The sequence below is a fragment of the Marmota flaviventris genome, chromosome 10 (genome assembly GCF_047511675.1).
Source record: "Marmota flaviventris isolate mMarFla1 chromosome 10, mMarFla1.hap1, whole genome shotgun sequence".
Classification (NCBI taxonomy): Eukaryota; Metazoa; Chordata; class Mammalia; order Rodentia; family Sciuridae; genus Marmota; species Marmota flaviventris.
Window position 1 is genome coordinate 5,972,084 of NC_092507.1, and position 70,011 is coordinate 6,042,094.

Consider the following 70,011-nt stretch of genomic DNA (forward strand, 5'->3'; position numbering starts at 1 on the left):
GGCAGGAGCGCCAGCCTTGAGGGACAAGTTAAGCCTCCCAGTCCCCGTCTCTAAAGCACAGCCAGTAGGTGGGGAAATGGCACCTCTCACCAGGTCCCTTCCCCCGGGGAGAAGCTGCCATTTTGGGGTTCCGATTTCTCTATGGGACTGAACATTGTAAATCATAATTGGAGAGGAAAAGGCCAATAAGAACATTGGAACAGTTTGCACCAGCCCCGGGAGCCGAAGTCTTCTGCAGCCCCAGGAATCCCACTCACTCAACTCACCAGCTACCTGCAAAGCTTTTAAAATATCTGCTAGGGTTCCTCTCCCCACTGCGATTGGCACAATTAGCACATGCATTAATTAGAACTCCCTTCACACTTCCCGCCTCACCTCTAAGTACCTGTTTACTGGAGCTAGTTCCCCCGAAAGCCACTGCTCATTAATGTTCTATTTGTGATACGAATTCCTTCAAGGACCCGCAGCTTCCTGCTAACATTGCCCAACGTCAGGACTTGGCAGAGATAAGCTTACCAGAGGCTCCATCCACAGGACACTGAACCCTAGAAGAGTCAGGAGAACGTTGTTGTCCTGTTCGCCCTTTGCATGGGTTCTGGGAAGAAGCGTTTCAGAGATCTTGGCGCACGTTGGAATCCATGTGCCTTTCGTTTTGTACCAGGGACTCAACATGCTTCCATACCAGACTCATCACGAGGCAAAGTGTCTGACTTAAGCTACCATGTAACGAACCCTCTACAACAAACCTGCAGGTGGGCTGGCGTCTGCAATCCCAGCTATTCGGGAGGCCAAGGCAGGAGGATCACAAATTAGAGGCCAGCCTGGGCAATTCAGTGAGACCCTGTCCCAAAATAGAAAATAAAAAGGGCTGGGAGGGAGCTCGGAGGCAGAGCGCAAGCCTAGCCTGGGCTAGGCCCTGGGTTCTAGCCCCAATACCGTTGAGTAAATAAATCAAATAAAATACAGGTGGCACAGGCCTCTTCCAGGCATTGAAGGGACACAGAAATGGAGACGAGAACTGGACCTTTGACGTGAACCCTGTGTTTGCCACGTGGATAGGACCGCTGTCCCAGCAATAAAACTCCACACAAATGTAGAGGGAAGACCACTGGTCTTGGGCTCCTAACCCAGAGTGTGAGAGCCAGGAGGTTCAAGAAAAAAAAAAACTGCATAAACCCGTGATTCCTGCTTCTGCCTTGTGGGATGCTGCCCCAGAGGTGCTTTTTCTTTCTTTTTTTTAAGCAGTTAAAGAAAAATGTGGGTTTGGAGGTGTAGCTTGGTGGTAGAGCACTTGCCTAGCATGCACAAGGCCCAGGTCAATCCAGCACTGCACAAAAGTAAATATGATAAAATAGACAAATATAAAATTTACCATTTTGATCATTTGAAAATTTATAATTCAGAGTATTCAGTGTGGAGAGGTCGTCACCACCTTCCACCTGCAGAACTTCTTCGTCTTCCCCAACAGAAACTGTACTCATTAAACACAAATCCCCTGCCTCTCCTCCTAGCCCTGGCCCCCCCTGTTCTCCTGACTGTCCCTGTGACTTTGGCCACTCTAGGGATGGCACGGGAGTGGAATCACACAGTAATTTGTCTGCCGTGATCAGCTTCTTTCATTTAGCACAAAGTCCTCAGGGTTCACCTGTAGTGTAGCCTGTGTCAGAACTGTATTCCTCTTCATGGCTGAGTAATACTCCATTGTGTGGCTACCCAACTTAGTCTACACATTTAGCTGACGGTTTCCAAATATTTCTCTCCCCTTCTGTGGGCTGTCTTTCCATTCTCTTGCTAGCATCCTTCGATGCACAACCAAATGTGACTTCACCTACGTAAAAAATAACAGTGGATCTGAAAAAGATCTTTTAGCTAACAATGGTGTTGAGGAGGGGCCGAGTGTTTAGAGTCTAGTTGGCAGACCCTCCCCACAAAACAGAAAGGCTGAAAACCACCACAGCTGTTCTCCTGTGAACGACGATGTCTGCAGGTGTCCACGGCCATCTCCATGGGACGGGACTGTGCCAGGGCCTAAGGACTTGGTCAGCAAGGCCACAGCGTCCGTCCTCACCCGCCCCCACCACACAGACTTCTCAGCAGCCGTCAGTATTCCCCGTGCAGTGGCTGCAGGGGATGTGCACAGCAGCGGGGTCTCCTGGGAACGCCCACCGCAGGACCAGGACCCCGCTCACTCAGTCGCTCACCAGGGCCAGGCTACGTCCTAGGGAAGAGCTCCTGAGGCTTCTCTAGGGACATCTCCATTCCCGTCCAGCCTTCCATGGAGGCTGAGCCTCCAAACGAATCACATTTTACTGAACGTCCACTTGGTGTCGTACAGGGGCCCCATTTTTTTTTCTTTTTCAGGACTGAAATCAAACCCAGGGCTCACACCTGCTAGGCAAGCGCCCCACCAGGGAGCTGCACCCTGAACTACTCTAGTCTCTTAATCTTGATTTTAAAAAGAGTTAACTGTTATTTACTGGTTCTGTCACTGAATTTAATAGAATAACCCCTGACCCCTCTCAAAAAAAAGAAAAAAAGGCTGGAAGGCATTATTTACATGGTCAAGAGCTGCATGTCGGAAAGGCGTCCATTAAACTGCTACAAAGAGGTCCCTGTGCCTGCAGTTTTCCTTCACTGTAACAGGTACTGGAGAAAATCAACTTATAAAGAAAAAAGGTTTACTTGGGCTTATGCTTTAGAGTTTCGGTCCGTGATGGTTCCCTGTTGCTTCTGGCCTGTGATGAGACAGGGCATCAGGGTGGGAGCATGCGGGGGGGGGGGGGGAGCAAGACTTCTCAAGCCACGGCTGGGGAGCAGAAGGGGAAGAGGCGGGTCCCAATGATCCCTTCAAGGGCTCCCTTCCAAATACCTTAGACCTCCCACTAGGCCCCACCTCTCGAAGGTGCCACCACCTCCTAATAATGCCACCCAGGGGACCAAGACTCTAACTCATGGACCTTTGAAGGACATTTAGCATCAAATGACAGCATCTCCTATCACAAATCTAGAAGCATCCAGTTCCTGGGCTGTGGCCTCAGGGACCTGGCTGTGGCCTTGGACAGGGGAGAGCCACCTGGGAATCATAGCTGCCGAAATGGTAAGCCCAGGGTGGCTTCTAAATGGCTCACAGGAAGTTTTGCATCCTCATTCCTTTCAAGCGACCATCTGTCACTTAAGACCAGGCCTCCTCCTGTTCAGGGACCTGGTGCTGCTGACCTGACTGGCCCTCTGGCTCTCCTTGAGGCTGGGCTCCCCTTGGAGAGTCCAGGTTCTACGAGGGCAGCTGTGTCTCCTGCCCCGAGAGAGTGAGGGGAGCCAACTGCCGAAGCCCAAAGCCCAGGCACGTCGTGGGCCCTGTGCCTTCTCGGCTGGGAGATCCACTGGCGAGTCCCATTAGTCTCCTCTCCCGATCTTCTTCTGCAGAATACAGGGACGCTCCGGTGAACCGCGCCTTTCTGTCTCTGCCACCTGGGCCTCACGGACTCTGAGAGCCTGTCCCTCTCAGGTCCAGCCAGTTACTGGGAATTATGAGCAACCTGCCGGAAGACCCTCTCATATGCAAACTGACCCACTCAGAGCCCACAGCCCACCACTTCTATCCCCAGGACCACTGTCCTCCTGCCTGGTCACCCAGGGCCAGGTACAGACAACAAAGGGCAGCCCCCTGCCATGATCTAGGTGGCTTGTCCTCAAGGGTCTATGAGTTGGAAACTTGGTCCTCAGGGTGTGTTGCTGGGAGGGGTGGGACCTTTGAGAGGTGGGGCCTTCAGGGAGGTGATTGGGTCATTGGGGCACTGCCACCAGAAGGGATGAGGTAGTTCTCATGGGACCCTGGTTGCTCTCATAAGTGTGGGTTGCTCTAAAGGAGGAATCCTGACCCTCCCCACCTTCTGGCCTCCTGTCTGTCCATGTGATATCTGCATCTCACAGGTGCTCCCACTATGACACCATTTGACATGTGATGTTGTCAAAGGGGCATCATGCTCTTAGATCTACCAAACTGTGAACTAAGGAAACCTTTTTTTTCTTTATAAAGGACCCGGTTTCAGGTATTTTGCTACAGCAACTGAAAAAGAACTAATCCAGTCCCTCTATCTGGAGCCTGCTGACAGGATCCACATATCCAGTCCTGAGGCTGCTCACCCTGCCTCCCAGTTCCTCACAGCACAGTCCACAATGCAGGCTCTTGCCTCCATTTCCCACTTATTCTCTCTTCCCCGACCTACCCTGCGGCTTCCCCATGGCGTGGTATGCTCCCTCTTGTTGAGGCCTGCAAATGTAACAGTCTTTTTTCCTTCTTTCCTTTTTTTTTCCTTTGCAGTGCTGGGGATGGAAGCGGGGGTCTTCATCAGGCTCAGCAGGTGCTCTACCACTGAGTTACACTCCCAGTCCCAAGCCTACACTTCAGTGCACCTCGGAGCCATGCATCCAGGTTCTAGGCTCCACCATGGGCCCAGCCATACTTCTCCCCAGGCCCATGACCCAGGAATGCAGGACTTTTCTCAATGAAAATTGGTTGTGTCACTTTCTAATTTAATATTCCCCAGAGCCTTCTGTTACAAATTAGAATGAAGCCCAGGGTTTCCACGGTGGCTCCAAGGCCCTGCCACCTGCTCTCAAGCCACCTCTGCTCAGTGCTCTGGCTCAGCTTCCTTTCCATTCTTCAGGGATGCCCGGGCCTGGGGGCCTCTGCCATCTCTGCATGTCCAACCTCTTTCCCTTTGGTCTCGGTCAACTATCACGCCAGATGTCCTGACCCAGTGCTAGGTTTTACTTTCTTTGTGGCACTCGCAATGTTCTGCTTCTTATTATCCATCCCCCCACCTTGCACACCGGCTTGGAGTGGAAGTTAAGCTCCTGACCCAGGCTGTGCCCCGAGCACGGTGCCTCGCACGAGCAATTGGTCGAATGAACGAGGGGCATCTTACCTGCATTGCTGGGATTGGAGGAGTGCTGGGGGCCGATGAGCGCAGAGTTGTCCCCTGCGGTGACCCTGCAGACACTTGGGAACTGCCGGCTCATCAGAGGCTCCCAGACTCCTGGCCCCAGACCAGGCCACTGCAGTCTAGTCCTGGGGAAGACAGACAGCGTCTGCTTCCTGGAGAAGCCAGCAGGAAGCCGGCTGGGTCTCGTGAGGTCCTGCTGACCATCACATTTCCCTGCAAGGGTGCCTTGTCCTTCCCCAGACCCCAGGCTCACCCCTGGCTTGGCGGTGCCCAGGCTGCGTCTCCACTTGGCCCCGAGGACGTGATGCAGCTCCAGCTGGTGCAGTGATGTCTGCGGTGGCTGCCAGCACTTTGTCTCTTCATTTCATCTGCCAGCCAAGAGCTTCCCCCCTGGAAGCTTAAGGCCAGGAGTGTCGACCTTGTCCAGGTGCCTCTCGCTTCCTTACTCAGGTCCCTGTCTGGCTCACACTCAGGCCAGCTGCTCCCCCATCTCTCTCTTCTTTTCCCTTTACGGCCCCCACCCCAGGAAGCTGCAAGCAGAATGTGGGGCTCTTTCCCCTGAGACCTGGCTCAGGCAGCACCAGCACCAGCGGCTTCCCTTCCACCCCAGGGCATGCAGACCTCTTCAGACTGTGGCCGAGTGGCCGCTTGCAGACAGCCTCCTCAGAGTTACACGTGCCATGTGCAGAGCAAACGGGACCCCCCCCCCCCGCACGGGACCTGATGGCCCTGGCTCCTGAGATCTCACCGTGCTCACTGGACAGTCCTTTTTAAAGGGTCTTTTATTTGCCAGGTCTTGGTCAGCCAGGGTCTGTCTCACTGGACGGGGCGGGTGCTTTGGTCCTGTTGGTATTGTGCATCTCTCTGAATAAAAGCAGCATGTGACAGTTCAACAGTTCATCCTGGGACAACTGGATATGCACATGCCACAGAGGGAACTCAGACTCCCACCTCCCATCACATGCAAAAAAATTAACCAAAAATGACCAAAAGCTGCAACGTGGGGGTATGAGGTGGGGCTCAGTGGGAGAGCACTCGCCTAGCATGCATGAGGCCCTGGGTTCCAACCCCAGCACCACCAAAAATAAAAGAAAACAAAACCCCCCAAACACCTAAATAGAATAGCCCAAACTATTAAACTCTTAGAAGACAAGAAAAAATCTTCATGACATTGGATCAGGAAAAGTAAAAATAGGGACTGGGAGCGCGGCTGGGTGGGAGAGACTCGCCCTGCACGTGGGGGGTCCTGGCCCCATCCCCAGCACCACAAGCCGAAAAGGAAAAATAGATAAATTGGCCATCATTAGAATTAACAATGTTTCAACCTTAAAGGACTCCATCGGGAAAGTAAAAAGACAACTCACGGAAGGGCAGAAAAAAATTGCAAATAATCATGTATCTGGTAAAGAATTTATACCTAGATATAGAAGGGACGCTAACAACTAAGGAAAACTGAGCTCGGCCGAAATGGGCAGAGAAACTAACTCGGCAGTTCTCCAAAGAAGATGCCCAAATGGCCGAGAAGTACATGGAAAGACACCGTCGTGGGCTGTCAGGGAGTCACAGTGACAATGGAGCCCCTTCACACCCACTGAGATGGCTGTGACCCAGAACTCAGAGGGTGGCAAGTGCTCACGAGGATGTGGAGAAACTGGAACCTTGTGCATCACTCCGGGGAACAGAGAAAGATGGAGCCACTTTGGAAAAGAGCATGGTGGCTCCGAGGCTAGAATACAGTTACCCTATGACCCTTCGTCCTGCCAGAGAATATGCCCAGGAAGAATGAAAATATGTGTCCACCTAAAACATGCCCACACATGTCCATGGCTGCATGGCTTCTAACAGTCAGAAAGTACAAACAACCCCAGTGTCCATCAGCTGATGAATGAATCAGCAAACGTGTTTGATCCATGCAATTAAACATTATTTATTTAAGTACAATTAATCACTATTAAAAATTATTTATTGTAAGAATATACAATGAAATATTATTTAGCAACGAGAAAGGGTGAAATGCTGATACATGCTATAATTACATATGAACCTTGAAAACATACAGACAGACACAGGTATGTTTAGACACAAAGGCCTCATTTGTACGGTCTGTTTCTATGAAATGTTCAGAATCTGCAAATCCATAGAGACAGAAAACCTATTAGCGATTTCCAGGTGCTGAGAAGTTTCGGGGGAAATAGGCAGTGATTCTAATGGGTGCAGGGATCCCTGTCTGGGTGATGAAAATGTTCTAAGCTTGGTTGTGGAGATGGTCACACAACTGAACATACTAAAAACCACTGAGTTGCACATTTAAGTCAGTGAGTTGTATAGAATGTGAATAAGGTTATCTTATTATCTCAATAAGGTTCTCATAAAAATTGATGTGATAAAGATCCTGCATAATCAAGAGGGGTTGAGCCTGTAATTCCAGCTGCTCAGGCAGAAAGATCTCAAGTTTAAGGCCAGCCTGGGCAACTTGGTGAGACCCTGTCTCAAAATAAAAGATAGAAAGGGCTGGGGATGGAGCTCAAAAGTACAGCACACACCTAGCATGTGCAAGGCCCTAGGTTCAATTCCCAGGAACACCCCCCACCCCCCACCCACACACACAAGGGGGGGTTGGAATCATCTGTAAATTTGTAATTTGTGGTAGGCAAAGTAATAACTCCTTAAAGGAGTCCAGGTGCCGAAGCTGAGGGACTTTGCAGATGTGATTAAGGGTACAGCTTCTGAGATGGGGAAAGTATTTTGGATTACACAGATGTCCCTAATCCAGTCCAATGAGCAGAGACCCCTTCCCAGCTGAGTCAGAGGTGACCCTGATAAAAGCAGGAGGAATTCGAGGCACCCCACCTTCCATTGCTGGCCTAGCAGATGGAGGGAGGCCCCACAAACCAAGGACCTTCCTAGCTGGGATAGCTCTCAGCTGAAGCCGGAAGGAAAATGGAGATTTTATTCTTAAAACCACTAGGCACTGAATTCTGCCCTGGGCAGAAAGTGCCTAATGCACAGTGTGAACAAGAAAATGGCTTCTCCACGTAGCACCTCACCCCAGTGGGACCCAGGTCCGACTTCTGACCTCTGCAACTGTGAGAAAATAAACCTGTGCTTAATTGTGGTAAATTGTTGTGGCAGCAATAAAAACTAAATCATCATTACTTTACGAAGCCAATTGTGAAAAATTAAAAAAAAAAAAAAAAAGTTTTGAGACACCTCGTGTCCGGGGATGGGAAGATCTACATGTGGCTGAAATCTACGGCACCTGTTCCCTCCCCTCCCACCCCCTGCGAAAAGCACGGAGCCAGCAAGTAGCGCTGACTTAGGGAGTGGTACCTGAAAATAGAAACTGCAACGTGACTTTATTTCTAACTCCACAGACATCTCTGTGAGTCATTCATCTCGCTGGGCCTCACTTTCCGTGGTTTGAAGCTGGCTGAGTTAACCCTGACTTTGGCCTATTCCAAGTTCAAAGACCAGGAAGGAAAATCCAAACCTAAGTAGCTCCATGACCAGCCCCGGGGCCTTTCTTATGCAGCATGAGACAAACCACAGACAATCTGGTCACAGGGTTCCCCCTCCTCCAGGGGCACCCTCTTTCCTTCTGGCTTCTTTCACAGGGTTGTGGGCACACCTGGTTCCTGGTGACGGCGGTACTGGTGGCCAGCTGTGTCTAGTGGCTGCAGTCAGCACAGAGATGGATGGACAGAACTTCAGAGAGGCCAAGGGGCTGGAGCCAATCACGAGGCCCACATGGACAGGGCTGTAATTTTAGTTACTGGGAAGCAAGACTCACTTGGCTGGGGTCTGAGGTAGCAAGACCAACGTGTTTCCATGGTGGACACAGTGAAACAATTGCCCAGGTCCAACTAGAAGGCACGAGGCGGATGAGACTGAGATGGGACAAGGTGAGGAAGCAGAGGCAGATCATCTCACAGTGGCGCGGGAGAGGAGAGACTACTGGGAGAACAGGTGCGACACTAGGCTCATCCCTCCTCAGCCCCCGCCCAACCATACCCAGTGAAGGGGGCACAGGGGCATTTCCTTACAAAGCTAGTGAAGCTGACAGGGTTGGGGGCTATTTTATTTTTTATCAGTAAGATAATGATTTATTGATGAATAGAAACAGGAACAGAATTCTGAGGAGGGGTGCTATTTTAAAAGAGGTTCTCAAGGTAACAGATCACCCTGTGATGGATGGCTGCATAGAAGTCTGGGAAACGTCCCTTGGTTCATCTCAGTCTCTGGGCACCTGTCCACTCCCACCTGTGCCTTCCCTGGTCCCGGTTTTCACAGCTGTGTTTCACAGGGCTATGGGATGTAGGCAGGGCTCTAAGCTCGACCCCTGTCCTGTTTGGTTGATCCCATGCCTTGGACCCTCCTGCTCACTTCCAGGTGTGGAGGCCACCCAGAGGGTGCCTGGCATCTTGTCCCCATTCCCACCCCAGACTCTGCTGGGTATGACCTAAATCCTCGCTGAGGCGCAGAGGGCTTGGTGTCCCTCTGCTCCCCGGTCTTCCTGGAACTCCCTTGCCCAACATCCTGTGTGGTAATCACGTCTGTTGGCCCCACGTAGCTGGGCCATCCATGCCAGGTTCCTCTCCTGGTTCCTGACACTCCTCTAAGGGAACTGTCCTGAGATAAAAAGCTGCTGTAAGTTTTCTCAGTTCAGAATCCCCTCTCCAGGGTGGCCCAGTGTTCTTCAGCAGAGGTGACCAGGCAGACTCTGGCCCTGGGGTGGCCAGGGGGTGGGTGTGAAGAAGGGACAGGACTAAGATGCTCCAAGAGTGGGAATAGGGTACCCATGTCCAGGAGGGGACTCTGGACTGACCAGTGAAGCAGCAGCCCTGCCTTAACGGGCCCCAGGTCACTGCTATCTGTTGGGAGAAAGGGCCACGGAGGCGGGCAGCAGCAGCCTCTTCAGTGGCCATCAGGGGCACTGGCAGAGCAGTAGGGCTGGGAGGAAAGCAGGCTCGAGGTTGGACTGGAGGTTGGGGCAGGGTGAGGGAGGGATGGAGGACAGAAATCACCATGCTGGGGTGCTCAAGAGGCAGTGACCCTGTTATCCCATTTAAACACTATCTTCCGCTCACTGTCTATCTTTAAGCCACACAGGTACAAGCTGCCATTTACTCAGCCACCTGTGCCGACAACCTGAGGCAGGTGCTCTCATTGTCCCCACTGTATAGACGAAGGCCACTGGAATAAGGTGCAGGAGATCAAGGTCAAGGGTTGTATGTTTTCCCTCATATTTGAAAGCTAGAGGAGAAAGGAAAAGATCCGCCACCTGTGGATACCGACCCCGGGCGGACCCAGCAGGTCACCTTAAGGGTGGGGGAAAGCGAGGCCTGGGAGGCCAGGTAAGCGGTTCCCGGTCTCAGAGGAGGAGCCAGCAACCCGCTGCCGGTCTCCTCCAGGACACCATCAGCTGCTGTGCATCTCCTGGAGACGCGGCCAGGCATCCCTACGCTGGACAGCAGAGCCCGGGACGAGGGGAGGCTGAGGATGGGAGGGAGGGAGTCCGGCCTCGTCCGCTAACCCGGGAGGCAGCTGAGCCCCGCCCCCCGCGAGGCCCCCCGCGGACCTGGGCGTGGCCTGCCCGGGCCCCGCCCTGCGCGCCGCGGTGGCCCGAGGCCTGCCCACCGGGCCCTGCGGCCGCGCGTCCCCGCGTCCCCGCGTCTGCGGCGCCTGGCCTGGGGAGCGCGCCCCGCTCTCGCCGACCCGGCGGCCGGGCACCCCGAGCGCGGGAGGCGCGGGCCCGCGCGACGCGCGCACCTGCAGGGCGGGCGCAGGAGGCGAGGCGCGGCGCGGGGCGCAGGCCTGCTCCGAAGCCCCCGGGCGCGGCCCCGCTGCCCGCCACTTCCCGGAGGAGCGGCGGGCTGTGACGAGCGAGATGAAGTAAGCTGCCACCCCCCGCCCTCTCGGGGCTGCTCTATGAATAACCCGCCGCCCGCCAGCCCGCCGCGAGCCTGGCCAGGCGGTGGCCGGCGTCCCCGGCGCTCGCGGCCCGCGCGCCAGCCTCCACCACCGCCCAGCCCCGGCGCGGCCCTCCTGCCGAGAGCGGAGCAGCCGCGACCGCCTGGGGATTGGTGGCCGGCCAGTGGAGCTGGCCAGGCCCGGGCCCCGAGCGTCCCCTCCAGGCTTCCGGGAGCGACGTCCCGCGGGGCCGGCGCGGCTTTCCCTCTGCGGCGTTTACGCTGTGGCCTGGCCTCGGTTCCGTCCCGGTGCACCGGCCCGTGGTCTCTGACAACCAGCCCACCCGACGTGGACTGTATGGCCAGATCTCCCAAGGCCACGCTCTGTCCCCCACCGCACCCCCGTGGTCGTGAAAGGTAGCAGATGACAGAAAACTCCTATTGACAGGGCATATTTAAGATTCTATTCTACATTTTCTGCAGCGATGGGTGATTGATAGTATTCTTGAGTTTATTATGAGACTCATCTTTTGATACCTTTTAGGAACACCCGAGATCAAAGTGCGGTGTTTGGCATGAGTAGAGCTCATTTTTCAATTTTTTTTTTTTTTTTTTTGTGTGTGTGTGTGAAGTGTCTTTGAAACACATGACTGCTAACAGAAAGCCACACTACAGAAAGACAATTCACTTTCATCCAAAGGCTGGAGTTTACTAAGTTAGGTTACTGTCTGAAGGTTGGGCCATTTCAAAGGGAAACTAATCTGAGCCAACAGAGGGAAACTGAAAGGAAAAACCTCTCTTCCATCATTTGTAGCCGAGTCACTTCTTGCTTTACTTATGGAATTTGAATAAGCCAGAGTGTCACTGCTTGTTGCTGACCTCCTCATGGAGTCTGCCAGGCTCTAACCCAGGGTCCTGACCTGTCAGAGCAGGAGTGTCATGTGACTATTTGCAGTCCTGGGCTGGGAGTCAGGTGCCTGGGAGATCTCTCACCACCATGTCCTCCCACCGCATACTTATGCCCTGATTTGGCTTGCTCTGGCCAGACATTACAATGAGATAGGTCAGCTCCTCAGTATTTACCCTAAAGAATTAAAGTCAGCATACTCTAGAGATACATGCACACAATTCACAATAGCCAAACTATGCAACCAGCTAGGGGTCCATCAATGGATGAATGGATAAAGAAAATGTGATATATATGCAAATGGAGTTTTATTCGGCCATCAAGTGAGTGAAATTATGTCATTTGCTGGTAAATGGATGGAACTGGAGAACATTGGGTTAAGCTAACTAAGCCAAACCCAGAAGGTCAAGGGTTGTATGTTTTCTCTCATATTTGAAAGCTAGAGGAGAAAGAAAAAGAAATGAGTGTGTGTGTGTGTGTGTGTGGGGGGGAATCCCATGAAAATAGAAGGGAAATCAGTAGAGGAGGAGGAGCTATGGGAAGGGAGGAAGGGAGAGAGGACAGAAATGTTGGGAGTGGTATTGGCCAAATTATATTGTTGTAATACGTGTAGGTACAAATATGTGGCCACAAGTCCTACCATTATGCACGTTACCTGTACCAATAAAAATATGGAGGTTATCCCCATTTTGCATCTGGATAAAAAGGCCCAGAACAGTTCAGTGGAGGGCCTACGGTTGCTGAATGGGGGGTTTGCACTTGTCCCTCTTTTTTATTTTTCTGGCCAGGACCTTTTAACCCTGCCAGCATTGTACCCTTTACTTTTTCATTGGTAGGATGGGAAGACCCTGATGAACTGTCCTGCGCTGTTCCTTGGCATTTTTTCTGTTGTGAGACGGTTAAAAAGTTTTGCAGCAGTTCTGAGAAGCTGGCGAGAAGAGCTAGTGTTCAGTGATAAAAGCTTGCATTTCTTGAGTGCTCACTGTTCCCAAGCATTGCCCAAATGCCTCCTGCGGAATATCTCCATGTGCCCTTGTAATCAACTTGTTTTCCCATTCTGTGGTTGAGGTACATACAAGAGGTTAAATGTCTTGTCTGAGGTCACCCTGCTGTTGAGCGTCAGAGCAGAGCTGAATCCAGGGTTCTCTCACTCAACCAGTTCTCCAGAAACTAGCCTCCAGGGACGTCCAGGTTTTCATAGAGCACCTCAGGCTTCAGCAAGATGCCTGTGCAGTGCCAGAAGGAGGAGTGTGAATCACTGTGGATGTGAGGCCCAGGCTGATTAGCAGCCATTAGTGTTCAGGGCGACTTGACCTCATGGAGCAGAGCTGCTATAGCGGCTGGCCTGTGTGAGAGACATGGCTTGTGTGGCCTCAGCCACCCATGGTCCAGCCTTACAGAGGAGCAGACCATGCCATGTTCTCATTTTGCCCTTGAGGATGTAGCCACACTTTGTGCAGCTCTGGAACCAGACTGCTTGTACGCAGACCCTGTCCACTCTACGCTGACTGTCAGTAAGTTATCTTACCTCTCTGCACCTTAGTTTCCTCTCATGACCAAACACAGGGTTGATGGAAGGACCTACTGCAGAGTTGTGGAAAGGATTAAGTGACAGGATCCATGTCTAGCTCCGAGCCTAGCATTTGGCATGCCGTTCAGTACTCTCCACAGCTCTTGTTATTAGTAGTATTGTTAAGTTAGTATTGTTAGTAGTGGTAACCAGCTGCCGATGTGTGCCCTGTCCCTGTGCTTGAAGTCACCAGGAGAGCTTCATTCCAATGTGCTGTCACTCAAATGCAGGTACCGTGCACACAAGGTGACAGCAGACCTGTGCAAACGGGATTTACTTATTGGTTCCTTCAGCAAATGTTTACAGGGTGCCTCCTGTGAGCCAGGCCATTGGAGACTGGGCTGCTGCAGTGGGCCAAACAAGCCACGGTCCCTGTCCTCACTGGACTGAGATTCCTGCAGGGGGGACTAGCAGGCAATGAGCAAAGTCGTCATCAAACAGTACATTAGAAAGCAGTGTGAGCCCAGAAAGATAAAGCAGGGAGGAGAGCAGAGAGGGCAAGAGGGAGGTGGTGGGTTTACAGCTTAACGGAGTGGCTTGAGGAAGCCCCCTGGAGCTGAAGTTAGGAGGAGCTATGTGGATATCCACTGGGGTTGGGGGAGCAGGCAGAGGGAACAGCAAGCAAGTACAAAGGGCCTGAGGCAGCAGGTTGAGCAGAACCTAGAGAGAGTAGGAAGTAGGAAGAGAGGTCCAAGGGGTGACGGGGGTAGGGCCCAAATGTGTGGAGCCTGAGACCTCTGAACAGAGGAATGACACTCTTTCACCTGCACTTAGGAGGTCATTCTGAGTGCTGTGTGGAGTCGCAACTCTCCAGGGGCCAGAGTTAGAGGCAGGAGGCTAATTAGGTTCCCACAGTAATCCAGACAGATGGGGGGAGTGGTAGAAGGTGGCAAGAAGTAGTTATATTCTAGATAAATTTTGAAGATAGAAACTACAAGATTTACCATCAGATCAGATGACCCCAAGATTAGTGGCCTGGGCACCTAGAAGAGGAGAGTTGCAATTTACTGAGAAGAGAGCGGGGGGTGGGAGGTAGGGGGTGGAGAGTTCATTTGACTAGGTTGGGGGATGGCTCAGTTCAGTTTTGAACATGTTAAGTCTGGTAGATAGATGCACAGCTAATGCGGTCAGCAGTGCCTGATGGTACTAGTCTGGAGTTGAGTGGGGGATGTCCATACTGGGAACACAGGCTTGGTTACCTGGGCGGTTGTGTGCTAGTAAATGTTTAACAGCTGGCTGTGCAAGGTGGGGGAGTTGGTGCTGGGGAGTCTTATTTATAGCCTTTCCAATGTCTGCATAAATATTCCCACATTGGCCAACTTTAGGCACACCCTGTTCTAGAAGGTCTTCACTTTATAGATCCTGTAGCAATAAGTAATGTCAAGAGCATACATAATAGTAAAAAAAAGCACCAAATGATTAGGAGGTTATGAGTTTTGAGTGTTTATCACCTTTGTTTTTAGTACGATTTACATATAAATATATTCCGTGTTGATGATGGCTGTATTTAAAAACAGGCTGGACAGTTTCCTGACAACTCAGCAGTGGACCTTCATGTGAGTGTGAAGTGGTCCAGCGCACGGCTGATTGTACGGCCCACACTTGCCATCTCAAGAGGCGTTGGGAATGAGGATTCCCTTAGGTCAGGCCCTCAGAGCTGGGTCAGGAAGCTTTTGGCCCAGTCTCTCCCTGCGGGGAACCAGTACAGATCAAAGTCCACTGATCTTGCATCACAATTGAGTTTTGGCACCTGTGGGGGCAGAGCAAGAAGGGAATGTGCAGCAAAGATACTTGGGTTGGCAGGGTGTCCCTCACCTTATGCTTCAGTTTTAAGAGATCTTTGGTCTGAATTCTTACTTTTCTCCCATGTGTTCTTTTTAAAAGTTCAGACTCATAAGCTCTTCCTTCCTGGCAGCATTGTTAGTGTCAGAGTTTTAAGTGTCCACGGGGGCGGGCAGCACTGACCTTAACCTCCCAGTGCCTTCCCCCGCCCTCCTCTGCTGGCATAAGGGCTCAGAACGGCTTCCTCCTGTGGTTGACCAGAAACCACTCTGCTGCTACTGGAGCTCAGGCACTGGCTGGCTGTGCCCGTGCTGGGCCTGGGCAGGGACAGCTGCATGGCTCTGGCCATATCTGCCTCTTCCAGGGGGTAAAATGAAGGCCAGAGCTGCATTCTGATCCAACCCCCTGGCTGGCTGTTGGGACGCCCGCCTTCTGGGATGTTAGCAGGCCCTGTCTAACAGGTGAGTCTCTCCCAGGGTGGCAGCTGAGACTCAGAGTTGGGCAGCCCAAGGTGCCTTGTGCCCTCCAGAGCCCCCACCCCTGCCACCCGGCTGCATTTCTGTCTGGCCTCTTGTCTAAGAATCAGAATGAAACTGTATCTTCCACATTCTTAAGTTGTCCCTTCAAAGAGCTTTGTCTGAACTTCTGAATGACACTCGGTTATCAGCTCCTTGACCATAATTTGGTCCCATGTTTCCCAGCCCTGCTGGGTGGTCCACGGCTCTGAGCATCTCCCTGCTGTACAGGACTTTCCCTGTCAATAGGTGGCCACCTCCTTTCCTTGGAAAGCACAGGACTGAGGGGCAGTGCAGGACTGTGCCCACGCTGTGGCGCAGACCCCATTCCCCATTGAGGGAGCTGAGGCCCCGCCGGGTGGATAACTTGTTCAGTAGGTGGTTGTCTGGGGGAAGGCCCCTCCAGGAATGGCCCCATTTTCCAGTTCCCAAGCTGAGACTCTGTCCTCCTGTCCTACACTTCTCTCAAACTTTTCACTAAGGGTTTTCTTATCGATTGATCTTTCTCCCTCTTCTTCCCCCACCCCCTATTTCTGGGGATTGAACCCAGGGTTCTCTACCACTGAGCTACACCCACATCTCATTTTATTTATTTTTTATTTTGAGACAGGGTCTTGCTGAGTTGCCGAGGCTGGCCGGGAATTTGCCATCTTTCTCCCTCTGCCTCCTAAATCAGTGGGATTTTGGGCATGTACCACCATGGCCAGCTTTATTGTCATCTTCTCCTCCTCCTCCCCCAAAATCCTTTTGTCCTAGGGATTGACCTCAGAGGTGCTCTACCACCAGCTTGTTTTTAATTTTGAGACAGGGTTTTGCTAAGTTGCTGAGGCTGGCCTCAAACTTATGATCCTCCTGCCTCAGCCTCCTGCATTGATGTGTGCACCGCTGCACCTGACTATTGATTTCTTACTTTAAAAAATAGAGAAGAAAATTCATAGTTGGATCAGTTGCTGGAGCCATTTCCATGGTTTTGTTTTTGCTTTTCCTAACTTCAAGTGTCCCATGTCTTTCAGAGCAGAGAGAGAAGCAAGTGCTTAGAAAAAAGCCGTCAAACACATAGCTTCCACGGTGTGACAGAGCTGTGTAGACCAGGGGGAGTGTGCCGGATCCATCCGTCTTCCCTGCACCTCACCCCTGCTCCGGGGGCTGGGGTCCTGTTCCTGACTTCACTGGGCGTGTCTGGGTACCCTGGAGGGTGTCTGGTGTGCAGTGGGGACTAGATGGAGTGCTCCGTGGCTCCGGGCTCTGTTCGCAGGCTGTCTGAGAGCTGGGCTGGGTGTCCCTGGAGATGAGGAAATCATCTCCAGGTTGCGGTCCTGCAACCCAAGAGGGGTCTGGAGATGCTTTAGTTTAATCAGCTTAACTAGTTGACATTTGTATAAGCTTTTTTTTTCTTTTGGTCACACTGATTGGGTCAGCCCCTTCTCACTCCCCACCCCCACCCCCACCTCAGTCAGCCTCCTCTTATAGATAAAGAAACTGATCAGGTGTTTTAGTGAGGTCTTCCTGCTGGGAGATGGTGCTGAGCCCCCATCACGGGACCCCAACACGTTCCTCCACTGAGGAAGGAGGTAGGTTAGTGTAGGGACCCAGGGGTTGGGTCTGGGGCCTCATAGCTCTTTCCAGCTCCCAGTTCCCTCATCTGTACAAAGAGCATCAACGTGCAGGGCCGTGCGTGTCAGTCACCTGCACCACTGCTTGCTCAACGTAGGTGTTACTATTCGGCCCAGGAATCAGTGGCCCACTGTTATGGGGAAGGGGCCAGTTAAACCATTTGATACTATTTAGAAATACCATTTGGACCTGCCCTGTCCTGGACCTGCTGAATCACATTGTCCTGGCAGGGGGAGGACCAGGCTTGTGTGTTTTGTTACTGACCTTGCTTAGCATCCGGGAATTTTGCCATAGGTGATCCCTTGGACCAGCCTCAGCTCTGACCTTTTTGCATCATAATCTGCATTTTAAAAAGATCCCAAGGAAATCCAAGTGCACATTAAAGTTTGAGCAACTGCTTCAGGTTCAAAAGAAACAAAACAAAACCTCAGTGCACACAAATGTAGCACCCACACCCTCTTGGGGAGGAGTTGTTCCCTAGGGGTTTAGCAACCATGGAGTGAGCAATCATGTTGAAATACCCGACTCTGTATTTCAGGGAGTTCTGGAACGTGAACAAGAGATAAGCTAACCTGAGAGCGGTGGGACCCGGGCTGGTGGTGAGGGCAGGTCTTGAGGGTGGGACAGCGCTAGACAGAGGGCTGGATGCTGTCCATTTGGGTGTCTGGATATCTGCAGTCTTCTTGGGGGTAGGGCAGAGGTGCTGGCTTTGGGCTCCCCACCTGCCCATCAGCCGCTGAGTTTCCTGAGCCTGTCCCTGTGACAAAGGTGTCCCGAGCCTGTCCCTGTGTCCCGAGCCTGTCCCTGTGACAGAGGTGTCCCGAGCCTGGCTCGCAGGAACCTTCAGGAGTTGGAGCGCAGCTCGCCAGCTGGCACTTCCTCCCTCTCCAGGCTGCTCTCTGGGCTTCAGATTTCTCTCCCTGCCGCTTTCCGCACTGACCTTGCAACGTGTCCTTCCCTCTGGACAGGGAGATGGCTAGTTGAGAAAGAAACGCCCAAGGGGCCAAGGACAGGGGTTGGGAAATGGAAGAAAGTCCATCTGTGTATTTGTGGGGAAGTGCAGATACTTGAAGAGCAAGAGAGGAAGGCTGGCGGGCCAGCTGGGCGGGCCTTGGATGGATGGAAATGTCAGGTGTCCCGTGGACACTGACAGACACCATGGGCCTTCCTCTTGGTTTGGCCATGACAAGGGCCATCTTGGGAATGGATCTCTGGAGACACGAGGAAGATGCAGAGGGGGAGAGGGTCTGACGTCAAGTCAAGAGGCAGATTGGTCCCCTCTGTGCAGGGACAGTGGGTGGTAAGCTGGCAAGTTCTTCCAGGCATTTTCTAAGTTCAGTTTCTACTTCAAGCCTCAGTTTCCCCTTCTGTACACCTGTGTGTGCAACCATCTGATAGCCTCCTAAAGCCATTGCAGGTTTGCTCTCGCCCTGTCTGGTGGCATTCCCGGCGTATGGAGGGTGCGCAGGAGCCTTGGTTCCTCCTCCGCTCTCCCACGCCCAGGCTGGGCCCCACTTCCAGTATCTCCTTCCATCAGCCTTGATGCCAACCAGGTTCCTTTTCTCCTTGCTTCCTCCTGTCCTTTCCCGAAAGCCCAGCCTCGTGGGAAGTTGGAGGATGGAGTCCATGGAGAACAGATTCACACACTGGGCCCTAAACCTCGGCAAGAACAGAGGCCAGAATAAACAAGCCCTTGGGTATGCTTGGGCCCGCCCCGGCCTCTTGCCTCTCAGGCAGCTGCCTTGGGTCAGGACAGGCTTGGCTCACGGTTTGTGGCTGGCAATTGCCGGGGAGCCAGGAAGCCTTGGGTCAGCCCCAGCTCCCCACGTTCTCACCGTGGGGCCTTCATCCGGCCAAGGCTTAGCTTTCCCATGTGCCAAAGGGGAGACTGTAATGGAGCCCACCCCGTGGGGTTCTGTATGTTCTCGTCTGGAGCCAGCCAGTCCATTACACTGTTGGCCCGTGAGAGCCCAGGTGCTCACTGCTCTTGTTCCTGCTCCAAACAGCAGCTACCACAAATGTGCTACTTAAGAGGTGGTGGTCGCTGGCCTAAGCATGATACAACCACCAAGCCCTTCTCAGTGGGTCTAAGTCACAGTTAGAAGCAAGGAGCTCCCAGCACTGTTGTGCACGAGGGACTGTAGATAGTGATCCTGTACCGGCCATCTCAAAAGGCAAGAGGAAAGAATTTTGAATTCTTACCACAAAGAATTGATAAATGTTTGAGGAGATAAATAGGATTAAGCTGACTTAAAGATTAATTAATATATATATATATATATATCAAACACTTCATGGTACCTTGTTAAAATGTACAACTTTTATACTTTTGGGTATTAGTTAAGACATTTTGAATTAACTCGCTTTATTCTTATGACAACTCAGTGATGGAGGGGTGCCCGTTGCCCCCAGTTCAGGCAGGACACTGAAGTGCAGTGAGGCTAAGTGGTTGTCCAGTTACTAATGGGTCGAGCGGGGCCTGACTCTCCACAGTGGGCTCCAGGGTCTGCTTTTGTTTCTCTGCAGTGAAGGGGATCGAGCCCAGAGCCTGGTGCATTCTAAGCAAGTGCCGTGCCCCTGAGCCAGCCCCCAGCCCCAGAGGGTTTTTATTGGTGCTACTATTACTGGTAGTGGTTTTGTACCCAGAATTCAGTAAACCTGGGAAGAAACCAGGCGAGGTGAGAGGCCACACTCTCTCACGGCTCCAGCTGTGCCCCGAGGACCTCCACCTGTTCCTGGGCTAGAGTCGCCCTGCTGGTCAGGTGACCTGTGCTCACAGTTTAGATGGCTGTGGGTGCGAGGTGCAGGGCTCTAACGCAGCAGCCTGGGGCCTCTGTCGTGCCACGGGCCACTTTCCCTGCTCCTGGCAGCAGGATGGTCCCTCTCTACCAAGTAGCCTGTGATTTTCCCAGGCACAGCCTTGTTTGCAGGGCAGGCCCCCTCTCCACTGACTTCCTGCACAGAAGCCCAGCTGCCTAGGAAGGAGAGGGAAGCTGGGGGAGCTGTGACACTTTTCTGAGACATGTGTGGCCGTTTCTCGCCAGGCAGGAAGTGTTTGCTACCTTAGACACGGCTACCTGCTCATGTCTGGCCTTCCTTGTTCCTTGTTTGTATCCCAGGCTCCCAGGCAGTTGGAAGATGCTCACAGTGGCTGTGTGTGTGACCCTTCTGGGCTACCTGCAGGCCCAGGAGCTCCAGGGACATGTCTCCATAATCCTGCTGGGAGCAACTGGGGACCTGGCTAAGAAGTACTTGTGGCAGGGACTTTTCCAGCTGTACCTGGACGAGGCCGGGAAGGGCCACAGTTTCAGCTTCCATGGGGCTGCCCTGACGGCCCCCAAACAGGGCCAGGAGCTCATGACCAAGGCCCTGGAATCCCTTTCCTGCCCCCAGGACGTGACTCCCAGTCGGTGTGTTGAACTCAAGGGTCAGTTCCTGCGGTTGAGCCAGTACCGCCAACTGAAGACAGCCGAGGACTATCAGACTCTGAGCAAGGACATTGAGGCTCAGGTCCAGCGGGAGGGCCTCCGCGAGGCTGGCAGGATCTTCTACTTCTCGGTGCCGCCTTTTGCCTATGCAGACATTGCCCGCAACATCAACAGCAGCTGCCGGCCAGGCCCGGGTGCCTGGCTGCGGGTTGTCCTCGAGAAACCCTTTGGCCATGACCACCTCTCAGCCCAGCAGCTGGCTACAGAACTTGGGAGCTTTTTCCAAGAGGAGGAGATGTACCGTGTGGACCATTACCTGGGCAAACAGGTGAGCTCCAAATCAGAGCCTGCCAGGGCTGGGTGTACCTGGTCTCAAGGCCCCCACCAACAGGGCTGCACCACTAATTGTGGAACCAGGCTGGAGGGCATTGTGAAGTCTGAGCCACCCGGCCTCCCTGCGGTGGGCAGTAGGTGCACGTAGGTGCAGATCACCAGCCAGCCGCAGGCAGGACTGCTGGTTCTTGTCTGTGTGTTCAGCCTCTTGCTCTTGCTGTGTCCGACGTTTTTGATTCTCGGCCTGTGTCTGGGCTGATTCCCCGTATTGTCCCTGCTTTTCTACAGAGGTGGCTCAGGGCCTCTGCTGTCGGAACCCGGTTTTCTATTGCGGATACTATGGGACTTAGAATTAGCTTTTCTGTCTTGTACCTGTCAGCCTTAAAAAAAAAAAAAAATTTCCTTTCTGAAATCTGTTTTGATCCAGAAGGCTGGTGACAAGATCTTAAAACTGAATAGGGGCCAGAAGACCCTAAGTCTGGGTATCTAAATCAGGCTCAGAGGCAGGAGCTTAGGGTGATCTCCTGAGGGATGCAGGTCAGCAGCCATTTCATTCTGCACAGGCCTCGGGGCCTGAGGGTGTCCAGTCCCAGTGACACTGTCAGAGAGTGTACTGCACCTGCCCTCTTTGGTACGTGGGCTGCAGAGCCAGGTCCTGTGTGGTACACCAGGTAGTTGCCCAGGCAAAGGCTTTGCTCGTCACCCAGTCCTGTGTGCAGTTGCCATAGTACTAGTCACAAGTAGTGGTCCCCAGACCTGAGCCAGTCCTGGTGAGGTTCTTACATCTCAACTGCAAAATGAAAAGCAATACCGAATGCATTCAATCTGAAGTGTTCATGCTGTGTTTTTGGCATTAAAGTGTATTTTATTAAAAATTGATAGCCATCGAAGATAAATAATTTTAAGTATGTTCTTTTTTTTGGCTGGTAACTCTGTTTTGGTCACTTAAAAGCATGTGGAGTCTTTACTGGGCCATAAACCCCTGAAGTCCAGAAGCCACTGGCCAGAGAATACCAGGGAGTAGAAGGCCTGCAGCCCTTAGGGCCAGGCCCTCTTCTTCTTCATCCTGAGAAGGATGACCATCGTGACCAGGCTTCCTCCCTGACAGGTGGTGGCGCAGATCCTGCCCTTCCGAGACCAGAACCGCCAGGTCCTGGACGGCCTCTGGAACCGGCACCACGTGGAGCGGGTGGAGGTTATCATGAAGGAGACAGTGGATGCAGAAGGTAGGTGTGCGGCTCCTGGGCCTCGCGGGCCGGTATCTGGGGAAGCGTGGGCCCCTGCACTCTGGCCAGCTTGACACCCAGGGAGATTCTGTGCTGGTGTGTGGGGTCTCCCTCCAGGGCCTGCTGTGTGCATTTGCACGGGGCCAGCCCACAGAATGCATGCTGGCCCAGCCCAGCTCACCCCTGCTGCCCTCAGGGGGCATTTGGACCAGCAGTGTACGCCTGGCACTGACCTTTGAAACAACTGGCAGGCGATAAATGCTGGCAGTGACCTGGGTGTTCCGTGAGCGTGGGGGTGACCATCAGAGCTGCGCGAGGGCTTTGCATGCTTTTGTACCTGCGGGAGTGGCACTCCTGCCGGGGAAGCCCCCCGCCTACCTCCCCCCCAGGTGTTGGCTCAGCTCCATCCTCCTTCTCGCTGTCCATAGGAGGCCTTGCTGCCTGCCTTGTGAGGCCCACCCCCCACTCTCATGGCAGTCCCCTCCCCTCCATCTACAGTGCAGCCCTTGTCTTGGACTTGTCCTTCTGTCTGTCCTGGGACAGGGGGTCCCAGGGGGCACCCACCCTGGAAGTCTTAATCAAATGCTGAACGGATGGTGTCAACCTGGGTTGGGAGACCCGAGGGTCAGGCCTGTCTTTGCCTCTAGCAGGTGACCTTGGTACCTTACTCCCTCATCTGTGGATGGTGACAGCTAAGGTGGCGTGGGCTCTGGCATCAGTTAGCTCAGGTTTGGAGCACTGACTGCATTTAAAGCATTGGTTGTTACCCAGTGATAATAAAAGTGATTTTTATTGTCTCCTTAAGTCCCCCAACAGCCGTATGAAGTGGGGACTTTACTGGTCTCTCTTACAGATGGGGTTTGGTGGCATGCCCAAGGTCCTTAGCAGGAGTCGTGGAGGCTGGTCCTGGGGACAGCAGTGCGGTCCTGGCTCCCGGCCGAGCACACTGCAGGGTGCTTCAGAGCGGCCTCCTGTCCAGCCAGCCTGTGGCCGCCTTCCGCAGCAGCAGGGCCATCCTGGAGGCCACTCCACGCTCTCACCCTGCAGTGTGGACCTGGCCAGAGGGGAGGCCTTGAGCCTTTGGACCTGGGGCACCAGAGGCCTTTCTCTTTCTCTTTCTTTCCTCCGGGGCTGCTCTTCGGCTTTCTCGCTCTGGGCCGGGCCTCGGGTGGTGGGTGACCCAGCCTCCATGCCCTGCCACCTCACAGACTACTGGGGATGAGGGACAAACTCCCCAGAGGATACAGGCAGGCAGTGCCATGGGGCAGGTGAGGTGGGAGGGTGGGACTTCTGAGCCGGGCCTTGGAGGACGTCTTTTAGAGGTGCTGGTTTCTCCACTCCAGGACGCTCATCAAAGAACAGGTCCTGTTCCCCCTGCTCCCACTGTGAGCCTTCGTGGTCTCAGGTCCTCCTGAGCCCTTCCAGATGACCCCTCCTGGTGCTCAGCAGGGCTCAGGCGGTGTCCTGAGCCTGTGTATGTGATGTGCTGCTACAGGGCTGCGCGTGGCCTGGCCCTGCTTCAGCTGCGCAGTGGAGCTGCAGATGTGGAGCAGGCAGGAGGGGCCCTGCCACCCTGCTGCATGCCAGTGGGTGGCGCCTGCGCCTCTCTCCGCTCTGGCTCTGCCCAGCCCCTGACAGGGATGGAGGACGGGTCTCTTCTCCTCTTTCCCGGCAGCAACTTCCTTTGCCTGCTGTGGGGTGGGAAGAGCCGCGGTGTCTGGCGCACTTACCTTGAGTTCTGCCGCCTTGTGTCACGTCCCATTAGTGGCTTCTTTGCAGGATTGTGTGGAGCCAGGGGCCAGGCAGACTATAGGCCTGACTGTCCTAGCCAGAAAGATTGAGGACCAGACTTACTGGCCTCCTCTTATAGAAGGGCAGGCAGAGGCCTGGGCAGGTCTCCTCCTGAGGAGAGCCTGTGGAAGGAGGATCTTGGGTTTGAACCCAGCACCTGCCTGGGCTGGCTGTTCCTGTCTCAGGGAGAGGCCTGGGGACCATGTCTGCAAGGCTGCTGCTGTGGGTGGCTCTCATGGCTCCAGAACTGGAGCAGGGTGCTTTCCACTGTCAGGGCACCACGCCCTCAGACCAGAGCAGGACAGGCAGTGGGGGCTCCACCGTGCCCCCTGCCAGGGGCTGCAGCCACGGAGGGTGGCCCCAGTGGGACTAGTCCGGATCCATTTCTGAGAGAACATGCTGGCAGGCCTGAGGCTTCCTGGGGTCTGGGTCTCACTGGTCAGTCTGTTTCTCTGCCAGTGGCATGTGCAGGACCCCAAACAGTAACAGGATGGCTACCTGCTGCCAGGCCCACCTCGGCCAGGGGTACTCTGAAACAGGGCATCTGTGCGTGTGTGTGCGAGAGAACAGGTTTTGTCTGCACCCCAGGAGGTGGCTGGTGCAGCTCTGGTGAACCCAGCACTGCTCACACCATCTCCCTCGTTCTGCTTTGGACTCTAATCCAGGCTAGAGAGGGAGGACAGTCCTGCGGACCTGCAGCACCACCCCTACGGCCGGCCCTGAGCCCCATGTTGGGGCCCGGTGGAAGGCAGGCTGGAGCAGAGAGGACCCTCTGCCAGAATTTGGTGGGCTTGGGAGGCCAGCGCCACTGCCGTGGGCCTAGCATGGGTAGGAGTTTCTGAGGCAGAATTCCAAACCCCGCAGTCGGAACATTAATCATAAGGACCAATTTCACAGGCCATTCCCGTCTCACCCTCCGCCCCTGCCAAGCCTCTGGTAGACCCCTTCTCCTTCTCCCTGCAGAGTGCAGCCCTGGCTGCTCCCTGTCCAGAGGGGCCCAGACTGCCCCTGTGTGCCCAGAGAGGCGGGCTGCGAGCCGGGCTGGGGCTGTGGAGCTCTCCTGGTCCCTGGGAAGCAGCCTTGTAGCTGCAAGGTCATTTTCAGTCTTCCCGATCCTGTTCACCCACATCCAGATGGGTGGCAGTGGCTTCCCCAGCTCCTCCCCTCTGTGGCTGGGTTTTTTTTTTTTTTTCTTCCTTTCGTTCTGCCGCAGCCTCTGGCCAGGAGGAGTTTGCTGCAGAGTCAAGGCTGCTGCACCAGCTGGGGGTGGCAGGGGAGGAAGGGACGAGAGCATCCTTCAGCTGGCCTCAGCAGCTCCCTGACCTGGGTGGTCCTCCCAGCAGCCCGGCCCCCGGGAGTCACAGATTCCCCTGATAGCAGCATGGGCCATAGAAGTGACCTTGGCCAGGTCACTCGGCCTCTGTGTGGCCAGGACCCCTTGTTTGGCCCTCATGGCAGCTGCAGACCAGGTCTTTAATGGCAAAGGTTCAGTGGTCAGAGCTGGGCCACCTGTGCACCTGTGAACCCGAGCTCCTGCCCAGCGCTCCACAGCCTCCCCTCGCGCCTGTCCTTAGTGGGCCATCCAGCCAGGAGGTGCCCAGGGGCAAGGTCTCTGCTGCCCCAGTTTTTCCTCTGGGCAGAAGCCTTTTTTTTTTCTTTTTTATGAAAAAAGGAGGGAGACTTCCTGAGGATGTCCCTTCTGCTGGAGAGGGTCGCTGTCCCCTCACAGGGAAAAGGAGCACAGCACACGTTTACCTTTGAGGGGTGGAGTGACCTTTCAGTGCCTCTCACCAAGGGACCAAGGCAGCCAGGGTCCTCCCAGATACGCAGCAGCTGTCCTGCCTTCCGCCTGTGTGCCCAAGGCTGAGCTCGCTCTGCGGCCAGCGCCTCTTTCCGGCCCATCTGCCATGCTGTCTGCAGGGTGAGCTGGGGGCAGCTGCGGGCCTCCTGTCCAGAGAAAGTGCCAGCCAGCTGGCCTGCCCTCGGCTCGGCCCTCACTTCTTAATTTTAGTGATCCCAGAAGATATTGTGGGGACGGCAGGTAGCCTTTAGTTCTTTTTTGAAAAAGTATCTGGTTTGGGGCTGGGGCTGGGGCTCAGTGGTGGACCACTTGCCTAGCATGTGTGAGGCACTGGGTTCAAGTCTCAGCACTGCGTATAAATAAATAAAATAAAGGCCCAATGGCAACTAAAAAAATACTAAACAAAAAAAAAATGTATCTGGAGGCTCGGGTTGTGTGTGGCTCCGTGGCAGAGCGCTTGCCCAGCATGTGTGAGGCACTGGGTTCGATCCTTGGCACCACATAAAAATAAATGAATAAAATAAAGGTCCATCAACAACTAAAGATAATAATAATTTAAAAATCTGGTTTTGCTGGGAAAACCCAGGTCTCCGTGGTGTGGAAGCCATGCGAAGGTTTCCAGTTCTGTTCTGAAGGCTGTGACCTTTAGCACAACCTCTGGGTAATGCTGAGAACCCCTGCTGCCTCTCTCTTGGGGGTGGTTTTAAGGATTAAATCAGATAATGTTCACAGAAATATTTTACAAATGGAAATGCTGTCCTCCTTCCAACTTTGGAGGAGAGGAGTGCGGTATCCATAGTCTATTCCACGGGACTTGGGTCAAGTTGTTATATAAGGACCTGTAACTGGTCTGTAATACTCGATTATTCTGACCTCATCTTTCTTTCTATCTCTCTCTCACACACATATACGTATTTAAATCTCCCAGTATTGATCTCTCTCTCACACACACATATTTAAATCTCCTTGTATTGAAAATCTGTGTAATATATTTCAGTTCAGTTGTTTATTCCCCAGAATACGTGGTATAAATTCTGTCATTAGGCATTTTGATTATTTCCAGTTTTTTTGCAATTTTAGGTAATATTTTCTAAGAATTTTAAACAATTGAGGTAGAACTTACATACCATAAAATTCACCCTGTGTGCGGACCAGTGGTTTGGTGTTATTCACAAAGTTGTGCAATCACTACCTATTTCTAGGAAATTTAAGAGCATTTCCATTTCTTTCCCTTCAAGCATAGTTTTGCGGTGGAATTAGGAAGCCAAGAGCCCTCCAGCCTTTCTTCCATCTTGTTAGACAAGCTGCCTGGTGAGGGACAGAGCCGCAGGCCTCCCTGTGTGCCTGGGACCTTGGACTTGCACAGACGGGAGCCACGTTCACGGGGTCTCCTTCCAGTGGTCCAAACTGCTTGTGCTTTCTCTGTTCTTTCAAACCTGGTGGATTTCAGCCCTCAGCCTTCATCCTGGGAAAGGGGGCCAGGAGCCGACGCCTGGCGGTGGGGGGAGAGTGCATCAACAGCAGGGCAGCCCTCGCCTCCTGCCTCGTGCTCAGCGCACGGTGGCCTCTCCTCTCGAGGTCTCAAGTGGAACTATAGAAGGCAGAGCTGACCAGGGTGGGAGCGGGGTCCATAAAGGCACAGGCTGTGCTAAAAACGGGTGCACCCCTGGGAGCTTGAGATGAGGGAATCAGGAAGCTCTCCTCCACCCAGTGGGGAGCAAGCGCATGGCGTGCGTGCTCCCCAGGAATCGAGAATTGAGAGGATAAAAATAGGAAAAGAGCCACTTAGGGATTTGCTAAATTAATGAATAGTAAGCAGATAACAGAGCTTTTAAGGACCCTGTTGCTTTCTCTCCATCAAAAATTCATCTGTTCTTAAAGCCGTGAGTCCCCTCTTTATACTTCAGTCTACTGTAGCTTATTGATTCTCCGAGACATGATTGCTCATATTTGGACATCTCTGAAGGAGGGTTTGCTGTCGAGGGTGGCTTGGTTGATTGGCAGCTGTTTTTTTTTTTTTTGTAGTTGTAGGTGGACAGATGTCTTTATTTTACTTGTTTATTTTTATATAGTGCCAGGGATCGAACCCAGTGCCTCACACATGCTAGGCAAGTGCTCTGCCACTGAGCTCCGGCCCGGCAGCTGGTTTCTTAGTGGTGATAAGTAGCCGTGCTTTCCGGCGGTGACGGTGTTTCAGGTTGGTGGGACCCGCTCCATCACCAGCCTGTGTCGTCTTTTCCGAGCCCTGGCCTCACACCTTCAGTGGCCCTTTGGGTGCCTTCCTGGTGCTCTAGAGTCAGCAGGTTTAGAGCTGACACCGTCACCGTACTCTTCCCACGAATCGCCAGCTACTTCTCGTCACCACTCTATTTCCAAATGGCCACGGTGCCCCCTGATTGCCTGGTGGTGGTGGCCTGCCTCTCCCAGCCCCTGCAGTCGTGGAACCCCCAGCCATGTTTATCCAGCCTTCCTTCCAGGCAGGCAGCCTCCCCACCCTGCATCTCTGTTAACTCCTCCGTCCCCACAGCAGCCCTGCCAGGAAGGTACGGTGGGTAGTCCACGTAGATGTGTGGCAGTGTCACCTGCCTGAGATCACGGGCCAAAGACGGGATGTAAGCCCTGGCCCCAGGTCAGGAGTCTGTGAATTTCCCCCCCGGTACTGGGGATCGAACCCTGGGACCGTGCACTCTAGGTCAGCGCTCTGCCCCTGCGCCAGATCAGGAGTCTGGATGCCAACGTGGATCCAGACGGCCACCAGGTCGTTTTTATTTGTCCACTAAGTGATGGCTTTGCATTCCACTGTTTCTCACCGCTCTGCCTTCCTTCTTTCCTTTGGATGCAGCCAGCACTGCCTCGTGGATCCCATCGCCACGCCCCATCTCTGCCGGCTCCGTCTTCCTGAGCCTCCTCTTTGCTCGTCCACCTCCCCGCTCTAAGACGTTTGTGTGGATACGCAGGTTGAGGATCCTTAATTTGAAGGGCTTGGGACCGGAAGTATTTTGGATATTTTTAAGTTTTGGGAATGTTGGCACGTGTGAGATACCTTGGGGACAGGAGCTGAGTCTAAGTGCAAACGTCCCTTAGTTTCACCTTACACATAGCCAGGAGGTGATTTCATACTAATGCATACAGCCCACTAGTGCACCTGCATTTTGATTGTGACTCGTCACAAGGTTGGGCATGAACTTTTCCACTAGTCCTGTTGTGTGAGCACTCAAAAATTTCCAGTGTGGAGCATTTCAGATTTTCAGATCTGCACATGGAGGCCTCTGCTTCTCCGTTATAAACAAGATGTGTTCCTAGCAAAGCAGTCTCTCTCTGTCTCTCTCTCTCTCTTTCTCACACACACACACACACACACACACACTTCTCTGAGGCAGAACAGTTTTTAGAAATCTGAATTATTTGTGCATATTTAAAAATTAAACAAGGGCTGGGAGCGAGCTCAGGGTTAGAGCACTTGCTTCACATGCACGAGGCCCAGGGTTCAAATCATACTTAAGGATCCAGATTTCTGCATTCTCCTGAATAACTGGAAGATGGGCTTCCCCTGGGTCCACGCTCCTGTGAGGCATCCCTGGCTGCATCCGAGGCGAGATTAACCGCCCCCAGCATACACACCCGGGGACACAGGCCCTGGAGGCCTCATCCGTCCTCTCCACACTGGTACTGGCTGTGGCTTTGGGAACCCTGACCTTTGGCTTGGACCCTCCTTTCCAAGCCCAGCTCAGCCCCTTCCTTCTAGCACCCCCATACACTGTTTCTGAAGCTCGGAGCTCAGGCCTCTTGGCTGCTCACTGAGTTTAATATTCTCTTACACAATCAAGGAGCAGGGAGGTAAAGGGAGGTAAGTAGTAAGAACCACAGGCTCTGGGGCCAGTTGCCTGGGTTGGAATCTCCTCTTCACCTGTTCAGCAACTGTGTGAGCGTGGGCACGGAACCCAGCCTCTCTGAACCTCACTTTCTTTATATTTTAGAATGGGGTGGTAGACACTGTAGTTGGGGGGATGATGGCAGGATCTCCATAGACATTGTTATTGGGAGAACTACATTATGAACATTCATACTTTGTCACTAGCGTTGTCACCTTTTCCTTGGTGTCTTAACAACGATATTGTAAGGACTTTGAAGACCAGAACCGTGGCCTACAGAGCTCAGCCGTGTTTTCTCAGTGGGGGTACTTGGCGTTTTGGCTGGTGTAGTTGGGCTGATTGTCCTGCGTACCTCAGGGTCAGGCTGCCTGGCCAGAGCCACACCCTCAAACTCTGGCTTGAGTGGACATCTTCATAGGGGTCCAGGGTGCCTCCTATACGTGAGTGGGCTGCTGGTTGCATTTCTTTTTCTTTTTTCTTTTTTGGCACCTGGGGCTGAACCCAGGAGTGCTTAACCACTGAGCCATATCCTCAGTCCTTTTTATTTTTTTATTTTTGAGAGAGGGTCTCCCTAAGTTGCTGAGGTTGGCCTAGAATTTGGGACCCTCCTGTTTCAGCCTCCTGAGTCACTGGGATTACAAGCGAGCACCACTGCGTCCAGCTGCTGGCTGCGTTTCTTGCCCACAGTGCTGTGCTGGTACCTCTGCCAAGAGTGGCTTATTGGGCTGAATTCAGGGCAGATTGTTCCACCAGCTACGTCCTGGTCCCAATTGCCATCCAGCTGGCCGGAGAGAACACAGGCCAGGACCTGGTCAGGGCAGGTGCCAAGGACCCAGGGTGGCCATCTGCAGGAATGTGCTGGGCCCTGCAGGTCTCAACTGGGGCCCACACCTTCTTGTCTGAATTAAATATCAACTAGATGCCAGAGCAGAGAGAATGCTTACAAATACAAAATATCTAAAACCATGGTCCAGCGAGCCCTAGCGCACCTCCAGCTGGTTTTCACTTTTACGTACTCATTTTGAGGTGCAGGGGATGGAACCCAGGGCCTCATGCTTGCTGGGCAAGGGCTCTGCTCTGAGCTGCATGCCCAGCTCCTGCCAGTTGTTTAAGCAGAACCTCTCATCTCTTAAGTAGCTCTGGATTCTATCCCATTCCTCTCCCTTACTTTTCCCAATTTTGGGTGGATTATTTCTTGCTTGTCTTTACCCTTCCTTGTGTGTCCGATTCCCTGAGCATGTGCTGCTCGGTTTCATTGGGGCATCATACGCTGTCTGTGTCCGGGTGTGGGTCTTTCTGTCTTTCGTGTGTGTGTGTGTGTGTGTGTGTGTTGTGCTGGGGCTAGAACTCAGGGCCTCACACATCTGACTCTGTAGCTGGTACCTGTCCCCGTAGGACCTTTGCAGTGTAAAGAGTGGCACCGTCAGGTGTTCCGTACCTCGCCAGGCCCCGGGCATTGCCACTGCCCGGGCCCTGTGCCAGTGTTCTCCGGGGCTACTTCCTGTTGCCCTGTGCACCTGCCAGCTCCATGTCTCAAACGTCTCACTGGAGCTCCTGTTTTCCTCCTGCACCGTTTGTTCCTCACTCCGTCTTCCCATCTGCCTGTTGCCTAAGCCCAGGTTCTAGCACCTATCTTTGGTCCCTTCTTCTTGCTCACGCTTTCCCTGTCTGTCAGCTCCAGCAGGTGCCCCTTCTCCTCCCCTCAAGGCAGCTGAGCAGCCTCTTCCGTGGTCTCCCTGCTTCTCCAACCTTCTCCCCCCAGCAGGCCAGACCCCTCCTCTAATGTGGGCTGGGTCTGGCTTGCTTCGAACACTCCCGTGCTTTTGCCTGGAGCCTGGAACAAAGTCCAGCCTCCTCGCCTCATCCCGCCAGCCCTGGGCTCCTCCTCAGCCTCAGCACCCACTGTGTCCATCCTGCTGGCCTTTATCTGCCCCGGGAGGCCCAGCTCCTTCCTGCCTCAGGGAGGGTGCACTGCAAGGTCCTGCAGCTGATCTGCTGCTCCCTGGACGCCTCCTGTCTCAAAGGGGCTTTCCCTTTCCCTTCTGTCGCAGTCTGTACTTCTGTTTCCTTCCTTTTTCTCCTTCCCACTTTCCCTCCTTCCCACCTCCGTGCAGTTGCCCTGGGTGTGTGTGCACCAGGCCATCGGGTGGCATTTGTCACCCCACTAGGTGGCAGGATGCAGAAATAAAAGTCAAGTTTGCTGCCGAGATCAGACACTAGGAAGGGGCAGTCAGACCAGGGCCACAGCCCGCTCCTGTGCTGAGCCTCCTGCCAGCCCAGCAGGAGCCAGGCCAGGGCCTGGCACGTGTCTGCACACGCAGTCTGGCACTGGAGCCTCCCCACACAGATTCCTGGAGGGGCTCAGGGACCTGGCGCCTTCTCTTAGGGGATTTCTCGTGGAAGGGTGGTGGCTCCCAGCCTCCCCTTCCCGTCCCTGTTCAGGTTTGCCCTGGCATCCCTCCTTGGCACAGGCCCTCTGGACTGAGAACAGGGATGCCAGGACAGATGTGGGGGGTCCTCTTGACAGAACCTCCCTCCCGCTCAGGTCGCACCAGCTTCTACGAGGAATACGGCGTCATCCGCGACACCCTGCAGAACCACCTGACGGAGATCCTTACGCTCGTGGCCATGGAGCTGCCCCCCAGCGTCAGCAGCTCGGAGGCCGTGCTGCGGCACAAGCTCCAGGCCTTCCAGGCCCTGCGGGGCCTGCAGAAGGGCAGCGCCGTCCTGGGCCAGTATCAGACCTACAGCGGGCAGGTGCGCAGAGAGCTGCAGAAGCCAGACAGCTTCCACAGCCTGACACCGACCTTCGCAGGTGGGCTCCAGGGCCCGGGCTGTGGGGCGGCCAGCAGCGGGAGGCGGCTTTCCAAGCCCAGTGCCCTTGGGCTTGAGTGGCAGGGATGCTCAGTGCATGGCAACCGGCCCTGCCCCTCTGCCCTTCTACAGTCTAAGGCAGTGGGTCACCAAGGGCACTCTCTGGGCAGAGGACGTGCTAAGGACGTCCTGTTTTCGTGTTGGCCTCTGTTCAGGCCCAGCCCACGGAAGCTTCCAGAGGCTCTGTGAGGCTTCTGTGAGGCTCAGACCAGGTGCTGCTCTCATGGAGCTAACGTCTGGCCACCCAAGGGAGGCGCAGACCTGTCAGGTATCGCCAGACACACTTCCTGTGAGTGCACACACTGGCCAGCAGATGCCCACCGGAGCCATTCTCTGGACAGTCCCGGAGGCTCCTCACTTTCCGGGAGAGGGCTGCCTCCTCCGCAGGGAATGCCCACAGGGGAGCTGCAGCTGCTCGTGGAGCCTGTTTGAGGGACTGGGCATCAAACATCACCCCACTTAATCCCTGCGCGCACAGACCCGTGAGGCAGCCGTGGCTGTGGTCCCCGCTCCGCAGGTGAGGAAAGGAGCGGCCAGTGAAGCCCCGCAGCCGAGCCAGGCTGGAGCCTGGTGTGCAGGGCCGTCAGCTCTGGCGCACCAGCAGGACGTGCCCCACACGGCCCTCCCCGGCCTCCACCTCAGGCCTTGCTCAGGGCCTCCTGCAGGCTCCCAAAGGAGGCAGAGGGGGGATGTGCCTTCCCCTGCGGGACGTCCCCTGCCCCCAGGTGTCAGGATCCCTCACCCTGCTGGCCCCATGTGGGACTTCTCAAGTCTCCAGGCTGCAGGTTGCGAGGCCAGTGAGACCAGGGCTCCCGGAGGGGCTCCAGGGAGCGGGTGTCACAGCCACGGAGTCGGCCCCAGGCTGGTTTTGAGCACTGACTGGGAAGAGGAGCGGGGGCAGGCAGATGAGGGCAGCACAGAGGTGGACGGGCGCCTCCGGCTCCTGGGGCTGCGGGGTCACCCTCTGCCATTTCCCCACTGCAGCCGTCCTTGTCCACGTGGACAACCTCCGCTGGGAGGGCGTTCCTTTCATCCTGATGTCCGGCAAGGCCTTGGATGAGAGAGTGGGCTACGTTCGCGTCCTGTTCAAGAACCGGGCGTTTTGTGTCCAGAGCGAGAGGCACTGGGCCTCGGAGCAGTGCCAGTGTCTGCCCCGGCAGATCATCTTCCACATCGGACACGGCGAGCTGGGCCACCCTGCCATCCTGGTCAGCCGGAACCTGTTCAGGCCGTCGCTGCCCACCCAGACCTGGAGGGAGGTGCAGGACCGGCCCGGGCTCCGCCTGTTCGGTCGCCCCCTGTCAGATTACTATGCCTACAGCCCCGTGGGGGAGCAGGATGCCTACTCCATCCTCCTGTCGCACATCTTCCACCGCCGAAAGGAGTCCTTCATCACCACAGAGAACTTGCTAGCCTCCTGGGTCTTCTGGACCCCCTTGCTGGACAGCCTGGCCCGTGAGGCCCCACGCCTCTACCCCGCGGGGGCCGAGAGTGGCCATTTGTTGGACCTTGAGTTCAGTGGTGGCCAGCTCTTCTTTTCCCAGCAGCAGCCAGAGCAGCTGGTGCCAGGGCCAGGGTCTGCCCCAAGGCCTAGTGACTTCCAGGTTCTCAGAGCGACATACCGAGAGAGCCCGCTCGTGTCCGCCTGGCCTGAGGAGCTGATCTCAAAGCTGGCCGAGGACATCGAGGCCACTGCAGTGCAGGCGGTGCGGCGCTTTGGCAAGTTCCACCTGGCGCTCTCAGGTGGCTCAAGCCCCATAGCCCTGTTCCAGCAGCTGGCCACGGGGCACTTCGGCTTCCCCTGGGCCCACACGCACCTGTGGCTGGCCGACGAGCGCTGCGTCCCGCTCTCGGACCCGGAGTCCAACTTCCAGGGCCTGCAAGCTCACCTGCTGCAGCATGTCAGGGTCCCCTACTACAACATCCACCCCATGCCTGTGCACCTTCACCAGCGGCTCTGTGCCGAGGAGGACCAGGGCGCCCAGACCTACGCCAGGGAGATCTCAGCCCTGGTGACCAACAGCAGCTTCGACCTGGTACTGTTGGGCATGGGCACCGATGGGCACACGGCCTCCCTCTTCCCACAGTCACCTGCTGGCCTGGATGGCGAGCAGCTGGTGGTGCTGACCGAGAGCCCCTTCAGGCCACACCAGCGCATGAGCCTCAGCCTGCCCCTCATCAACCGTGCCAAGAAGGTGGCAGTCCTGGTCATGGGCAGGAGGAAGCGTGAGATTGCCATGCTGGTGAGCCGTGTGGGCCACGAGCCCAAGAAGTGGCCCATCTCAGGCGTGCTGCCTAGATCTGGCCAGCTGGTTTGGTACATGGACTTTGAGGCCTTTCTGGGATGATGCGGACATCCTCTCCCTTTGCTTGTTCCTGGGCTTTCTCTCACCTGCCGTCTCCCTGCCCCCCAACCTTCCCACCTGTCCAATGTGCCCAGTGTCAGGCCCAAAGGCCCCCTCCCAGCCCCTGTGACCATTGGTCCCACCCGGTTGTGATGGGCAGGTACAGAAACAGGCGAAATGGGATCTCTGCTCTTGAGGTGCCTCAAATCCAGGTCAGGAGAGAAACCTCAAGGAAAGACCCCCAGCAGTTACACGTCAGTATCAACCAGGCAAAGAGAGATGGGAGACGCAGCCAGCAGTCAGAAGAGGGAACGCAGTGGGCGAGGTCCATCAGGGGTGGTTTCCCAGGGAGGCAGTCCTTGAACTGGCTCCTTTGGAGAGGGCCTGGGTTGATAGAGAGAAGGGTACAAAGGCCCCCTGCGTGCTCTGCCCTGTGTCAGGGAGGCTGCAGACGGTCCCAACACCTAGCAGGCCAACCCCTGCCTCCTCTAGCCACCCCCTCATCCAGCCTCTGCACATTCAGCCAAACGTCCAGTCCTCTTCCAGGTGCCTCCACCTGCTCTGTCTCTGGGTGCCTCTGTCCTCTGGGTCCCCAGGCCCTTCCATTTCCCTGCTGCCCCTCTGCCTCTCCCTCTATAGAGAGAAGCGTTGGTAACAGGAAAACAGCAATAAGTTCTGGGACCGCAAAAGTCCCCAGAAACCCTTAGTACCTGTTAGTGGCTTCTTTTCTCAGCTGAGAACTGCCTTGCCCTGGGGGGTGGGGGTCTGGCTCCCCAGTGCCCTCAGGAAGGACCTGACCCTCTGCCCACTGTCCTCTCTCCAGCACATCCCCCTTCTGGTTCGTCCTGGGTGTGCATGATTCAGCCATTCCAGGGATCCCTGTGGTGACAGGGTCATTCACATCTCAGGGTACCTCGGTGGGGGTTTCCACTCTCAGTGGCTGTTTTGCCAGGGAAGGTCCAGTTACGTCATTCCCTGATGTGGGGAGATGTGACATGAAGGGACTCAGATCAGGTAGCCCTGTGGGGTGGCCGCGTCTCTGCCCCTTTCTGAGGGCTTATTTGGCCAACTGGCTGCATTAGGGGACAAGCTGATGGCAGCCCTCTTCACACCACCTCTCAGGCCACCTGGCTTGAGCCTGCTGACCTCCTGTCTCCTGGCCTCTCCCACTGCACTGCCAACGCCTTGCCTAAGACTGGGCCTCAGTGGGTGGCCAGTGTAGGGGTCTCCCTGAAACCCCCAAGGTCAGGGAGGGTGGGTTCTGAAACTGTTTCCAAGAAAGCCAACAACAGAAAGCCAAGTTCCCCGGACACTTGTCCTTTCTGTTTCCACTGCCCACTTAGTCATGCCCACAAGGCCGGGGAGGGCTTTCAGTGGTGAGGAGCATCAGGAAATCTGTTTCTCTACTTTCAACTGTTTACACTTTTTTCCAGGCTACAGATTGAAAACAATTCTCAATTTCACTGGAGGTGTGTGTGTGTGTGTGTGTGTGTGTGTGTGTAATAGTTGCCCAAGCCAGAGCTCCCACGTGAAAGGCAACCTTAAAATTCTTACTTGGTCCTCCAGCGACCCAGTCCCGACAGAACATCTCTCTAAGAGAGCTGCCCCTGGCAGAGCAGCACCTAGGCTGGGGGTGGGGGGCGTTTTATGTAGCACTCAGGGCCCTTGATTGCAGCCGAAGTTCCCCCTCTGGCCATGAGGGGGCGCCAGCACGCCGCCACCAACCTGGCCCTGGCAGCGATCCCCAGCCAGGCCAGCGCCGGTTCTTCAGTTCTTCGCATTTCCTTTCATTTCCCAATCTGCCTCCCTCGGAGCTTGACCGCAGCACGCCCCCATCTGTTCTTTAAGGACTCATTCCTCTGTGGTTGCAAAACCAGAGCGAAAGGGGCCTCCACGTGCCCCAGTATCTCCAGGAGCAAGGGTGAGTGGGCTTTGTGTCACCGTTTCTGAATAAGAGTGAGTCACTGCCAGTCAGGGGCCAGAGTGTCCTGTTCTTACTCAGGAGTGACTTGCCTCAGAACTGCCCTTTATCTGTGGAGAGTGTGCAGGAGTCGTGGGGCACGAACGCCAAAGACTTCCAGATCAGGAGCCTCCATCAATCATATAGGAGGGTCATATCGCCAGGGTCTGAGTATCCCTGGCTCCCCCCGCCTTTCCCCTTCACCCAGGGGCGGGCGGCAGAGCGGCCCAGAGCCAGGGCCACCGAGCATGGGCGCCTCAGCCATTTGGACTGTGATCCGCAATATGAATCACGACTCAGTCACATCTGTGTACAAATGTGTATCTCATGCCAGTTTCACAAACGGATTCTTACCCTCAGGACCTGGGATGCCCTCTGTTTTCTGTTTTTTTCATTTAAAAAGTGCTGCTTGCAGTCCACGGGCTTGAGTTGACACAGAGCTTGACAAGCCCCCACCTAGTCCAGCTTTCTACCCTCTTAGGAACTCAGGACGCCCAGGCTCAGAGGGAGGTACATGGGCAGTTCCCACAGGTGGGCAGCCCTGCGGCTGGAGCCTTCTGTCCTGCAGCTCCCACCTGGGGCTCCCAGCAATGGAGGACCGGAGGCAGCTGTCTAGCCTGGGCCTTGGGGTGTTTGCCCTTGGCCTGGCTCAGGCAGAGGCAATCTGGATGCTGCTCCAACCTGCTGGCGCGAGGCTCTGCTGCAGGGTCGCTCCCTTCCTTGGGGAGGGGTGGGAGATGGTGACGAGGCAGTCTGAAGCGGGAACCTGCAGCTTGTCTGGGAGATGCTGTGTGTTCTTCACAGAGGGACCCTTGCCAAACACTGCGCACAGCACCATCTTGCTCAGTCCTCTGGACAGCTCGACGTGGGTGGTGGCACCCTTGGTTACTGATGGTTTTCAACTGAGCACAGGTTAAGGATGCTGTCTGGTGACCACCGGCCAGCCCACAGCCCCACTCAGAACGGGTCTCTCAATTCCAGACCTTGTTGCCTACACTGGGCAGTGCCTCCTCCTCTCCCGTTGGTGGGGTCAGTTTCTCTGGTCAGGACTAGTGCACAGAGGCCCCTCCTTGAGGGACCTTGTGAGTATCTGCAGAGCAAACATTATTGCCACCGGTGTACAATTGCCTCAGAGACTTGAGGGACCTTCTGGTGGTTGTAGCTGGATTCCGATTTCCCACCTGGAGGGCAGTGTTTCTGCTAACTACAAGATCAACCGTCTCATCTTGTTGACCTCCTGCTCCTTGCTCCACAGAAATGCTTTGTTCCCACTCTTGGGCCCCCAAATCAGGAGCACAATCAAAGCTTCCTATTGTTTGGACTAATAAATCAGAAGATTTCCTGGAGGGTTTTCATTCCAAAATTTCAGTCCCTGGTCCGAGAATTCCCTTTTGTCTGTCTTGCTTCCCTCCTTTCCCTGTTCTTCAGAGAGCTGGAAGAGAAGGGAAGGGAGAAGCTTCCAGAAAAACTTGCAGGGCTGTTTCCTAGAATTTAGTCTTCGGAAACATTGTTTGGTTCTCCTACAAATATGTGCCACCTCACATAAGCAGCCCTGCAACAGCTTTGCCCAGCCGGGCCGTTATCTTAAGCAGATGGGCCCTGTGTGCCCTTAGCCACTGGTGGGAATGTGCCCGGCAGTGTCTGCGTCAGGAAAGGAACCCGTGGCAAGGAAGGGCATGGGATGGCCTGCTCGGTCACCTCCTGCCTTCCCTGAAAGCAAGGCTGCAGAGAGGCTAAGGGCCTGAATAGGCCGCTGCGTCCAACATCCTGGGCCACATGGCCCATGAGGGGCACTGACCCTGGCCTTGCACACCCCGCTCCCTCCAGCTGTCCCTGCAGCTGTTCAACACCAGCACCCAGACCCTGAGGACACAGGCACTTGGTGATGGCTTTGTGCAGGGGCGGGAGGCAGCCCCTGGGGTAGGAAGGTCTTCCCCAGAGCCTTGGCAGCTGATGAGAACCCAAGAGGTCACCTGAGCCAGCAATGCAGTCTAGACTTCTTGGTGGGCTCTACTCTGCTCTGGGGGCCCTGAGCTTTAAGCTGGAGGCACATCTGTGTCCTCTCGTCCACCCGCCTGCTCCGACCGTGCACCCACTGAGCCCCTGTTGTCAGCCCAGGGATCAGCCTGCACCATCCAGCCTCCATTTGGTGGCTCGGGGCCGGTCCGGGCTGGTCACTGTGTTGTGCTGCTTCCTTTCTGCCACACACCTGAGGGTGCCATGTCCTACGGCCCTTCCCACTCTGGAGCGGAGCTGGCCCTCCCATCGCTTCAGTCTGCCCTGTGAGGAGCGCCTCCCATGAAGGGACCGAGCCCAGAGCAGCATCTGTTCTTGAAGATGCCTCCCGGGAACATGCACACCCCGGCCCTGGGCACTGTCAGCGCTCCGTGGCGGTGGGTGTGAGGGAGAAGCTCCTGGGTGCTCCTGTCCAGCTGAGCCCACTCCTTGGAGCTGAGGGGCTTGTGCCTCTCAGAGAGTCTGGCAAGACACGGAGCCAGCAGTGCCCTGCATGAGACGTCCCTCCAGCCAACGCTGGGGAGGAATCCGTCTGCAAACGGGTCTGGGGATGTGCCTGTCTGTGTGTGACCAAGGCGGGACGGAGGTTTGGAACACTGGATTCATTAGTTCTGCTTACTCTGATTCCCAGGGATGAGCTTTCGTTAAGCCCTTGCGTTGCTCTCGGGGTGCTCTGAAGGAAATCTCTGCATCTTTCTGTCCCTTGCTATGGGAGGGGCAGAGAGCTGTGGGTTCCGACGGCTGGTGGCTGGCGTGGCAAGTGGAGGTGCGCAGCGCCACAGCTGCGTGTGGCTCTGGTCTTTGCCCCCCCAAAATGAAGCTGGTGGGACGGGAGGCGGGGGAGGGGCCCTGGGCCGCGGTTCCCAGAACTCCTCTGCCCTTGTTTTCCTGGGACATGAAGCAGGCAGTCAGCTCCCCCACTCTCTGCCCACTGTGCCCACTGGAAGAACGGGGTGGGAGTGGGCACCAGGGTTGTCCTGCCCTTGCCTGGGGGGAGGGAGGAGCTGCGGCTCCCACTGGAAGCTTGAGTTGGACTCGTGCTTGGGAGCTGGGGCTGTGGACAACCAGCGTGTGTGTGTGTGTGTGTGTGTGTGTGTGTGTGTGTGTGTGTGTGTGTGTCCGGGGCTGGCTGTGACCTGGACTGTGTCCCTGCTCTCTGCCCCACACCGGGCAACCTGGGATCTGGGCCTCTGTGGGGGGAGAAGAGGGAGGTCCTCTCTTGGTGGAGGGAGTCAGTGGGTGTGACAGCCACCCACTGCCCAGCAGCAAGAAGGAGCCCGGCTGTCGCTACCCCTGGGTTTTATGGAAACTTAACAACAGCTAACAGGATGAGACACATTCAGAACAAAAGCCTTTTTCGACCTTTCAAAACAGTTTTTTAAATGCCTTTTTCTATGTCAAATGTCACATTTATTTTTTAAACAATAAAGTTGTTTTGCCAGAACTCATGCTTTAATTCTGTCTTTGGGAAACGGAGCAGAGTGAGGTGGGCCTGGTCACTGTGTTGTGTTCCTGGAGGACAGGGAGGTATTAGAGCCCAGAATTTGCTGCTCATCACGAACAGCAGACAAGACCCAAGTAGATTTTGGTGACATCACAGGGTGGCAACAGGAACCTTGTTTCCTTACAGAAGTGGGGAGCTCCAGGCAGGACCCTTAAGGCCACGGTGATGGAAATGAGTGCAAGACACATCCCAAGCCTCCGGGAGGACAGGTCACCCTATGGCAAAGGCTGGAAGCCGGCAGCTGCAGGGACAGTCCTGGGCCGTCCCTCAGACCGGGAAGCACCCAGGAAGGGGAGTGTTCTTCCTGGTGAAAGTAACCCAGAGCTGAGGAAAAGTCAGTGTCCCTTTCCTGCTCCTTGGTGGTGACAGTCATCAGCTCTGCTGTCCTCGCAGAGATGTGGGAAGGTGGGCTCACTACCTCCCACCTGGAAGCTGGGGTCCCATCCTGTGACCCCGAGGCCAGTGAGGAAGGATCACCCGGTGCCTGTCCCCCTTTGGGGAGCTCATATGTGCAATCTGGGGAGTTCTAACAGCTGGGATGTGGCATGTGACCCGAGCCTGGCTGGTCAGGATGCCCTCCCCACCGTGTGGAGAGGGCCCAGGGCCCAACTTGGCCAGATCAGAGTGACCACGCAGACTTAGGCCAAGCCACCCCAGTTCTCTGAACTCAGACCAACAGGTGTGCAGCCAGGAGCCCGGGCAGCTGACTCGGCACCACAGGAGGCCTGAGGGTGGGGCAGCAGCGGGGACAGCGGAGCCCAGGAGCCAAGGAAAGCACACTCAGGACATCCCCAGAACCTGTCTCACCTGCAGCCTGCCTGCAGACCGTTCACCTTAAACCAGCTGACACCAGCGGGACCCCATAGTACAAGACCCGGGAGCTCCGGCCAGTCTCTCCGGAAGCCCAGCAGAAACCCTGCACTGACCCGAATGGACGTGATCTGGGCCAATCAGGGCAGCTCTCTGTCCTGGGTCAGAGTCCCTCAGCCCAGGGTGGTAACTGCTTGGTCCCCAGCTGTCCAACCTCAGCTGTTTTCTTATCACCCCATTTGAACCATTCTCCCGATAAACCACAGTTTGAAAAAAGCAAGAGCAGAGGAAAGGGCAGGAGAGGAGGTTGTCACAACAGAAGCAGGAGCTGCGGGGCTGGGGACGGGGGGAGAGCCCAGGAGCCACCTGGCCCGGCTCTCCAGCATGGGGTCGGCTGGTGCCCAGCTCCTACCGGGGCAGAGGCTGGCTTCTGGGGTGCCTTCCGTCTGCCCCGTTCCTTCCCCCACTCACCCGTCCTCCCAGGCAAGGCTGCAGAGGCCGGGCCTTCCTGACTCCTGTGCTTCAGAGTCTTGGCTTTGTGCGGTTGTGAACATGCGAGTGAGCAGTAGCCACGAGAGCCCTGGTAGGTCCAGGTGTCCTCCGCCATGACCGCTGGACACTCGCTGGACTCTGGTCCTCCAGACACAAAGCCTGTGCCCTCTGCTTCTGAGGGAGATGCTGCCCAGGGGTGTCCCTCAGTAACCCAGGGAGGCCTTCACAGCTGCCCTGCCACCAGGAGGGAGGGGAAAGGCACCCAAGGGTGGGGAGAAAGACAGGAGCTGGGGTCTGGGAGCAGGGGGTGCCGGGGGGCCTGCAGGGTGGACGGTGAGGTGGTGGTGCCAGAGCAGAGCTTGGTGTGTGACATCTCCAGAGGGGGAGGATCTCCTGTCCAGAGTGGCCTGGGGTACAAGGAAGGGTGGTGCAGCCGTTGTGGGCCAGTTTCCCTGTTGGCTCTGGGGACTGGAGGGCCTGACGTTCCCAAGCCTGACCATCTCCTGCCTGCTGTAGTAGATCAGCACCCACTGCCGGGGAACGAAAGGGCCGCTCAGCTCCGCTGGTCCAAAGCCTGTGCCCTCTGGTCACTCCGCTGGTCACTCTGCCCTTTGGGGTGATGTTTACTCCAGCCTCCTCTGCCCACCCCAACCCCTGGCTAACGCCACACTTACCCCCATATTTTATTTGAAGAAGCACTTTTGAAGATAAAAACCATAAAGTAAGTCAGGCTGACAGTCAGGCCCCTCCCCCGCCGCTCCATTAGTCTCATTTTTACTGAAACAAACAAAAACCAGAAGAGCACAAAGAGGGGGTACTAAGCCAAGCAGATTTCCTCACTCACCATTAACCACAAGACACACACACACACACACACACACACACTCACACTCTTGTTGTACCAGGGGTTGAACCCAGGGGCACTTAACCACTGAGCCACACCCCCAGCCCTTTTTACTTTTTATTTAGAGACAGGGTCTCACTAAGTTGCTTAGAACCTTGTTGAATTGCTGAGGCTGGCCTTGAACTCAAAATCCTCTTGCCTCAGCTTCCCGAGTGTCTGAGATTACAGGTGTGCACCACCACACCTGGCTATACCTTCTTTTTTTAAAGAAAAAAAAAATCACTAATATTTCTGAAGAACTCATGCGTGCTTCTTGCTATTAATGAATTTGAACAGTGCAGATGAGCACACAGATGGGTGTGAAGGCAACAATCACAGCAATCCAGTCCCCAGAAATCGGCCAAAGTAGCTTTAGGTGAATGTTCTTTAAGACATAGATTTGAGAAGAAGGGATCAAAAATCCTTTATAAATCTGGGATCCTTCTCTTAATGCTGATTTTAATAGTACATTAATAATTTCGCTTGAAACTGAAGGAATTGCTCAACCGCAAATAAATAGTTTGTCACATAATAAATTCGGTTTCCAAAACCTCTCTTGAACGATAGGAGCACATGGAAGACATCAGGGAGCAGGAGTCTAGTTCGTGTGGTTTCTCACTCCCTGCCTCGGTTTCCATCTTGGGGTTTGTTGACTTTGCCAAGTGTCGACACCGACTCTCCAGCACCTTCCCATCATCTGTCCCCTGCTCTTTTAGGTATATTATTCTTTTTTTGTTTTGTTTTATTTTTTGTGTCAGGGATTGAACCGGGGGCGCTTAGCCACTGAGCCATATCCCCAGCCCTTTTTTATATTTTATTTAGAGACAAGGACTCGCTAAGCTAAGTGGCCAAGGCTGGCTTTGAACTCTCAATCCTCCTACCTCAGCCGCCCAAGCAGTTGGAATGACAGGCGTGCGCCACTGTGTCCAGCGGGTCCGTTATTCTTAGTCAGGGTGCTTCATGGTTTCTCCCTTGTTCACCGGTGTTCTGTCCCAGCTGCCTCCCACTTCTCCTGGAGCCCAAACACCAGACACCTCTTCTGCCCTGGAGGACACCTCCCTCTGCATCTCCTTCTCTCCTGCCTGAAGTGCACCCACCCTCTGTGTCCTCCCGCGAGGCCGGGCTCCACCGTGCGCGGCAGGAGTCCCCGGGTCCACTGTGCCTGTGCACCACGGCTGACCGCCCAGGCCTGCGCTGCGCAGAGGGGCACAGGGCCCAGAGCCCCTGTGCCGCAGAGCTCCTGCTCCTGGTTCCCCGGAATCCGGCCTTTGCTCCTGTGTTTTGGGGTCGTCCACCTGGCTTCCAGGAAGCTGTCCTGGCCCTTGCTGTCTCTGCGCTCACGGTTTTAACCAAAGTCGTCTTCCTGGAGGCTCCCTGGGCTCCCCTCTGCTCCCCACAGCAGACTCTTGAGTGCCCCTGGCTCCTTCCACCCCAGTGCTCTGTGAGGCACACTCTCTGGAAGGCCACAGCATGGAGGCTGCTGCCATTATAAGGTAAAGCCACCACGGCCACCACAGCCCAGGCAGGAGAACCTGTTTTATTTTCTTATTCATTTGTTATTTGTTTATTTATTTATTTATTTGCAGTGTTAGGGGATGGAAACCAGGACCTCATAACGCTAGGCAAGCACTCTGCCCCTGGGCTACATCCCCATCCTCTTTATTGTCTAATTTTGAAACAGGGTCTCACTAACTTGCTGAACATGGCCTGGAATTCGCAGTTTTTCCCCCCTCAGCCTCCAGTGGCTGGGATTTCAGCCACGGCCAAGGCCTTCAGGCCCTCATGTTGCAAGTAAGAAACTAAGACTTGACAGGTTACTTCACTTGCCCAAGGTCATAGCTACCAAGTGGCAAAGCCACTAGGTCACATCTGGAGCACTTGCTCCGGGGAGAGAAATTGTTGGGCAAACCTGCAGCTCAAGGCTGACCCCAGGCATCTGCGCCTCCCCTGCCTCAGTCGGGTCCCAGACCAGGGCTCCAGCCAAGAGTGGGATCCGCTTTACCCAACTCCGGCTTCTCTCCTCTTCTGGGAAGTGCGTTCCTGCTGGTCTCAGCAGGAAACACCAGTAAGCCAGGAGTGACTGTCACTAAGACACACAGGCTGCCACCTCCTTTTCCTTTATCCTCTTCAGGCATTTAATGTTGTGGTCCAAAGAGCCAAGGTCGGCCACTCTGCACTCCTACCCAGGAGGAGAAGCCGTTTGCAAAGGGTGGGTTTTCTCCCGTTGGAAATCTATATATGTAAAAAGAAGCACCATAAAAAACCTGGTAGGAAGGGAGTGACGGGCAGCCCCCACTCTCCTCCTGGGGCCTCTTACAAGGCAGCAGGCTCTGTCTACAAGCAGTTGAGTGTTCTGTTTCCATATTCTGTCTTATCCTGAGCGTGCTCCATACGGCCTCACGGTCTTCACGCTCACAGTTTCATCCCATGCATGATACCCCAGGGACGGCAAGCATCCTGGGAACTCCCCAGTCCTCCCTGGCTGGCCATTTAGGTGATTCCCAACTCCAACTGCAGACAGTAGGGCTGCCGCGAAGGGTATTTATTGTGCAAGGAAACCTTCGTTCTAAAATGTTGGCAGCGTGAGGTTTCTGGTGGCCTGGCAGGCACAGACTGCGTTGCAAATGGAAAACAAACACCGACATGACCATCATTTTAAACTCAGTAGAAAACAGTGGCCTAGAGAGGAAAGCAAGGGAGGGATCAGAGGGGCCATGTCCCCAGGGATGGATGGAGGCCAGGGAAGCTCTGCCTCAGAAGCAAGAGGAGTGAGCGTGGGGTCCGCACCAGCCACACCCTGTGCAGACAGCATGGCACCCGCCACCGAGAGAAGTGGAGAGTCTGCCTTCAGCCCAGAAGTCCTCCTTCAAGAGTCCTGGAGCCCAGGGCTCTGAACTTTGGGCTTCCCGTCCCCTGGATTTCCATGTTTGTTTCTGAATGTTAACCATCTGTTGCTATGTTAACCAGGACTCCTCTGGCTGTAAGGGACAGAAACCCTGCTCAAGCTAGATTTTTTTAAAAAGGAAATTATCCCTTGACTCCCCTCCTTGGAAGAGCAGGGGGAAGTCAGGCTGTGGTGCCAGGAAACTTTGAGTTCAACTCCCATACACTAGGGTTGCCAGATGCAGCAAGTATATCTTGACAATGCCCAGTTAAATCTGAATTTCAGACAAGGAACCAATGGAATTTTAGTATAAGTATATCCCAGGCAACATTTGGGACATACTTATACTAAACATTATTTCTTCAAAGAAAATTACTGGTTGCTAATTTGAAATTCAGTTTACCCCGCGACCTGTATTTTGTTAGGCAACCTGACTCTGCCCAATGGTCTCATTCTTGCCTTTTGTGTTTACTTTCCCTCTAAGGGAAGATGATCACCAGCAGCTTACCGAATCTTGATGGCCAAGACTCCGGGCTTCATTGGGTCCAGCCTGGGTCATGTGCTAACACCCGGGGAGGCGGCCAGGGAAGGCTTTCCACCGCCCTCCATCCCTGCCAGCCTCCTCCTTCAGTGATCAGTTCTTGATGTGAGCGGTTGGGGTTCAGCCTTCATCAAGAGCTGCTCCATGGGGCTTCAAGGCTCTGCCTTCTTCTGGGGTCGCCCGGAGCACCTCTGCATGGGAGTTCTGGGGGGCTGTCAAGGAATCCGTCACTGGATGGTGACGGGGCTGGCCATCCATCCTGGGGCACTGCGCCAACTGGGTGGGTCGCTGCCAGAGAAGACGCTGGCAGAGCCCAGCTGTGTCTGCCGCATGGGCTGATGTGAGACCCTGGAGAGAGGGAAGAACCTTCACCAAATGCCTGCTGCTCGTTCACAGAAACAGCGCTCGGCAGCTGTTACTCGGTGCTGTAGGGAAGGGACTTTTCTAATCACCAAGTTATTTCGGGAGCCAGCCTTCCCCCAAGAGCCCCCCAGGAGGGGTGTGTTTGCAGCCACCTGCTCTGCGGCCCTGTGCTCCAGAGCAGAGGTCGGCGGGACCGGCAGGAGGGCCGGGGCGCAGGGCATCTGTGGGCTCTGAGAAGTAAGGAGGCTGGGGTCTCCCCTCGGCTCCCCCTCAGCCAGCTGCTGAAATGACTCCTGAGACCGCAAAATTTCCAAGGCCACCGCAGCCTCTCCGTTCTTAGAGGTGTTTTCTTTTAATTTAATTTAATTATTTATTATTTTAAATTTGTTCTGATTAGTTATACACGACAGTAGAAAGCATTTTGACACATTGTACACGAATGGAGCACAACTTCTCCTTCCTCCGGCTGTCCATAGTGCAGAGTCACACTGGTAGTGCAGTCGCACACGTACCTAGGGTAACAATGTGCATCTCATCCACTGTCCTTCCCTCCACCACACGCCCTCCCCTCCCCTCACTCCCCTCAGCCCAATCCAAAGTTCCTTCATTCTTCCTTTCGCCCCTTCCATTTGGATCAGCATCTGCTTATCAGATAAAATACTTGGCCTTTGGTTTTGGGGGACTGGCTTATTTTGCTTAGTATGATAGTCTCCAGCTCCATCCATTTACCTTCAAATGCCATAATTTCATTCTTCTTTAAGACTGAGTTATATTCCATTGTGTATATATATCATATTTTCTTTATCCATTCATCAGTTGAAGGGCACCTAGGTTGGTTCCATAGTCTAGCTATTGTGAATTGAGCAGCTATAAACATTGATGTGGCTTTGTCACTGTATGTTGATTTTAAGTCCTTTGGGTATAAACCAAGGAGTGGGAGAGCTGGGTCAAATGGTGGTTCCATTCCAAGTTTTCTGAGATATCTCCGTACTGCTTTCCATAGTGGTTGTACCAATTTGCTGTCCCACCAACAATATATGTGTGTACCTTTCCCCTATATCCTTGCCAACACTTATTATTGCTTATATTCTTGATAATTGCTTCTCTGACTGGAGTGAGATGAAATCTTCGTGTAGTTTTGATTTGCATTCCTCTAACTTCTTACCAAGTCTGATTCCTTGTAAATATTATGACTTCACGTGCTACAGTCGAGGATTTTCCCCAAATCCTAAGATGCAATGCAGGGGGTCGGGGAGCCAGAGGTCAGCACCCGACTCTTGGATGCAAATGATGTTCCCAGCCAGCCAGGTGCCAGGACGAGCTGAGAGGTGGGAGGCTGGAGCGCTGGACCTCAGGTGACAATGGCAGAGGGTGGACCTGGGAGCGGCTGGGTGGGCTGAATCCGCTCCTCCAGTCTCAGGGCCATGTCTGTCCTTCTGCTCATTCACAGCTGCCCTGCTCAGCGCCTGGTGGGAGGGCCCTAAGGAAGAATGCTCCCTGTGACTCTCACCAAACAGGGTTCTCTGGGCTTCTTTCTCCACGGGTCCTCAGTCTTTCCTTCCTCCTCTTTGCAATCTCCAGCCGCCCTCTGCCCTCTGACTCAGGTCCCTTCTGGGATGTCTCCTAGGCTGGTGGCTCTACCCAGCAGACAGGCAGCCCAGGGGGTCTCTCCTGAGCTCAGATTTCAGGACATCTGGGCGTGTCTGTCTCTGGCCCCCAGAAGAGGTCCCTCGTGGTGTGAAGGAACAGAGGCCCGCCTCCTTCCACTGTCCCTAATCTAAGTCCACACCTGGAAGGTGGGCCCAAAACACACTCGAGTGGCCCATGGGTGAGCTCTGTGACAGCCCCATTCATCTGTGTCTTTAACCCTGGACACGGAGAGAAAGAGGCCAGTAGTGGGCTCGGGGGTGCAGTGACCATGGCATTGACCTTCCCGGCCCCCTTCCATCCTGTGGATCCAGCTCCCAGCCTTTCACCACAGGAGGGTGGATGCCCCAGGCTGGAAGCTTGAGGGCCCAGCCCCTGGTCACCGAAAGGTGCAGAGAGGGGCTGGGAGCAGGCAGCCCAGGCCCTTGGTGGAGGCCTTCTGGCTGCCCAGCAGCCCCCTCCACTGGCCTCGGCCTGGTCTGGTGGGAGGTGCTCTGCATAATCGCCTCAGGAGCTCTTGGCCCCGACTCAGGTTGGACCCATCAAGGAGCAGGGACGAGGTGGCCTGAGAGCCTGGCTCTCTGCTTTGGAGTTCCACTCTCCCCACCTCCCACTGACCCTGGCGGGCCTGGAGGGCAGCCCCAGAGGGCTCCTGAGGGCTTCCCTAATGGGTCTGTTCCTCTGAAAAAGGACCTTTCAAAGCTCCTGAGAGTCCTAATTTGATGTGGGGCCTAGGCTCACCCACTGCCCCGACTCTTCGACCTGGAGTTGGTGAGAAGGAGATTTCTCTGCTTGGACGCGGAGCTGTTCCTGGGTGTCTGCCTGGAGAGCGGCAGCCAGGCCCCTTCCTCTCCAGAAGCCCGTCCAGGAGAAGGAGGCGGCGAACAAGAGACCAAGGGTCCAGCTGCCTGCCACAATGGCCGTCCACCCGCGCCTTCCCCAGGGTGTGACCAATCCATCTCACCCTTTTTTTCACAACTTAAGCCACTTTGATTTGATTTTTGTTTTGTTGTTGATGTCCTCAATGAAAAAGCCCAGATAACACAGACAGGAAACAGAATTCTAACAAGGCCTTAGAATCTGATGACAGGGGGGGCCCAGGGCAGAGCGCTGACCCCACCTGGGACTGGGAAGTCCGGGGAGCTGGGTGCTTCTTGAAGGATGAGTAGTAGACTCCAGCTGGGAGAAGGGCTGGGCCTCAGGAGGGGATTCCAAGGCAGGGGCTGAAGTAGCACAGTTCAGGTGGGAGCCACACGCAGTTCTGGGCCGCAGGATGTGACAGCTCCAGGTGGGCGGCTCGGGAGGCTGAGGCTGATGGAGGTGGGAGTCCAAGGCCTTGAAGTTCAGCCAAAGAGCTTGGATGCAGCCTTGGGTCCATCCCAGCCTCTCAAACTGACGACCCCGTCCAGCCACAGGATGAGGGTGGCTCTATCTCCCAGACAAAAGTGTCTCCAAGAATGGGAGAAAAATATTTTTCTTGCTCTGAAACAGAATGGAAAACTCCATCACTCTCAAATTTAAAATATAAATAAGGACGTCAGGATAATTCCATTGGAGGAGGCAGGGTGGTTTGGGGGGAAGTTTGAGAATCACTTCACGGCACTGGGGGATCATCCAAGGGTTTGTCACTGGGGTGGGGTCTGGATGGGTGTGGCTGTGGCATGATCGTGGGCCAGCGGTGGGGGGCTCCACACCAGCCCCAGTCTGTTTGTTGGTTCATTCATTCTTGAGTGCAGGCATGATGGTGGATGAAGGGTCCCCGGCCAGAAGGCAGGCAGGGTCCTGTCCACACCAAACTGTGATTTCTCTGTGACAGCCCTCCCCAGTTGGGGTCAAAGGCCATCTGCTCATCGCTGTGGCCCCCTGCCTGGTACACAGCTGGCACTCAGTAAGTCAGGTCTCTGCGCTGGCCTGTGGCCCTGCCTGCTGATGTCTCCTCTCCAGGGGCTGCTCAGCATCCAGCCTGGCTCTGCGGGCCACTGCCACACACCTCTGTTGGGCTCCCAGAAGGCTGTGGCCACCTGAGGATCTATTGGGAGTGACTGGGAGCCTTTGAAAGCTCAGAACCTTCTTGGAGAGCCGCCTTCGACAGAGGATCCATGCCTGGTGGAGGCCGGGGTCCCAGCAGGGCAGTCTGCTCGGCTTTTCTCGGCACCTGTGTGGCCAGGTGACAAGGCCTCACCGCCATAGCATGTCCACTCCTTGACTGGAGCTCCCTCAGGGGAGACACCACTTCTCTGGATTTTTGCTGGAGTCCCCATGTCCTTCCCAGGAGCCAGGTGTGGCCTGTCCAGCTAAAGACCTTGTGTATCTTTGTGTAGTCATTCCTGCTGGGCCCAGAGGCCCGGTGAGCCCTGGACCCAAGACCACAGACTAACAGTTCTGAAGCCAGCCCAGGCCTGGGCATCGCCTCTACAGTGTCTCCCGGATGCGGCTCCCGAAAGAGTTCAGCCCCTCCTGGTGAGTGCCAGCCGCCTGGGTGGTCTGGTGTCAGAATGAGACACAGAGGCCGGAAGGAGACTGGGTTCAAATTGCCACCAATTTCCTGAAAGTTCCTTCTGGAACTCCAGGCAAACCTGCTGGTCGAGCAGGGGGAAAAACAGACTGTGCACTTAAAACCAGATGCCAGAGGCCCTCCTGATCCAGCCCAGGGAGGCGGAAGGCCCAGCTCTCCCTCTCCTGCTCTCCCCTCCTCACTGTAGACGGGGCCAGCCACCACCCAGGCACACAGACCCTCTGCCAAAGAAGGAGCTTCTTAGCTGGGACTTGAAAAATATTGATTTGTGTTTTTTCTTTAAACGGAAAAGAACATCAGTTTGTGCCACCCCAGGCCTCCACCTTCTGGGTTCCCAGTGGGCACCCTGGGACCTCACCCAGATGTGGTGGCCCCGACACCGAGCTGCTGTGGCTCAAGGGATGCACAGTGCAGGATGGGGGCTTGCCCACTGCCAAGAGGCCTCCCAGAGAGGGTGGATGCAGGGCATTTGGCCCTCAGAATATCCCAAGCACCACGTAGCCAGAGAGGGACAGTCTCCCATCAAAGCCCGGGGCTTCTCCATTCCATGGCACCAGTAAATCAGAGGGTGGAGGGGTGTGGGGGGAGTGGTCAGGTGACCTGTAAGACCTGACAGGGAGGCAGTGATGTTTGGCAGCTGGGTCTGGCCTAGGGCCACCTGCCAGACCCACTAGGACGGTGAGGGTCAGTGGACAGTGGGTGGGGCAGGAGTGCCTCCCTCTGGTCAGGTGCCAGGGCTAAGCTCTGCCTGGGGGGAGAGGCCCCTGGGCCCAAGGGCTGTGCCTTTACGTCACTATGGCTGGCTTCACTTGGGAGAAGGCTCAGACAGGGCCACACAGTGCAGTGGAACCCTAGGGAGACACCCGTGTGCCCCCGTGGGAGCCAAGGCAGATAGCTAAGGGGGAAGAAGAGAGGGAGACCCGAGTGTGGGGTGCGGCTCGCGAGGTAGAGGGCAGGGATGGGTCTGGCAATTCTCTGGAGGACATACAGGAAGCTGATGGGGCTCCAGGGGCCCTTGAGTACTGTTGGGATCTCCCTTTCCTGTGGATGAAGGCAACATGGGCTGCTGTGGTCTGAGTGTTTGTGTCTTCCCTAAATCTATGCAGTGAGGCCCTGGCCCCCAAGGTGACAGCATTAGGAGGTGGGTCCTTTGGATGGTTAGGTCCTGGGGGTGGTTCCCCACAAATGGGACTAGTGTCTTCATAAAAGAGGCCTGAAAAAGACCCCTTAGCCCTTCTCCCCTGCGAGGACTCCCCCAAAGATAGGCCACACCGTGGAGGAAACAGGCCCTCCCCCACACTGCTGATGCCTTCATCCTGGACATCTCAGCCTCTGAACCATGAGAAATACATCTCTGTTTTTAAAAGCTACCCAGCCTATGGCCTCTGGTTACAGCATCCCAAACAGAATGAGACACGTTCAATTTATTTACTTTGCAGTGCGGAGGATCCCACCAGGGCCTCATGCATCTAGGCCAGCTCTCTGCCATGAAGTCATATCCCAGCCACAAATATCACAAATAAAGCAACCCCCACTCCCAGCAGTTTCCTGCCTCACCCCTGCCCATGCCCAGCTGCTACACCAGGAGGTGACTACTTGAATTCTTTTTAGATGTTCTGTTATTTGCTGTCACATTTCTCAGTAGTCTGCTTATACTATTGTTTCATGATGCTTTCATCTTTGACCTCACCTAAATGTCTAGAATCTCCCAGGATAAATATTAAAGTCATGAAGGAACAGATCACCTGGGTGCAAATCTAGACTCTCCGCTTACCAGCTGACCCATCTTGAACCAGTCGGTCATTTTCCTTATCTACACCAAAGGGCTCATGTGAGGATTAAGGGTTGACACTTTTAAGTACTGACTCTGTACCTGGCACATAAGAAGCTCCCAGTAAGTGCTGGTGCTTATTATTAATATTAACTATTAATATTAATGATCATCTTCTACCTATGAGAGATGAAGACTCATACTCTCTTCTTCCAGCTTCAGCATGTACCACAATTTTTGGTTAATTCAATATTCATTGTGTCATTATTATGATTATATGAATATTATTTAAACACTGAACAATTGCTTTCCTTTTCTGGGATTTTTTCGTTTGTTTTTCCTGTAGTTAATTATTGCTTTGTCTTTTTTTTTTTTTTTAATTTATTTATTTATTTTAGTTCTCGGCGGATACAACATCTTTGTTTGAATGTGGTGCTGAGGATCGAACCCGGGCCGCACGCATGCCAGGCGAGCACGCTACCACTTGAGCCACATCCCCAGCCCTATTGCCTTGTCTTTTAATTTCCTATCACTAATTCTCCCCTCCAAATCTTTGGTAGAACCGTGACTCTCCCGATGCCTTCAGGTATATGAGATCACCCATTGGTTCCATTGTGGGGCCCTCTGGTCTGCTGCTCCAACCCAGCATGGTTTCCTTGCTTGTTACAAAGGGAAAAGGAGTAACTTTATAATTCTGGCAGACATCATCTTAATTAAGAGATCAAAGTTAACATCACCAGCAATGGAACAAATCAAGATCAAGCGCCATCTGGCGGAGAGAATGAGAAGAACCCAGCAACAGCTCAGTGATCCTGCCCGAGGGGAAACAGAATCCCAAGGATGTATCACACAAACCCACGTGGAGCACATCTGCCCAGCAACTGACTGTAAGCTGAGGCAGGAGGATTGCAAGTTCCAGACAAGCCTGGGTAAACTAGTGAGACCCTGTCTGGAAATAAAAATGGCTGGGGATGTGGCTCAGTGGTAGAGCACTTGCCTAGCATGCTCCAGGCCCTGGGTTTGATCCTAGTATCACAGGGGAAGGAAAGAAGCGGCAAGGAGCAACTGTCTGCTGCCGTGGGACATCCTCTGAGCTGACCACACATGGGTGCTCCAGGCCTCCGTGGCAACAGAAAGGTTAGATGAGGACCCGGGAGTCACTCTCAGGTTCTGCCTGTGGGAAGCCAGCCAGGGTTCCTACAGAGCAGGACAGATTGGAGACTCAGCGACCCCTGGGCCTGGAAGTGGGAGAGGCCAGGGAAAGGTTTGCTATAGCTGTTCTCCATCATACCCCACCTTACAGATGAAGAACCTAAGGCAAAGGCAGAAGAGGGGATTCTCCTAAAGTCGAGGCTGAGCTGACCACATGGACCCCTGCTGTTGGGTACCCACTTGATCATCTACCTTGCTGAGAACTACTGCACAGCAGAAATCGTTATGGAAGTACGGATCCCTATAGAGATGTCCATGGGCTGGGCCTGGGGCTCACTTCTGGAAGAAGGAGGGACGCCCTGTGTGACTTCTGAGGTTGCTTGGGGTTAATGGCACAAGGATTTTACAAACATTTCTGCTTTCCTTCTTGGAATTTAATGCTAAAGCTCAAAGGATAATTTCTAGCATTTGTCACCAGTTTGTTTTGAGTCTTGAGCAAAGCCACTTAGCTCTGCATGCCTGAGCTTCCCTGCTCGACCACCATGGGCGTTTGAGGATCACGCCCCCTACCCCCCAACACTGGATAATTCTGCGATCTCAGGGTTGCTCAGCCTGTGTTCCAGGAGGGTAGGAAAGGTGCTGACCCACTCTTGCCAGCCTCTGGGGAGGGGGTCTTTAAGGTAACTTCTAGAACATGGGAGCATGCAGTACTCTTACGATGAGCAGGGAGCAGGGTGAAAACACAGAGGTCTTTTCTGTGGGTTTTCGGGTGAACCACAACCAGGGCTAGCTGGGCAGAACTTCAGGCTGGAGCATCAGTGGGGCCACTGTAAGGGGGAGAGGCCTTGGGGATGATGAGGAAGTGAGAAGAGAGAATCTTCACCCAGAGTCCTCCTCTGGGAACACCAGAATGTCTAGTTTTCCTCACTCCATGGTGATCGTGGGTGGACACCTTTATGTATTTCCCCAGGGCCTTAATTCGGATCTTGAGGACACTGTCCCCAAGGCCATCTCAGAACTCAGGAGCCTGTGGCCTGTAGAACTTGCAAGGCATGCAGGACCCTCCTTCAGCTCACCACCAGATTCTTTTGTGTCCATATGACAAGTTTGCTCAAGCAAATGTCTCCGTTTATTCAACAAATATTGACTAGGGACAGCAGGAGATGATTATAAAGAAAATATTGACTGTCCCCCAACTCCACCTACTGGAGTAGCATCCTTCTCTACCCCTGGACCTGGGGCTCAGCCATGTGACTTGTTTGTGTCACTGGGGAGGGAGCTGGCAAGACTCAGGCAGAGACTTGAAGTGCACTGTGCCCTCGGGCTTTCCTTCTTGGCTCCTTTACCACTGCCAGGGGCAGAGCTTCCTCGGGTTTCCACCAACCCCTTCATCCCGAGCCTCAGGATAGGCACACTTGATGCCCATCTGTGAGCCAGGCCTAGGCAGTCCAGACCCCAAGCCCAGGAGGACCAGCTGGCCCCAGGCACCTTGCAGAAATGACTGAGAATAAATGATGTGGTTTAGAGCCACTGAGTGTTGGGCTGGTTTGTTTCCTGGCTATGACCGATTGGTACAAGGACTTGCTACATGCCAAGGTCTGAGATGAGCCTTTAGGATTTGGTGGGAAGCCAGCACAACCCCTCCTGAAATTGCCATGATGGGGACGAATCAAAGAATCAGAGGCCTAAGTGTGGAAACTTCCCCTGTGACAAGTGCCATCAGGGAGGGGCGTGTGAGAGAAGGTACAGTGGGGTGGGGTGATAACCTAACTGGGAAGGATGGGAGCTACGATTAAGAGCAGGGGATGATCATGGGGAGCTACCCCAGTGGACAGGCATGGAGGCCATGGTCATAGCAGGAGGAAGCACAGAACTTTGAGAAGCTGAAATGTGGGGGGCTGCTGGAGGAGCAGGAGAGGTGGGACAGGGTGCCACATGGGGCTGGGATGGGAGAAGCAGAAGAAAGACCACCCAGGCAGCATACTGGTTCCCTGTGGCTATCAAGGTCAAGACCAAAGTGACTGCCTGTCAGTAGGCACTAGGAGAGAATCTCTCCTTCCCACTTATAGCTCATGATGGTTGTGGGACATCTTGGCATTTTTTGGACATGTGGATACAACAACCACTCTCTGCCCCTCTCCTCACAGGGTGTTTTCCTCTGTGTATCCAAACCTATCTCCCCTTATGAGGACACTTGTCACGGGGCGGTACCTGCCCTAATTGAGTAAGGCCCCATCTTAACTTGATTATGTCTGCAAAAACCCTATTTTCAAATAAGGTTACATTCCCAGGTTGTGGAAATTGTGATCCTTGGGGGCTACACTTTTATACCCAGTACAATATGGCACAGGACAGGGGCAGAGAAGGGGGCAGGGCAGACAGTATTGGAAATTACTTAAGGGGTAAAATGAAATGTGGGGATGGGCCTACTTAAGGGCCTCATAATGTCCACTCTCTTCTCAACAACTCTGCTGACCCCTCATCCAACTGGAGGGCCACTCTCTGGGGGTGGTGTCTGCCCATTTTCTAGCCACATGGCCAGTCATGCTCCAGACTTCCACAGACTTCTGTTTGGCTCTTGTTCCTCCAGGATCTGGAAGGAAGGTGGTGCTCAGCTTATTCTGTGCTACCCTGGGTTTATGCTCAGGCTGACCTGGGCCAATATGTAGCCTGGGCTTTGGACTAGCTCTGGGTTCAAGTCCTGGCTCTGCCACTTACTGGCTTGGGGACTTTGGGCATTATACTTAACCACTTTGTGTCTGAAGCTTCCCCCTCATAAAATGGAGAGGACCCCAGTACCTAGAGCCTAGGAGAGTCCTGCTGGATGACACAACAAAGCACAGAGCACAGTCCCTGGCCTCTGGTGTATGCGTAGCACTTAATAAATGTGGCTTTAAAAAAAAATCTACATTTATTCTATGGGTTTGGACAACTATTAGAGGTGTCTGATCTGCCATATGGGACAGAAAAGTCATCTTTCTCCACCCAAAGTAGAGTCTTAAAGTTCTGAACAAAAGCTACTGAATATAGGTCTTCTCTCCCTCACCCCCAGATAAAGAAAAATAGACCACATGACAAATAGATTTAAAGTGATTCTTTCTCTCTGTTCCTATCTAAAATGGTCTCACCCACTGCTTACCCACTCAAATGGAAATCTTCTAAGGCCAGGAACCTGTTTACCATTCTCCAGTATGCAGAAAAGTACCTGACCTATTCATTACGCTTCTCAATATGTAATAAAAAGTAAATACTGAGGGACCAAAGGAATACATACTTAGAGGAGGATTTCCCTTCTATTGTTTAAATAGTTATACAATAACATTCAAGATGTTCTTCCAAACTTAAAAAATATATATACTCAAAGATGACTGATAAAAATGTCTGGCAGACATTTAAGATAAGACAAGATAAATATCAAGGTCACAGACTACTCCCTATTATTTTACTGGAAGTGTTTTTTTAAATAACTTTGTGATGATTATTGTCACAAGAATCAAACTCATTTCTTTATTTATTTTCTAAAAGCCATAGGAATTCATTCATAATTAACAGTGTCTGATAGAGCTATACTGCAATATCATACATTGCCAGCAGGTGTCACTGTCTAATAACATGCCACCCAGTGTGAAAACTACAGCAAAGTCTGACTCTGGATCAACATATTAATTTGTGAAGCTATAAGATCAAGACATATAAGACAAAAACCACTCTACTTCAGTTCACTTCATAAGATAAATATGTCTTGTAGTGTGGATGTATAATGGGACTGCATCTTTCTTTCTTTCTTTGCAGGCTCCTTTGTTCTTTGTATTCTAGTGAATCTTGCCATACTTCCGTGTTATGGATCCCAAGCTATGCTAGGAAGCGTTTATTTTGAGATTCTTCAAAACCCTTTGATTTCATTCTAACACAATACCCTGTACATGCTGTGCTCAATTAATGTTTGTTGAATGACTACACCCCCCCCCCCCCCGCCCAATCCTGGGAAACATGTAGAACAATTTTATAGATAAGGAAACCGAACTTCTACAGGTTAAATACTTAGTTCAAGGTCACACAGCTGGTGAATTGCAGAACTGGGATTTGTAATGGGATTGTCTAATTCTGAAGCCTTTGCTCATTCACTCTAATCAGTAGAAGGGACTAGAGAAGATGGACACGTCTAAACTTGTGAGGGCAGCAGGATTCTGCTGTAAGGACCCCAGTGGTGTACAAGATATCTCTAGATTAGACCTAGAACCATCATTGGAAAAGTTTATGATAAATTCTAACAACTTACCCTTATTATTTTTCTAAGATTAAAGTGAGCAAATCATACCGATTGCATCACTGATGAAAGTGATGAAATACACGTGGGAGTGGGTGGAGCTGGAGCAGTACTTCTGGGATCCGGGAGGCACGTCCACCACTACTCAGCCCTGCAGAACACACAGACCCTTGGTTTAAGACTTGAATCAGACTTAAAATTCCTGTGTTTATCAGCTGATGTTACAGTATCACATTATTTTGTATCTTTGTAACACACAAGAGTATCAGCACCAATACAGGAGTTGATGAGTTGGTGCCCCTTTTACACACATCCTGTCCTTCAGGGTTGCTCAATGGGGCTCTAAGCCACAGCGATTACTGCCCATGACTTGCTCTTTAGCATCCAGCCCCCCTACCCAGTGTTCTGCAGGAGAGGACTCACTCTCCAGGGGTTCCTCTGGGAAATTTAGGTCAGAAGAATCTAATTATCTGACTGGATCAGAGCTGAGAGTTCAAGGTTGATGTTGAAGGGAGCAGGACTAGTAGACTTTTAGTGTTAACTATTCTTTTCAGGGCCCACATATCTAAGGTGGGATTTTCAGCCCCAAATGACCCCGCTGCTCCAATCACATGAAATGTGCCCAAGCCTGCCTCAGAAGTTCTCCCTTGGAATAAGGGGCAAGGTCTGAGGAAGTCACCCCTTGGGAAGCTGGAGGCACCATAATCCTGGTGTGTGGCTACAGAGACGTCAGCACCCACTAAAATACACACATTTCCTGCACAGCACACCAACCACATGGTAGCTGTAATTTCCTCCCAGTGCCTTGACATGAACAGCAGTTTTCCAATTGCTAAAGGGATTTGGGAGTCATGCTTAAATTGGAAGGACCCCTGAGTTGTTGATAGTGGCTGCCCACCTGACTAGATTGGGAACTTGAACCTAGAATGTCACCAAAGAAGCCGGACTACCCATTCAGGCCCACCCTGTCCACGGCAGTCAGTAGAGTATCTGTTTTGTTTATTTTGTTTTTAAATTCTGGATCCCAAACAAAGACTGATTTGCAACACAGTAAGGTGAAAAGACATCAAACTTTGGAATCTAACAGTGTCCAGTTGGGTCCCAACCTCTGCTACAGCAGACTTTGGGTGGTCACTGTTCTCACCTTTACAATGAGGATATCAACAGCCCCGCCCTCATAGATTTATGACAAAGGTTAAATAACTCAGGAAATCTCATCACTTAGAGCAGCGTCTCTTTGCCACGCTTCCTCGATGGATCAGTGAAGGAAATCTAAGATTTGGCTCTTAAAACAGTGCTTCATTAAAAATCTTCCCAGTCCTAAATAACTGCTCGGTTGGGGAAAAGTGGAGGAAAATTTTTTTGATGATCTAGAGCCACAGGATAACCTTCCTGAGGTCCTTCTGGATGCGGAACCCCCAGGCTCACTCATTCAGGGAGCACAGCTTGCCCTAAGCCCGGAGCAGATGCGCAGGTGCCTGGGTCCTGGGGTCTCCAGGTCCTGGGCCCTGGTCTCTTGGCCATGGCACCGGGTACAGTGGGATTATGCGTTAGCTCCCCACCGATCGCTCCCCTGTGCCGGCATTACGGAATTTAAACAGTGAGATGTCAGATGAGGCAAGTAAGGCCTTGTTCTCGAAGTTATGGAAACAACCCCCGCTTCCCCCACATTTTTTTTTTTTTAATTCGTGAGCCCCGATTTCAGGGCCTGGTACAGCCGCAGCCCTCCTGCTGTTGCAACCCAGGCCTCTCTCCAGGCCTTTCCCAAAGACGCCTCCAGAGGGACCGAAGCGCCGCGCGGGGAACACCAAGGCCTCCGCTCCAGACGCCAAGGCCGGGGGTGGGGGGCAGGGCCGCGGCCTCGGGCGTCCCGGGCGGCCTCGGAGAGGGGGCGGTCCAGCGAGCGCCGGGCACGTGACGCCCTCCGTCCCGGGCTGGGCGGACCGCCGCGCCCGTGCGCCTAGACCGCCCCGCAGCGCTCAGCCCCGGGCGGGGGACGGGGCGGGGCGGCAGGGGAGGCCCCGCCCTCGGCCCCGCCCTCGGCCCCGCCCTCGGCCCCGCCCTCGGCCCCGCCCTCGGCCCCGCCCACGGCGCTTTCCTTTTTTCGCTTTAAAGCCGACCGTTGCTTTTTCTTCGCAACACAGAAGTCGCGATCGGGCAGCCAGTGCACTCGCAGCAGGAACAGGCTCCAGGCGCTGGCGCCGGGGCCGCGGGGAGGAGGCGACTTCGCTCCCTGCGGCGGGCGCGGCCCGGGCGCCCCGAGCCTCCTGGGTCCCGGAGAGCGGCGGCGGCCTCCGGTGCGCGGTAGGCAGCGCCCGACACCGAGGTGGGTGGGCGCGCGGCCCGGGCACTGGGGACGGGTGGGGGTGCACTTGGGGATCGCGACACTCGGGGACCCACTGGGTAGGCGCGGAGCCGAGCACCGAGGACCGGGTGGGCGTCCGGGGAGCATGACCACTGCCGCGCTGGCTCCGGGAGCCCTACTCTTGCCGCGGGTCCCGGGAGAGGGGCCGGGCGCCGCCCAGTGCCGCTGCGGCTGCAGGCACAGGCGGGTCGTGGTGGAGCCCAGGTCCCACCGAGACAGGGAGGGGGTCCAGGCGGCATCGGGAACCGTCGCGTCCCGGCTTGAGCCTCGGCGGCTGCCGACAGACAAGTGGTCTGGGGCGCGCGGACTTCTGTGTCGGGGCGCCCCAGGACTGTGCTCCTGAGACTGTCCCTGAGCCAAGGCGGGGGCATGCACCTGGGCCCTCCAGCACGGGGTCGGGGGCGACGCGACCCCGCTCCGCTAAGTTAGTTTCGGTTTTCCCGCCAGTATTTCCTTCCCGGCTAGGGATTTGCTTCGCGGACCAGCTGGCCCCTCCAGGCTCCCCGCCCGGCCTGCAAGCGCCTACCCGGGGAAGCCCGCGGGGCGACACCCGGGACGGCGCCACCCGCCCCGCCGCGGTGGAGCCGCGCGGCTTCTCCCGGCAACGAAGGGAGAGCCAAAGGGTTTTGTCAGGAAATCGATGAAAACAGAAAGTCCAAAGCAGTGGCGGGGCGGGTGGAACCGCGGAGATGGGTCACCCCAGCGCCTGGGGCGCGTGCGGGGACTTGTTACTTGACCTGTTCAAGTTCAAGTGATGGAGGATGGCAGAGGCCAGATGTGATGACTGCAAATGGTGCCCGTGAGGCTGCTGGTCTCCTAGGAAGTTGTGTGTGTGTGTGTGTGTCCCTCCCTGAGTGTGTCTGAGTGGACCAGCGTAGGTATGTGAGTGCCTCTGTGTATCTTTGCGGATGTGAGTCTCTGCGTTTTCCTGAGTGGCTCTAAGTGAGTTTGTGTCTGTGTGGGCCGGCGAGAGTCTATTTCTGTGGCATAATATGTGCCTGGGAGTATGTTGTGTCTGTGTCTCTGTGTCTGTTGTGTTTCTGTGAGTGTGTGTGGCATGACTGTGTATCTTTTTCCCCCTTTCAGTATTGGGGATTGAAGTGTGTGTGTGTGTGTGTGTGTGTGTGTGTGTGTAGGGAGGACTCTACTGAAGAAGGATCTAAGAAATTTTTAAAAATAGCTAAAAATGTGACATAAAGGAAGGACATGGATAGGAAATGAATGAATTTTTACTATTGGGGATTGAACTTAGGGGTGCTCTACCATTGAGCCATATCCCCAGCCCTTTTTATTTTTTTTTTAATTTTGAGACAGGATCTCTAAATTGCTGAGGCTGATCTTGAACTTGCGGTCCTCCTGCCTCAGCCTTCCAAGTTGCTGGGATTACAGGCGTGCACCACCATGCCTGGCAAGGGAATAAAATTTTAATTCCAAACTTCCACATATTTTTCCAGATCTATCACTCCCCAAACCAGCGTCTCTCCCAGGCCTGTTTCTCCCAAATTCCTGGAAAATCTGCAAATCTTCCTAAACAAGTAACCCCCCAATAGATTAAGAGAGATGCAATATTTTGTTGAGAAACATCTAATTTAGGGGACTTTCCTGTGCTATCCACTGATGAGATATTGAAGACCACACCATCCTGAGGATATCGAGACTGACCAGCCCACTGTAAATCATCTCGGGGTCACCAGGCTGATAACAGTCCTACACACCTTCCCTTGCCCTCTCTTGCCAAGTTGTCCTTAGAAGCTGAGCGAGGGACCCCTAAAACGTCTCTCGCCCTATAGATGCCCTCCTTCTTCCTTGAATGCATTTTCCCCCAAATGCTTTACCCCCAAAGGCATCCCTCTTGGGATCCTGTATTCACCCTTGAATGTGTATCTGCTTTCCTAAATAGACCTCTGTCTATGCCCCTGACTGGGTGTGCTGAAATTCTTACCCACCATGTAAGGCAAAGACCCCCCCCCCCCTTACACACACATCCTGAGTTGCATTCCCCTTTCTCTCAGGGATCCTTCTCCACAGACACCTCTTCTGTGACACTGCCACTGAGGTACTCTCCATGAGTTACTGAGGCTGGCACTGAACTTGTGATCCTACTGCCTCAGCCTAGGAGTAGTCAGGTGTGTGCCACCATGCTCCATGTGTGTATGAGTGAGGGACTGTGAGTGTGTGTGTGTGTGAGAGAGAGAGAGAGCTATGGTGATCTTGCAATGATGCCATTGTTCCTGAGAGCTGTGTAGCTTGACTCTCCTTGCTTGATTCTTGAAAGTTGGCCGTGCTAGACCACCGGCAGGCCCCCCACCCTGCTGGTGCCAACCAAGAAGGCCTCAGGCTCTTTTTCTCTTCCTTTCTCTTTTTCTCTGCAAATGAAGTGTTCAGTTGGTGGTGAGTTGGCAGGGAGCGCTTCCTGAGTGAGTAATATTTAATTAAACACTCCAGCCGGTAGCATCAGAAACCGGTCAGGAGTTGAGTTTTAACAGGTGTTCATGGTAAGAGTGCCATCCCACATGACTAAGGTTTGGTGTCCTTGGAAGAATTTTCTGTCCAGGGCTAGGATGGCTGGGTGTGTGACATTGTGTGTGTGTGTGTGTGTGTGTGTGTGCGTAAAAGGGGGGTTCATCCAGGGTGGTTGGGTGTGAGGAGAGCAGCAAGCAAGGAAGGAGGGAGTGGGGGCCGCTTCTCCCTTCTCTGGCCCACACCTTCCTAACCTCCACCTCGGGGAGGCAGAAGGTTCTAGATGAAGCATTAGTGGTATAGGTGGCAAGGAATCATTGAGTTCGGGAAACCCTGCATTACTTACAGGGCATCCAGCTAGGTCAACTCTTCCTTTCCTAGCAGAAGCCCAGAGAAGGTGACTGACTTAACCAAATTGCCCAGGCAGGGCTATGGACCAAGACTCCCAAGTTCTGGCTGTTGCTATTGGTTACTGTCCCCAGCACTGAGGTCATGGGCCAGGCAGCTGCAAAGTGATGGGCTGGATTAGATCATTTGAGGCACTCCTCCTCTACTTTTACTGCTTCTGCAGGGAGCACTTCATCCAGTAGATGGAGGGAGAGAGAGAAGGGGGGGAGACTGCAGACCCAGAGGCGTGCAATCTCCTAATGCAGGTCTTTACAGTCTTCCTTTTCTTGCTTAGCTTTGCTAACACCGGAGGAACACAGCCAATAAAAGCAGTTGCACATTGGCCCCCAGCAGGGAGCAAGCCCTGGGCTGGCTTCAGGGAGTCCTGGGGGAGAAGTTGTGGGCTTCTGGGTCTTAGGATGGAGTGTTCCTCTGCACCTGGGGGGTGTCACTTTGGAACTGGGTGAGGCTGCACTTCTCCGGCTGCTCCAGCAAGGCTGGGCCAACCCTTCAGTGGTTCCTCAGGGCTGCTGCATAAAACTCGCCCCTTGGAATCCGCACAGTGTTGAATTCTCCCTGCTCCTGGAGGCCAGCGCTGCCACTGGCAGCTCACAGGGACCCTGCGTGCTCGGCCCTCGCCCTGTGCCTGCTCTCTTCTTGCACCTAGTACTTGTCTCGGGTAGGCGGAAACTTGCTTGCAGATATTTTATTATTTTAAAATATAAATTTAGCAAAGCTGCTGGATCTGTTTCATTTGGGGATTTTTGCACCAATTCTCCTCAAGACCTAGGAGGTGACCGATGTATGTGGGAATCGATTTACATGTCTGTTCTGAGAAGTTGTAAGGCAGAAGCGCCAGCGCAGGTACAGGTGGGCCTCCATCTGCCTAGGGGTACGTAGGCCTTTCATCCTCCTCCAAGCCAGAGTGGCCAAATCCAGATTTAAGGGGACTTTCATTTCAGGTTCTCAAGGCAGTGCCGTCCCCTTCCCTAGTTCTCTGATAGCATCCCTCCCAATCTAAGAGTTCTGCTCACAGCCAGGTGCCGGGCATGTGCTGCTAAGGGCTCTGATCACAATCCTTGCACGTTAACTAAGAACCCTGAGCTCTGAGTTCTCCTTCCATCTACCTTTCCCAAGACAGCAAGTGACCTGGTCAAGGTCTCACTGCTGCTGAGTGGTGGGGCCCTGCCTTCTGCCTTTGAAGGTGAGGTTGACACCGTGCCCTCACAGAAAGAGGGCTGTGTGACCCAATAGCTCATGGGGTCGGGGGGGACAGTCTGTCTCATTGCCACTCCCCAGAGCCTTCGGCAACTCCTTGCTTGTCGTGTGTTGTCAACGTTCTGCGCGTTGCCCAACATGAAAAATAGTCTGAGGACCATGAGGCGGACCCCATCAGCAATCAGCTCAAGCTGTCTGGAGCTCTCTGGAGAGATGGTTGGGACAATCTGTCAAGGCACAACCTGGGGGCCTGCCCTGGACGCTGAGCCTTGTGCAGTGTGGCATGGGGTTCATGGCAGGTCTGGGCGTCCAGGGATGTGGGAGGAATGATTTGTCAACAAGCTGGACCTCAACTCAAGCTTGACCTCTTGAATTTTCTGTGCAGATGACAGGTTCTCTGAAGGGGTTTGGGAACCCCTGTCCCCTGAGGACATGTCTGGGGAAAGAAAGGACACAGTGGGTGATTTGGGCCCATGATGAAGGGAACTGGGACACTTGGGTAAGGACAGCTGAGTAGGAATTTAGCGTCCCAGGGTTGGAAGGACCTACTGGTCCTGTGTGGCCACCTGCAGCTGCTGGCTCTACTTTGGGCTCCTCTGGTTGTTCAGTACACGCCCTTGCGTTGAGAGCATCTGCATCTTCCACTTGCTTTCGGTCATCCCTTTCTAGGGAACAAAGTGGTTTTCCATTGGGTCACCGTACCTTAAAGGTGAGGCACAACGTGTGACCCAGGGGTAGGTGTACTGCACTTCAAAAGAACTTCACGAGCTTTCATTTTTTTACTTTTTATTGGTGCATCACAATTATCCATAAGAGTGGGATTTATTGTGCCATATCTGCGTAGGCACATAACAGTGTGATCCGTCTCATTCCCCGTCCCCCTGATTGCTTACTCTACTCTAGTTTTCTAGTTTATATAAACAGGAACCCAGGAGTGTGTGAGATGACAGTGGGAGGAACATAAAGTTGGGTCAGGCTGAATTTATGGATATTGAGATTCTGCATTTAATGTTGCAGCCCAGGGAGGAATGAATTAATCTAACCATTTGAGTGGCTGAAACAGGATCAAAAGCTGGCCCACCGTGAGCATGTTGGAGATGCCTGGTCTCCCTGGGTTTGGCCTCAAAGGCTTAGGGAGTTTAGAATGCTAGAGTGCATTTGGCACTAAACCCTGTGAACCCACGCTGGGAGGGTCCAGAAGAGCCCTGTCCACTGGTACTCTGAGAAATGGATCTATATGGGGAGGTCTTGTGCTCTTGAAGAGCTCTGTGATCTCTCTTCTCTGTATGCCAGGCCTTAGAGGTCTGCATCATTCAATTAGAAAACTGAAATGCGGTGGGAGTGATTGGATCGGGCAGTGACGGGGCCCAGTGGCTGTACTCACCCACGGCAGGCGAGGTGGACGGAATTGGTAATTACTGTCACGGACAGCTGAGGCAAGGCAGCAATCAGGAGTCTGGCTCCCGTAGACCTGTGGCGCTGGTGAGTTAATCATGGTGTTCCTGGGAGTGAGATAGACAGACGGACCCATCTTACTTGATCTGTATGAGCAGAAAACGTCCAGGGCGAGGAAAACAGAGAATCGTGGCTCCAAAGTCAGTTCCCAGATCTGAGCCAGAGTGCAGACCGTCAGGGAGGCCAGGTCCCCTGGGGTTGGGACCCAGCATCCTAGCAAAATTTATATTGTTCATCTTCCACCCAGCAGGCCTCAAAGGAACTGATGACCTTTGACCAGGGGGCTATGCATGGGGGAGAGGTCAACTGGAAACCATTAGAGCTGCTTCCACCTAGGGAGACCATACAGCAAAGCCATATCACCTGCCTGGAGGGACTGCACAGATTAATGCCACCATCAAGGACTTGAGAGGTGTAGGGTGTGACTCCCACCACATCCCCATTCAGCCTTCCCGTTTGGCCCTTGCAAAAGACGGACGAATCCTGGAGAGGGACGGTGGGTTACCATAGGCCTGGCCAAGTGGCAGCTCCTGTTGAAGTTGCAGTGAACACACAGCCTGTACCTGGTGGGCAGCCGTTTGGATCTTGCAGATGTCTTTTTCTCCATCTCTGTCCACGATGCCCACCAGAAGCAGTTTGCTTTCGGCTGGCAAGGCTGGCAGTACCCCTGCCCTGGCCTTCTTCAGGGCTACTTCAGGTCTCCAGTGCTGTGCCCCCACTGAATCCACAGGGATCTCGCTCCCCTTCCCCCTCACAGGACACACACTGGCCCATTACGTGGGTGATATTTTGCTGATTGAAACTACTAATGAAGAAATAAAACACTCTGTACTTATTGGTAAGGAATTTTCGTGTCAGAAGATGGTCCTCCTGAGATGGGGGGTGTTCTACCTCAGTGCAGTCTCTAGGGCCCCAGAGGTATAGGGCATATCAAGAGATCCCTTCTGAGCTGAAGGATCAGTTGTTGCCTTTGACCTCCCACCTCAACTGGGAACGAGGCACAGCGCTAGTGGAACTATTTGATTTTGAAGCCAGCACATCCCTCCTTTGGATGTTACTGTAGCCCACCCACCAAATAACCCCCAAAGTGGCTAGTTATGAGTGGGGGGCCCAGAACATGAGAAGGCTCTGTAACAGACCTGAGCCACTGTCCAGGCTGCTCTACCACCTGGGCCACGTGATCCAGAAGATCCAGTGATGCTTGGAGAGCCAGCAGCAGACAGGAGTGTCAGGACCTGGAGGTGAATCACAGCCCGGGCCTTTGAGATTTTGGAGCAAGGCCCAGCCATCATCCATGGGCAACTTCTCTTTGAGAAATAGCTCTTGGCATGCTGCTGGGCCTTGTAGAAACAACTTTGACCGTGGCCCAAGTTACCCTTTAGCCCAAGCTGCTCGTTAGGAATGGGGCATTATCTGACCCAGCAAGCCATATAGTTGGGTGTGCACAGAACACCCCCTTCAAATGGAAGTGCTGTGTACATGACCGGTCTTGAAGGCACAAGTATGTTAGGTGAAGAGTGGCTCAAATGTCCATGGCTCCTTCTCCTGCCACACTGCCTTTTGCCCTCACCCTGTACCTACGGGGGTCATGGTTCTGTTGGGATGCCCCTGAAGGACAGGGAGTGAAGGGAAGTCTTCTCAATGAGCAGAACTCTGGGCAGCTCACCCAACCGTGCACCTTGCTTGGCAGGAGAAATGGCCCAGTGTGTGATTCTACACTGATTCATGGGCTGTAGCCAGTGGTTTGACTTGGAGGGAACATGATTGGAAAATTGATTGCAATGAAGTTTGGGGAAGAGATATATGGATAGATCTCTGTGAGTGGACAAAGGACCTGAAGATATTTGTGTCCCATGTGAATGCTCACCAAAAAGGTGACCTAGTGGATGAGGGCCTTAATAATCAAGTGGATAGAGTGACCCATTCTGTGGGTCCTAGGGAGCCTCCTTCCCCAGCCACCCCTGGCATCACCCAATGGGCTCGTGAGCAGAGTGGCTTTAGTGGCAGGAAAGACGTTGGGCATGGGCTCAGTCGCATGCACTTCTATCCAGCAGGGCCATTCTGGTCAGAGAACTACTGAGTGCCCAGTAGAAGAGATCAACACTGAGCCCCCAGTATGGACACCATTCCCTGGAATGGTCAGCCAGTCACCTGGTGGTGGATTGGTTACACTGAAGCCCTTCCATCATGTAGCGGGCAGCCTTTCATCCTTGCTGAACCAGGTACTTGCCCTGGGAATGGATTTTCCTATGCACACAAGGCTCCTGCCAGTACTACCATCTGCAGACTCACGGAAGTCCCTGTCCACTCTCAGGGTATTTGCATAGCATTGCTTCTGACCAGGGACCTCACTCTGCAGCCCAAGAAGTGGGGCATTGGCCTCATGATGTTGGTGGATTCATGGGTCTTCCCATGTTCCCAGCATCCTGAAGCAGCTGGCTCGATAGAATGAGGGAACGGCTTTTTGAAGACATAATTACAGTGCCAGGTAGGGGGCAATACCTGGCAGGGCTGAGGCAGGCCGTCCAGAAGGCTGCCTGGGCTCTGAGTCAGTGTCCCTCATGTGGTGCTGTTTCTCCCATAGCCAGGATTCGTGGGTCCGGGAAGTGAGGGTGGAGATGGGAGCGGCTCTACTGGCCATTACCCCTAGAAACCCACTAGCAACATTTTTGCTTCCTGTTCCCATGATTTCGTGCTCTGCTGGCCAGAGGTCTCTTCCAGAGAGAGGAATGCTTCCACCAAGAGACACAACAATGATTCCATTGAAGTGGAAGTTAGGACAGCTATTCGGTCTCTGTGTGCTCCTTGTGCCTCCAAGTCAGCAGGCTGAGAGTCAGGGTGTGGGCGGTGGTAACCGATCCAGACCGCCAAGGGGAGTTGGGTCACTGGCACACAGTGGAGGCAAGAAAGAGTGTGTCTGGCATACGGGAGGTTCCTGGGCATCTCTGAGCCCTACTATGCCCCGCGATTACCATTAGCGGGAAATAACAATCCAATCCAGACAGCACTGTAAGGGCCCAGACCCTTCAGGAATGAAGATTTGGGGTACCCAGCCAGGTCAAGGTCGTGGCCTGTGTAGGCACCAGTAGCAAGAAAAAGGAATACAGAATGGGAATTCAGGAGAAGGAGAAGGTGGTTGTAAGTCCCATCATACCTGTGTGACTGGTTACAGTCACGGCCCTGAGTGTCCCTCCTGCTTCATTAAGGCTGCTTTGCGTGTATTAAGCAAATGTCTTTGTTTCCTTTCCTCTCATATCATTACGCTGGAACACAAGATAAGGAGGTTATTCTGTTCAATCATGGTTACTTTTACATCCTAGTGTTAGTTAAGGTCACCAGGAGAGGAGTGGACGCTGCTTTATCTCCTCCTCTGGGGAAGGCATGTCCTGTGGTGTGGGGGACAGGCATGTCATGCTCAGCGGGACCATGGCCATGCTTTCATGTTTATTTGGAGATTAAGTGTGTTTGAGGAGATGTGGTGGATTGCACGTTGACCAGGGATGGACTTAGAACGGTTGATTTGAGGCATCAACTTGACTGGATGAAGGGATACCCAGTTGGCTGGTAAAGTATTAATTATTCTCAAAGCTTCAATGGGCCCCGGACCCACCCCTCTTCTCCTGAAAGGGAAATAAATACAGGCAGTTTGGCATTTGATTAGAATGATGGGGCTACCTTAGGTGTGTCTATGAGGGTGTTCCCAAAGGAGAGTGGTGTGTGGGTGCAGGACTGAGTGGGCAAGATCAGCCGTCAGTGTGGGTAGGTGGGTGGGTGGGTGGACACCATCCAATCACCTAGGGGCCCAGATAGAACAAAAAGTTGGAGGAATGGTGTCTTCATCTATTTGCTATAACTAAATACCCAAGACTGGGTAACTTATAAATAACAGAGATTTATTTAGCTCATGGTTTTGGAAGCTGGAAAATAAAAAAAATATGGTGCCTCTGCTGACATCTGGTGAGGGCCTTCCTGCTGCATCCTAACATGGTGGAGGACATCACATGGCAAGGTCCTATCTTGAATCCCTCTTCTTCCTCCTCCTCTTCCTCTTTATAAAGCCACTAATGTCATATGGGGCTCCACCCTCATGACTTCCTCTAATCCCAATGACCTCCAAAGGCCATGGCTCCAAATAGTGTTCACGTGAGTTTGGGGATTAAGTTGCCAACGTGTGACCTTTTGGGAAACACATTCAAACCCCAACAACACAGGGTGAATTCTGCTCTGTCTTCTGGAGCCGGCACGCCCTTTCCCTCATGCCCTCGGGTATCAGAACTCCAGCTTCTCTGGCCTTTGGACTCTGGGGCTCACACCAGTCCCATCTCCCTGCACTTCCTTGGCTCTCAAGCTCTTGGGTTTTCAGGTTTAGACTGAGGGTGACATTGTTGGTTTCCCTGATTCTGAGGCT

At 53.9% G+C, this 70,011-nt stretch overlaps 1 protein-coding gene across 2 annotated transcripts; it reads left to right on the forward strand.

Annotated features, from left to right (window-relative positions):
* The first annotated feature begins 10,706 nt into the window (after positions 1–10,706).
* Positions 10,707–40,333, forward strand: H6pd (hexose-6-phosphate dehydrogenase/glucose 1-dehydrogenase). 2 transcript variants are annotated; one of them, XM_027947575.2, is made up of 5 exons: positions 10,707–10,838; positions 20,363–20,999; positions 22,113–22,230; positions 32,240–32,509; positions 33,553–40,333. In XM_027947575.2, the coding sequence occupies exons 1-5, from the start codon at positions 10,834–10,836 to the stop codon at positions 34,914–34,916; spliced, it is 2,394 nt and encodes a 797-aa protein (XP_027803376.2). In that variant the 5' UTR covers positions 10,707–10,833; the 3' UTR covers positions 34,917–40,333. The 2 variants fall into 2 exon arrangements, with proteins under 2 accessions (XP_027803376.2, XP_071473421.1); XM_071617320.1 differs by lacking the exon at positions 10,707–10,838 and adding an exon at positions 15,558–15,575.
* Positions 40,334–70,011: the final 29,678 nt, after the last annotated feature.

Excerpts from the sequence above, each read along its gene's own strand:
- H6pd (XM_027947575.2), top strand. Across the intron at positions 21,000-22,112 it reads ACCATTACCTGGGCAAACAG|GTGGTGGCGCAGATCCTGCC; the intron begins GTGAGCTCCAAA and ends CCTCCCTGACAG. Across the intron at positions 32,510-33,552 it reads CCTGACACCGACCTTCGCAG|CCGTCCTTGTCCACGTGGAC; the intron begins GTGGGCTCCAGG and ends TCCCCACTGCAG.